This window comes from Acomys russatus, chromosome 8 (genome assembly GCF_903995435.1).
Source record: "Acomys russatus chromosome 8, mAcoRus1.1, whole genome shotgun sequence".
NCBI lineage: Eukaryota > Metazoa > Chordata > Mammalia > Rodentia > Muridae > Acomys > Acomys russatus.
In genome coordinates, this window is record NC_067144.1 from 75,938,711 (window position 1) to 76,000,433 (window position 61,723).

The 61,723-nt window shown below is 48.3% G+C and overlaps 2 protein-coding genes across 2 annotated transcripts; both read left to right on the forward strand.

Annotated features, from left to right (window-relative positions):
- The first annotated feature begins 2,440 nt into the window (after positions 1-2,440).
- Positions 2,441-26,857, forward strand: Fam3b (FAM3 metabolism regulating signaling molecule B). Its single transcript, XM_051150337.1, has 8 exons — positions 2,441-2,527; positions 7,501-7,644; positions 14,815-14,938; positions 19,174-19,232; positions 21,054-21,104; positions 21,643-21,730; positions 22,860-22,992; positions 26,661-26,857. The coding sequence occupies exons 1-8, from the start codon at positions 2,509-2,511 to the stop codon at positions 26,748-26,750; spliced, it is 708 nt and encodes a 235-aa protein (XP_051006294.1). The 5' UTR covers positions 2,441-2,508; the 3' UTR covers positions 26,751-26,857.
- Positions 26,858-35,450: 8,593 nt separating this feature from the next.
- LOC127193044 (interferon-induced GTP-binding protein Mx2) lies at positions 35,451-55,353 on the forward strand. The gene is made up of 13 exons (XM_051150390.1): positions 35,451-35,549; positions 37,328-37,520; positions 38,486-38,623; positions 39,216-39,370; positions 39,603-39,741; positions 40,221-40,419; positions 45,524-45,602; positions 45,972-46,094; positions 46,517-46,658; positions 49,823-49,981; positions 50,879-50,955; positions 53,545-53,793; positions 55,100-55,353. The coding sequence occupies exons 1-13, from the start codon at positions 35,451-35,453 to the stop codon at positions 55,328-55,330; spliced, it is 1,983 nt and encodes a 660-aa protein (XP_051006347.1). The 3' UTR covers positions 55,331-55,353.
- The last annotated feature ends 6,370 nt before the right edge of the window (positions 55,354-61,723 follow it).

The window sequence follows — 61,723 nt, forward strand, 5'->3', positions numbered from 1 at the left end:
CAAGTCAAATGCCAGAGTCTCGGGAGAGACATTTCTCTGGGGAGAAGCAGTGTCTGGTGTTAAAAGGCATTTGACCCCCTGGTTAGAACAGACAAAGCCTCTCACTGGGCTTCTCCGTCTGGGGTCCCCCCTCCCTGACCCCAGACATTAGTGTATCTCCAGGCTTGTGAGAGTTTCATAGAGTCAGCCCTTCCACTATGCTGCAAATCCAAGGGCATGGAGAGCCTTTTGTTTCCCTCATAGCTGGCTAGCTGAGAATGATTGAAATGCACCTCCAACTCAGCCAAGTGTCTGGATGCCTCAAAAGCCTTAGAGGACAAGAGAGTCTTACACAGGTAGTGGAAGGCCTAAGCACCATGGTTGCCAATATTCATCACTGACAAAACACCCGGGTGAGTCAACTTAAAGGAGGAAAGACTCAGCTGTGGATCGCATATCCCCTGGTGTTAGAGGACAAGAGGGGAGGAGAAAGAGGAAGAGAAGAGAAATGGAGCACCGCAGAACACCTGAGTGTCAGGCAGGGCTTTGCATAGGTATAGTTTTATCTCTGAGCAATGACAATTTCTGCAGCTCAATAATACAAACTTAGCTGTTGCAAAGCATGAGTGTGTTGGAGAGAGCTCTGCAGGTAAAGGCAACTGGCTGCTTTCCCAGATGATGCTGATTCAATTCCCAGCCCCCGTAACCATCTATAACTCCAGTTCTAGGAGACTTAATGTCTTCTGACCTCTGAGGGCTCCTACACACATAGGGTGCCCATAAACTCATGCAGGCACACACATATGCACATAACACTAGAACAAAAGGCTGAGAACGTAATCTTTATGTGCTCTTAACCATAACCATAATACATGAAAACAAATGTATAGATAAAAGCCCCATCTCTGAATTCAAGTGAGAGGAAGAAGACGGTGAGGTTCTTGGTAGATGAAACTGCAGTAATGATAGAGTTGCACATTTGCCATTTTAAGTCGCTGTTGAGCAGAAGTGGAGACTGGCTTGGTGCTACAGAGCAATAAGTATGTGGCCATAGTGTATAGGTATTGTTCTCAGCCCAGCGCTGGGACACTTGAGTCCTCAGGAAGAAGTCTGTCTGATTTGGGAGGATGGCAGCAGGCGAGAGCAGGCTGTGCCCTCTGTCTCCTTGGATGAGACAAACAGAGGGTCACATGAGCACACTGTGACAAGAGCAACTTCTGGAAGGGTTTGCTGTAGCTCAGTCCATCATGGTCAGGGAGTCCCGGTGGCAGGAAAGGGAGGTCAGTCACATTTGAGTCAGGAATAAGAAGAGGGAGGTGAACATTGGTGCTCAGCACACCTTTTCTGTTTTATTCAGGTCAGGGTTGTAGACCATGGAATGATGCCACCCACATCCAGGGTGAACTCTCCTATTCTGACTGACTAACCTAGAAAAAATCTCTCAAACACAGGCCGAGAGGTTTGTCTCCTAGGTGAACCTGGATCCTGTCCAGTTGATATTCAGCACTAACCGTCGTGTCATGGCCAACACTTCTCCTTTCTCTTCCAGAACACTGTAGAGGGATGTCCCCCATATGCCAGGCCATCTTGTGTTGTGTGACTCAAGTGTTTGGGCTCCTTGGAAGAGGAGGGATAGAGGTGGACTTGAATCCCTGCAGCAGCTGGACTGGGTGGTCATCTGCTCTTGGAGCTTCAACTTCCCTTAGTGACTTGCGACCACTGTGACTATAGAGTCCAAAGTTTTGTGAAAACCTGATGGGCGTGTGTAATGAGCCTCTACCCAGGACAGTGAGAGGACACTGTGCCTACTCTACTCAGGTAGATGAGTGAGTGGGGCAACATCCTAGGAGGGCTTCACCCATCCACCTGATGCCGTTTCTGTGCCCCATATTCTTGCATACACATGTCCCAAGGAGCCAGGAGCTCTCTCTTACCCCATTTTCCCAAAGTAATTGTCCAATCAGTAAAGGAGAGGGTACGGGGTAGGCACCACACTGGGCCACATCAACAGCAAGTGTGCAGTGTGACTACTTTGGAGACAATATAGAGCCTTGAAATTTGGAGCAGCAGCTTGACTCTGGGACTCTGCTCACAAAGCTTGAGCCAGTCTATACTTTGCAGCCATTTCCTCTTGTGAAATGTTAAATTAAGGTCAGGGATCGAATTGTTCAAGCACAGGTTCCCTTAGCTGTGAACTCTGCTGTGTTCTCTTTGTTTACAACGGCTCTGGCCTCTGGTCATCGGTAGCCCCTGGTGAGCAGGACAAGAAATGCCTCCTGCTTCTCAAATGAACCTTGGGCTCCAGGGTGCTACCAGCTGTGCAGCCCCACCCACATCTGCCAGCTTGCAGGTTTCCCCTTGAACGTTCCTGGCCCATGGGTCCTCCCATTTGCTGGTTACTGGCCCGCCCTTGTCTGCTTGCCCTAAGGGCAGTCCCGTTCTATATGCAGCTAGGCAGGTAGGCCAGCCTCCACAGGCCCCTGGGAATTGCAGGCAAGAGCTGGGTAGGAGGAGAGCAGTTCCTGGAAGATGCGGCCAGTTGCTGCAGGTGAGTGCCAGGGCAGCTAGACTTGCTTCTGCCTGGATGGAGGGGGCATCACCCTTCCTCTCCTTAACTGCCAGGCTGAGGCACTGGGTGAAGGATCTGCCCGAGGTCACCTCTTGTGAGACCTGGGATCCTGGTGGGAACAAAAATCTGGGGTGCAAAGGGTGGGGCTTCCCCTCCCACTATCTCTTCCTCTTACCCAACATGGGTGGGCTGTGTGTGTTGTGTGTACTCTCCTCAGTACAGTGTGCTGCCAGCTGAGGTGAGATCAGGCATGGGTGACCAAGATGGCTTTGTCCTTGGGGACTGGCCTTCCTGAGTGGGAGGCCTAGAGCCAGGACAGTTGGGTGGGGATTGGCTGCTGGCTGAGGTTCAAGCTGCCCAGGTTAGGACTCCATGGAAAGTGAGGAGGACAGTGAGACAGCCCTTTTTGGGGTTTATTTGGGGGAGTTAGAGGTGGGAACCCTGATTTCAGATGTGCTCTTGAGAGCACCAAGCCCCCTCTCACAAGCCAGTTTCTGTTTTTCTCAGAGTATTTCACATTGATAAGAGACTTGGGGAGATGTTTAAGGGGGAAGAAGGCTTGCTGTTTTCCTCAGCCCCGAGTCTCTCAGAGCCTGCCTTCTGTGGACAGAGCTCTGTTATTCCCCTGAGGGCAAGCACCTTGGCAGCCCCTGCAGGTGGGCACAAACTTGGCAGGCTGATAAAGAGGAAGTGCCCTTGGCTTCCCTATCGGACTTGTTTCCTGCCTCTGCATGAGCATCAGCACTATCTGGGTGTCCCAGAGGGTAAGTGGGTGGAGACAAGCGTGCACATGTGCGTCTGTATGAACCAGGTCAGCATGATGTTGTACCGTTGCCTGTGATCTTGGCACAATGGCGTCTCTCCGAACATGTCCGAGCCTGCCCTGAGCAATGAACGTAGAGCACAGCCCTCATTCAAGGCACTGGCTTTTTTATTCTAAGTGTTTTGGGAAGAATGGTTTCACTATCCCCGTACAGCATGATTAGAATATCATTTTTTTTTTTCCTGACTGCATATAGAGGAAGCTGGAAGTTAACCAGTTGCTTTCTCTCACAAATGGCTGTGTGCCATTTTCCACAGAGCGCTCATGACTCACACAACAGCGATGTGGTCCTTATTTCACTGTTGCTCACTACCTCCCCTCCCACGCCCATAGGTGTGATGGCAAGAGGAGGGGCTGTATTACTTCCCTTAGCGAGCTAAGGGTTTGGCAGTGTTCCCGGAATAGACTTTGTCATTGGCTCATCTGTCTAGCCTCAGAGTTGTTCTCACTGGGCCTGGGATGCTGTCAGGATAATGTCCCCATGGGGCCTGCTGGTGGGTTTCTTCTTCCTCAGCTGGGGGGTTGGCAAGGTGGGTAGTGGTGGCACCTCTTGACTAAAAAGCCTCAGTGGAGAGGTCAGGGGACCCACTGGGCACCACAGACAGCTGAGCCCCTAAAGATGGCCCTTCACCCTCAGCCTTCCTGGCCAAAAGGCCTGGGTGCAGCCAGGGCCTTGGATGAATCTTGGCAAGCACTACAAACAGCTTCACTGACTCAGATTGAAGGGCACCCATTAGCAAGACCAATGGTCTCCCTCCAAGTGTGTCTGGGCCATACCACCTCTTCTTGAAAACACACATAGCCAGCTAGGTCAGGGTCTTTCCAGATGATGTCATTTTAAACTTACCTGTCTCTTTAAAGATGACCCTTCTTCAAATCCTGTTTCATTCTGAGGACCTGACAGACAGAACTTCAGCACAGAAATGTGGGTGCTGTTCAGCCTCACCGTGCTTGGGACACCTAGTTTGGGAGGGTTAGTGGTGATTGGCAGCCCCTGGGTATGGGAGAGGGGTAAGCCCCTAAGATCCTGTGTATAGCCTTGGATGGTCTTAGGATTGCTTTCTTGGTGACTCGCCAGTTAAAAGGCCAGGCCATGCACATCTGACAGTGAGAATAAGGCTAGAAGACATGCATGAACGCACATATGCACACGCACATACGCAGGGGCTTACACTTGCCCAGAACACACATCTCTGAGGACAAAGTACTTTGAACCAACTGGAGCCTCCTGGAGCCATGTGCTGGCCTTTACCCTTAGGCTTCGCTGTGTAGCAATGGACCAAAGGTGCTTAGGTGCTTACTCAAGTTAATGGCTTTATCACTATATAAGGAAAGGCTGGGCCCTGGTTACAGAACCACAGAAGAGCTGCTGGACTCTGTTCTCCCTCCCTTACCTCTGAAGCTGCTGGACCTCTTCCCACCAGAGCAGTCACCAGCCCAGGGTGCTGGGAGCCATTTTCCCCAGAGTCTCTGGGCTCCCACCTTCCAGAAGCCCCTTCTCCGTGTTCAGCTTAGGTGCCAAGTCTGCTGCTATTAGTGCTGGTATGCTGGTTTTGGAGCAGGTAAAGAACAGAGAGTAACAGAACAAATGTGGGGAATCTAATGAAGAAGAAAATGGAGAATATATGAAAAGCCAGGCACCCTCCCAGGGACGGCTCCATGCCCTGACAGGACTGGGCATGGATAAGGAATGAGCTCCAGCTTGGACTCTCATCCGGACACTGCTCTGACAAAGTTATAGATTGGGGTTTCCTGTCACTGTCTTGACAGCCTGCCTGTGTCTGTCTGCCAGGGACAGGAACTGCTGCGGGTGTCCTATGCATAGAGGCTTCCTGGTGCTATAGTAAGGGCTGAATTGTACCCAGATTTTTGTGCTGGAGTTCCATCCATCAGGACCTCAGAATGGGACTGGATTTAAAGTCTTCAAAGGAGTTCAAATGAGCTCATAGGTTTTAGCCTAAGATAACAGGACTGTTTTTCAAGAAAAGGTGGTCAGGTGGCAGGCACACGCAGAGGGATGACCACTGAGGACACAGGGAGAAGATATCATCTCCAAGCTGAGGTGGGAGGCAGGAGGAGCTGGCCCTGGGACGCCTTGATTTTTGGCCCCCCAGCATCTACTGTCATGAAAAAGTGTTCCTATTGGCACTCTTGGTGCGCAGTACTTTGTCATGGCAGCTCAAGGCATGAGCACATATCACATCAGTGTGGGTTTTTGAATCTGCCTGGCCCCCAGCTCCTTTTCTTCCTTTGGTAGACTGGTCCCCCAAATGCTCCTGGCTCTATCTGCCTACCCTAGAATGAATGGTCTTGGCTCTTAACTTTGCCCTCGTCTGGCCAGTCTCACATCACTGCAATGAGCCAGACTGTACCTTCTACCCAAAGCACAGAGTCATGATGACAGTCCCAGCGGGAGCTCATTGCTTACCCACACGCAGTCCTGCCAGGGCGGGGAGCCGTCCCCGGGAGGGTGCCTGGCTTTTCATATATGCTCCGTTTTCTTCTTCATCAGACTCCTCACATTTGTTCTGTTACTCTGTTCCTTACCCGTTCCAAAACTAGCACAGCTGCTGCTGCTCAGGGTCTCTCATGTGTGGGAGTCTGGAAGACCCTCTGAATGTCTTTTCATTTGCCAATTTCCTTTTGGGGGCGGTAAGGATCGAGACAGGGTTTTTCTGTGTAGCCTTGGATGTCCTGGGCTCACGTCCTAGACTTTGTAGACCAGGCTGGCCTCGAACTCATAGAGACCCTCCTGCTCCACCTCCCCGAGTGATGGGATTAAAGGTGTGTGTCACCACACCTGGGTCAATTTTCTTTTCTTGGATAAGCACTAGGATGAAATTGTCCAGACATTACCAGTATGTAAAGGTCTGTCCCTGCCTTTGTACGTATTCTGCAGCTGCCCTAGCACACAATCCACTGCAAAGAATGTTCTAGAACATACCGTCCACAGTTCCAGAGTAGACAGAGTCCACCATGTGGAAAGGCCTGGTAGCAGTCAGGAAGCAGACATGAGGAGGGAGGGAGAGAGGAGAGAGAAACAGGAAGTAGGCTGGGCTGTAACATCTCAAAGCCCACCCCAAGGTGACATACTTCCTCCAGCAAGGTTCTCTTCCGAAGCTTGCATAGCCTTTCCAAACTGCAAGGAGACTCAGTGTTAATACACACAACACACACATGAGGCATTTCTCACTCAGATCACATGTCTTCTCTTCAGGGGCCTCAGAGTTATACTGACCACTGTGCTGACCTGTGGAGCACATAGTGAGAGAACTTCTCTTTGGAGCTTTGGGCAGGGAGAAAACACTCTGGCAAGTCTGAGGTCCTCTTGTACTTGTGGCTGACAAGCTATAGATTGGGGGTGTCCCTGCAACTCCTCCATCTCCGCCAGCCCCTTCCCTGCCTAGCTCCATCCTTTCCTCCTTATTCCTCCTCCCATCCTCCTTTTCTCTTTCCATTTCTTATAGATGAACCAGGCTTGTGCCACCGAAGAGGAAGAAATTGCCTTCCTAAGGAATTACAAGTGCATATCATCTGTGGCTTCTTGTAGCTAGGCGATTTTGATAGTAAGCAAGCAAGCGCACAAAGGTCTATAGGGCCCTCCTACTCTCAGGGACCTTGGTGTCTCTGAGGATCTCTCCGAGGTTATAACACAAGTGTGGGACTTCAGCAGTCATCCATTGCACATACTCAGGGAACCTTGATGCCATTTATTATTATTATTATTATTATTATTATTATTATTATTATTATTATTATTATTATTTATTTTTAAACAGGGAAATGCCATGATTTAAAAAAAAAAAATAAACAAACTGCACTAACAACAACAGAGCAGACTAAGATTACCCTCTAAAGATTCGATTCCCACCCCAGGAGCAAGCTCGAGATCTGGGGCAGCATCTGTACAGCTGTCTGCGGCAGAAAGCACTTCCTGTCCACCTGCACTGCCTGCCTTCCACTCCACAGTCTGTGGGGACCCTCACATGCCCACTTCCTTTCACCAAAAGCTGCCTTCCCAGGAGTCTGGGCACCAGATGTGGGTCAGGTGATAAGCTGGAGAGGGGAATGTCTGGGTGTCCATGGTGACAGTTTGTCATCTCTGGGAACTCTTGTCATCTGTCTCTAGGCACTTTCAAGGCACTAGTGTTTATTTTCTCCTCCCTGTGCGCCTGGTATTCTGGGTACCTGCTTGCGGAGCTCATTCCTGACGTGCCCCTCTCCAGCACTCTCTACAGCATCCGGAGCATAGGAGAGAGACCTGTCCTCAAAGGTGAGTACACAGGCAGGCGGCAGCGGGAGCTGTGCCTAGCCGGATGTGGAGGAGGGGGAGGGGAGAACAAGGACTCTGCACATGTCCACTTAAAGGCTTCACAGCATCCTGAGGCACATGTCACTGATCATGCCCGGGACCAGTCTGGACTCTGCAGTCATGGCAACCTACAGCCTCACTGAACTATCCTTTATCCTTTCCCAGCCAGTCTCAGCTTTCTTCCATGGATAGAACACAGGTCTAGTGTCTTAATTCTGGAGGTTTTGTTTTGTTTTTTCCTAAAGGATTGCTGTCCTGGAGTCTTGCCCTGGGAGGTGGAAGTGACTGAGCAGGAGTTAGAGAAATGGCCTTTTGTGTGGCGGTGGGGGTGGGGTGCCATAGACAGATGGCTCAGCAGTTAAAGCTCTTGACAAAAAGTGTGGGTCAGAGTTTGGATCCCCAGAAGCCATGTAAATGCTGGATGCGTGTGGCACCTGCCCCTAATTCAAGCCTTGGAATGCAAAGACAGGGGTTTTAGTAAGCCGGCTGTGGAGACTAGCCACTCTCCTAGCTTTGCAATTGGATTGAGTGTCTCTGCCACACAAATAAGGTAGAAGGATAGTGAAGGCAGATGATTCTAGGCTTTAGCCTCAGCTTTCCACACCACGTGAGACCCAGGTCGGTGTGGACATGGTACCTGCTGGCAGCCTGTCTTTTAGTTTGCTGATGACGTCTCACTGAGTCACAGTATGCTCTCTATTTCTCCATATCCGTTTTATTTTACAACACTCATGCCAGGAAGGAATGTGTTATCTTAGAAGGAAATGGGTGTTGGTAAATTTTCTTTTTCAGTTAATTCATTTTTATCTAGGGCTGTACCACCCTGAATATACCAGGTCTTCTCTGATCACATATCCATTACATGTAAAGCTTTCTGGAGGAGATGCTGAGGGGCACCAGAGGTGTCTTTAAATGTTGGCTTCTCCTGTTCTGATATGCTTTCAGGTGTGTGTGTGTGTGTGTGTGTGTGTGTGTGTGTGTGTGTGTGTGTGTGTTACCATTTAAAATTTCAGATTTTTTTTTTCTGTGTCCATGAAGAGGAAGAGTGGCTATGGAGTTTTGAATAAACATGCCCCATTTCCCCCTCATGTTCTCCTGACCTTAGCCCAAAGTTGTTTAACAAAGGCCACAATGGCACTGCCTACGCATGGCCACCGGATCCCATCCTCCTTGTCCCTCCCAACTCCTCAGTGTACAGAGGTCTGGGCCTCAGACAGCGTTGTTCCCTGACCTCCACTGCACTCGGGCATGGGCCACGCTTACCACTGGCTGGCATGCAACAGAACACTTTGGGTGGCCAGTTCTGATTGCACAGTCTCATGATGGTGATGGCCATGGTGGGACAGCTGTTGCCATGTAAGCAGGAAGCCCTGCTGGTGGTGTCTCTGCCACACACTGTAAGAATCTTATAACCCAGTTTTCCAGTGACTTTTTAGTATTCCTCTTAGACCCTCAGGGCTATCACTGTCATTTCCAGGGTGAGGTGGAAAACCAGCATACACAAGCTAGGGATTTTCCCTGAAAGACAGATTCTTGGACAGCCCCCCCCCCATACCAGGAAATTTAAAAGTTCATGGGTCTAGGGTTGAGTCCAAGAACCTGCATTTATTTTTATTAACTTGGCCTCAGAGAGGACACGTGGGATGAAAAGGAATTTTTCATGGGTTTGTTTGGAGTCCTGGAGATAGCACTGTCTTGAGAGGCAGGCTGGAGCCCTCCCACATGCCAGCTCCCTGTTTACAGGATTCAAGCAGGTGTGGTGGCTCACACTTTTAATCCCAGCAGAGGGGAAGGCAGAGATATCAACCTGAATTCAAGATCAGCCTGGTCTACATAGCAAGTTCCAGGCCACCCAGTGCTACACAGGAAGATCTTGACTCGTGTGTATCTATACGCATTAGAACTGTTATCTAATTAATGTGTTTGCTGACACAGCCCTGCAGACACAGTTAGATTGTAAGACATGCTGATTATGTTAAAAACTTTCTTTACAGTTGGGGAAAGAAATGGTCTTTTGCTTCCTTGTTAATTCCCTGTTACTCCGAGTTCTAATGACCAATTTAACTTCTTGCTGCTTTCTGAATGTTTTGGGGCTTGCAGAGCCAAACTTCTGGGACAATTGGGCTGCTGCTGCCTTTCTCGCTTCTGGGAGGTCTTTGCAGGGCCGTCAGATCCAAATTGCTTGTTTATATTTTGCACCTGGATTTATAACCAGCTGAATCTACCTTTTGTGGTTCCCTTCACTGCCTCTTGTAGTGCGATCGCCCACACTGCCGTTGTCCTAAGTGCCTGTCCTCTGCAACCTGACAAGTGTATGATGCCCACAGGGCTTCCCTTTGAACAACCATTAGGGTCAGGGTGCCTCCCCGCCCCCCAATAACCACAGCACATTTGTGGGCACACACAGTGTTTATGCACAGGCTCATGCCCACTGCACAGGCAGTGGAGGAGACGCTGTGCCCAACACTCTGGCTACAAGGGTGTCAGGAATGGGGAGGTGTTTGTCTTGAGCCACAGGCCAAGTGTGTAAGGCACAGCACTGTCCACAGGTGTTGTAAAAGACAAATTATTGTTAAATAGCGCAGTAAATTATTACAGCAACAGTTTTCTTCAATCAGCTAGTTCACCAGTGACTGACACAGAAAGATTATGATTTATTTTTAAACTGTAAGCACTATGCTAGGCAGATTCTGAGCCACCCTAATCCTAGTACCTTTAAAACCCACATAAAAATCAATCACTTGCCAATCCGATGACTCCCGGGGCGGCCTCTGCTCCATCATGTGTTCCTACAACCGTATGCTCACTGCCAACTGGCCTTATGGTGACTCCTCTCTCCCTGGCTTTCCCCCTTCCTGCTGCCTGCTACATCCTTTCTTTCTCCTCTCTTCTCTGGACCCCCAACCCCACAAACCAAATGTAAACTGTCGCCTACCTCTTTTCTACCCAATCATAGGCTTCAGCATCTTTATTTAGCCAATCAGGGATAATTTGGGACCTTTCTTAATCATTACAGGGTTACTGGAGATAGTTCAACACTCATAACAATGCTCATGACAGGATGGTAATCAGATTTCAGGCACTGAAATTAGCATTTGAAAGCGCAGTTAGACCTCCCTCCAACACACTTAGGAAGCCAGCACACCTGCTGAGAACCGTCACTGTCCTCCCATGTGAGGAACCATCTCTCTAAACTGAGTTTATACATGTAAACGTCGCAAAACCGGAAGCCAGAAAGCACCCACAGTAAAACAGTATGTTCATTGCATTTAAAGATATTCTGTTCCATGCGTTTTCACGAGCATATAATAATGAGTATCATTATTAAACCTTGGAAATTGTTAACCAGGGGCTGGGAACATGGCTAAGTGGTAAGAGTGCTTCCTATGCAAGCATGAGGACCTGAGTTCAAATCTCCAGTACCCACATAAAAAGCTGAGCACAGCTGCACATGTCTATAGCTCCAGAATTGCAGAGACAGGTGGATCCTGGAAGCTCAATGGCCACTTAGCAGCGCCAAAGCAGCAAGCTTCTGGCTCTGTATGAGAGCCTTGTGTTAAAGGGACATGGCAGAGCACAGTAGACACCTGGCACCATTCTCTGACCTCTGTGTATGCATGTGCGGGCATGTTCACCAGCACGCCCATAGGTATGCAACACACACACACACACACACACACAGAGTTTAAGTTGTTAAATACACTGGAGTGTTAAAAAATATCTAGAAATATTGGAAAGATAATGTATACACAGCATCTTTTTGTATTAAGAGTTGAAAAGTTGGATTTAAAATCGGTCGTCTGGAGCTTGACAAGAGGGCCACATTATGTATTGTACTTGAAGCGTAGGATTAGCACAACATGCTGTTTAAATGTGTTTAATCCATATTTTGACTTTGCAGATGCTTTTTGTGTGCATGGAAAAATCCAGAAGGACATGGTTGCATATAGTAAAGATTCCTTCTCAAGGGTGAAAATTTATAGGATTTTTTTTTTTTTTTTTGTCTAAAAAAATATCAAAACCTGTAGGAAGAGAATTAGTAGAAGCTGACTAGAGAGCTGTCCTTGGTCCCAGGGACTTCCTGTTGCTCCCTTCTTTCTCGGTACAGTGGATGGACACCCCAGCTTGCTCTGTGTGTGCGGTGCTGCTGACCTGCACCCCAGCTCCACCCCTGGTGCTCTCCTGTTTCTGACCTCATGTGCTCATGTACACACAGATCAACCGAACAGCTCTTCTTGCCTTCAGCAGATGTTAAAACAGAGCAGCTACCAGCACTGCCCTCTGTGGAGGTGCTCCAATATTATTGGACACTAACATGAAATCTCTGATTCCAAGGAGAAGTTAAAAAAACAAAAACAAAACAAAGGAAACTGTAGGCTAGAGTTAACGAAACACAACAAAAAGACACTGCAGGGATGCTGGTGTGTGGCTGGACTGAGCCAAAGAGACAAAGGGCAGGCAAAGAGGAGCTCAGACCAGCCTGAGGGAGAGAGAGGAAGCCATCTCTTCCATTTTCTTCCTTTGAGGACAAAGGTCACCAAAAGGCCACGTCTTAGGCCAAGCCCATCAGGGACACAGCAGCATACTGGGCAAGATGGTAGCTTTCTGAACCTTGCCCTATTCCAGGGACAATACTGTTCACCCCATCATGGCTCCTGTCCTTTTAAAAGAAGTGTTACCCTCATACATATATGTGTATGTGCTGAGACAGAGATGGAGAGGTCAACTTTTGAGAACTGATTCTCTCTTTCCACCTCTTGGGAGTGAAACTCAAGTCCTCAAGCTTGGCACTAAGTTTCTTACTCTTGCTGAGCTCTCTCCCTGGCCTGAATGGTTCTTTTCAGTAGACTGATTAATTTTAAAATTCAAGCATAAAACCTGTAGGTGGTCGCACACACCTTCAATCCCAGCACTTGGGCAGCAGGGGCATTTGGATCTCTGTGAGTTCCTGGCCGGCCTGGTCTACGATGTGAGTTCCAGGACAACCAGGGCTACACACACAGAAACCCTGCCTCGAAAAACAAACAACAACAACAAAACCCAGAACAAACAAACAAAACTTAAGCATAAAATCTGTATGTACGTGTGGGTACAGTGTGACATTCTGATCTGCTCAGACTCTGTGGGTTGGCTAACTGGAGCTCAACAGCAAATATTTTAACTAGAAATGGCTTTACTTGAAGGTGACTCCAGTAGCAATTTTCAAGTGTATAATACATGTGTCATTAACTACGTCTCATGGCCAATCTCTTGATCTAACAGGCTCAGATCTGACTCACATGTATTCTTCAGCAAAGTTGTTCGACTCTCCTTGCCCCCTCCCCACTCTTTGACCTGCCCAGACTCTGATGGCGACTATTCTGCTCTGTTTCTTTGAGTGAGCTTTTGTGGTATTTGCCTTTCTACATTTGGTTTGTTTTATTTAACAGGATGTCCCCCTAGTTTCCCCAGAGTGACAGGATTGTGTTCTGTTGAAGGCTGGGCAGTATTCTTTTGTTTACATGCATGCCATTTCGTGCTGTGAGTCCACCGCACTGAACACAGGAACACAGGTTTTCATTAACACACTGACCTTATCACCTTTAGAAATGCCCGGGAGGATTGGGATTGGGGTTCATCTTGGCCACCCCTTTGCCCATTTAAAACTCAGGGTTGAAACAGCCTCACTTGTCATTTAAGTGCTGGGGCTCCTTGTGTACTTTGGATCTCAGTCCTGTATCCGAGGACTAGTCCAGAACTGCTTTCTGTTTTGTTGGTTGTCTCTTTGCTCTGTCTAATTTCTCTTCTGTTGTCTGTGCCTCTGTGCTTTTGAGGTCATTTTTGAAAAGTCATCGCCTGGCCAACATGACCCAATGTTTCCCACATGTTTTGTAGTTTCTGCTTTTACACCCAAGTCTTTGATCCATTTTGAGCCCCCATGGCTGTGTAAGATGTGAGATAACTTGGCTTTACCCATCTGTTTGTAACACCATTTATTCTCTGTGTCAGTGCATGTCTGCCAAAAATGGAAAGACTGTGGGTGTGGGGGGGGTTATTTCTGGGTTCTCTATCCTGTTCCATTGGTTTGCTTTAATGATAGTAGCATGCTGTTTTGATTGCTAAGGCTTTGTAATACAATTTACATACTACTTCTAGATTTCTCTGGATGTTTGGGATGGTTTGTGTTTTTTGTTTGTTTGATTGTGGTCCCATATAAGATTTCTGTTTTTCTTTCATTTTACTGGTTGATTGATTGTTTATGTATATGCCTGTGTGTGGAGCACTTGTGTGGAGGTCAGAGAAGATCTTACAGAAGTCAGTTCTTACCTTCTACCATGTGGTTGCAGGGAGTGAGCCCAGGTCATTGGGTTTGACAGTAGGCACCCATCCCGCTGAGCCATCATGCCAGCCTTCCATATAAACTTTCTATTTCTGTAAATAATGACACTGGGATTACTTTGGGAAGCATGAATGTTTTCAGAATATTAATTATTCTAATTCACAAATTGGCCATGCTACTTAAAACTATCTTCTGTTTCTCTTATACATTTTACAATATATAGGGCTTCTACTTCCTTGGTTGAATTTGTTCCCAAGTATCTTGCTGTTACAGCAACTATAAATTAGATGGTTTCCTCAGTTTTTCTTGGGTAGTTTATTGTTAGTGTGGATATTTTGCCTGTATAAAATGTCTATGCACCATGGAGCCACAGAGGGCATTGGATTCCCTAGAAATGGGGTTACAGTTGTGAGCTGCCACTTGGGTGCTAGGAATTGAACTCTGGTTGACTCTCTGCAAGAGCAGCCAGTGAGCCAGCTCTGAAGCCCAAGAAAACATTTCAATGTTCTTTCAATCTTTTTCTTCTTTTTCTTTTTTAAAGCCTTATTTATTTATTACAAATACACTATTCTGCCTTTATGTATGCCCTCGCACCAGAAGAGGGCACCAGATCTCATCTTAGATGGTCATGAGCCAGAATTGAGGACCTCTGGGAGAGCAGACAGTGCTCTTAACCTCTGAACCAGCATTGCTTCTAGGGTTTCCCCACCACACTGGGGATTGGCCCTGGATTGTGGAGCTGTTGATAGTAGCGGCCACACAGCCATCATCTTTGAGAAGAGACTGTGATTGTTCTGTTCTTGTCTTTACAGCCCCTGCCCCCAAAAGGCAAAAATGTGACCACTGGGCCCCATGTCCTCCGGACACCTATGCCTACCGGCTGCTCAGTGGTGGTGGCCGAGACAAATATGCCAAGATCTGCTTTGAGGACGAGCTGTAAGTACTGTGTATCAGGAGTGTCTGCTTGGCTGTGTCCATGCTCCTTCCTCTTAGGCAGCGCCTGTGTGTTCTTAACCTCCGACAAGGCTGAAGATCATGTGTGTGTGTTGGGGAGGGGGGCTAAGAACACCAGCTGTGTCCCTGGGGAATGGTGATGAGGGTCTCTGAGGGCCATCTGTGTCCCTGGTTGGATTTTCATGGTCTCTTTTGGCAGTAGCTCCACATAATTCACCGGTGAAGCCACCCAGACTTGCACTTTTCTCTGTGAGATCCTAACTACAAATACAGTTACTTAGTAGAAACACAGGGCTCTCTAAGTCACCCCTTCTGGAAAGGGTCCTAGCAGTTTTAAGCACAGCTCTGCTCAGTAGCTGGTGATGCCAACCTTCATAGGTGAAGCCCTTGTGCCTCTAGAGAGATAGCTCCTTTAGTGGGGTGCAAGGTGAGGACTCAGACCCAGGTCTTGATGTGCTCAGGGCTTTTCAGGTCACCTTTAAGATGTTTTTACTCTTCTTTTGTCTCAAACTACCCTGGGGTGTCTTGTTTTATCTTATGTAGATATTTTGGGTCTTCTTAAATAAGTGTTATTTCAAAATTCTTCATTCTGTCTGACAAATTTCCTGTTCCTTTCTCCATTGCTAGTTGAAATACTTGAACCAAAGCAACTTAAATGAGAAATGATTTATCTTGGCTCACAGTTTGAGGGTGCAGTGCATCATGGTAGGAAGTCACGGTGGTAGGATTCTGAAGCGGGGAGTCACATTCTGTCACTTAGGAGCAATGGATGTTGGGGCTCAGTTCATCTTCTGGTTTTATTGAACCTTAGTTCTCTATTCCAGACACCCCACAGTCTACTTTGTATTTGTCAATTTTTTTTTTTCTATCTTTTACTCAGAACAGTGTTTTGCTTTGTTTGTTTGTTTTGTTCTGTTCTGGTTTTGGTCACCAATCGTCTCTTCTACTGTTTCTATATTTCAACTACTGTTTTTATATTACCATGTCATTTTAGTCTTTATACTCATCTCTTTTTTTTCCAACTGAGCTTGCCAATTTTTTTTTTACTTCAAATTGAGATTTTTCTGTTTTCCCCACTTGTTTTGAATGCATTAAGTGCTGCTATCTCAGAGCTCCTGTGAGTCTGTCGCTGTTGTCTGCTGGCTCAGTTGGCTCTTGCTTTTGTTGACTTTTTTTCTTGTGTGTTAAGCTTCTTCTGCCAGTGTGCCCAGATATACATTGGAGAATTTCTTTTTTTAAAAAATAGCAGCAAGAGACACACACTAATCAGTTTTTCATCACTGTGATGAATGCCAGAAGCTGGATTGTTTGTGGTAGAAAAGAACCCTGACTCAAAGCTCAGGAGCGTCAAGAGCATGGCTCTGCCTCAGGCGCGTCAAGGCCATGGCTCTGCCTCCTGTAGCAGGTGACTTCACAATAGCTTGAGCAGACACAGAGATTGCATGGTGAGAAGCAAGCCAGAGGTGCTCAGCAGTCAGGCTTGCCCTTTTACAATTGCTCTCTGGGGAATCAACATACTTTAAGAGCATTTGATGCTCTGAGGACAGTTGACCCTCCTCCAGGGATTTCCACAGTCTCTTTCAGCATCTCAGCATCACTTATGATGGGACCGAGCTCCCAACACAAGAACTGGTAGGAGGCATTCCTCAGTCACGTGCTGTTTCCAGGGACCTGGAGCTATTGGCAGATCAGGGTGACACAGACACATTTTGTTTATGTGGTTTTGTTTTGCTTTTTTACTGATACTGGGAATTGATCCTTGGACCTGGTACACCCCAGGCAGAACACTCTACCACTGAGCCATGCCCTGGTCTGGCACAAACACATTTTAAACACTACCATTTTCTGGGCTGCCTAATTCAATTTTTTAAAAAAGGTGCTAAAGGCCACAAATTCTGGTTTTTGTCTTTTTTTTTTTTTTTTTTTTTTTTATCCAACCCTTTGTAACTCTAACTCAAGAAGAGCTGAGAGATTTGATTTGGCCCTCAGTTTGCCCTTAGACTTTTGTCCCTAAGGCCGCCATAGTTATCAGAGTTCTGTTGATTTCTCCAAGCTCCCGTCTAGAACCAGTAAATGTTCCTGCAAGGGCAAAGTTCTCCCTTAATGTCTGTCTTCAGTCAGTTGTTGGCTTGGGAAGTCCTTGGCTACATTTTAGGGCTCTCTTTTATCTCAGTAGATCTTTTTTTTTTTTTATTATTAATTTATTCTTGTTACATCTCAATGTTTATCCCATCCCTTGTATCCTCCCATTCCTCCCCCCCCCCATTTTCCCATTATTCCCCTCCCCTATGACTGTTCCTGAGGGAGATTATGTCCCCCTATATATTCTCATAGGGTATCAAGTCTCTTCTTGGCTACTTGCTGTCCTTCCTCTGAGTGCCACCAGGCATTACCTCAGGGTAAAAGCTTGATCAGTAGATCTTTTTAAAAATGTTCTCCTCCTCATCTCCTGCCTTCCTGGGGGGGGGCAGTTAGGGCCACCCAGCTTTTCACCACTGAGAATCAAAGTTCTTCGTTGCTTCAATTTTGGGCACCTATAGTCTATGCTCTAACAGTTAGAAAGCACTGGGCCTTGAGGTTCCTGGAGGCCTCTGGTTAAACATGTCAGAGGCAGAACATTAAAGCGCTTGTTGTTCGCCTTATAGCTTTTACATGAAGGACAAACTGCAGATTCTCTTCATGATGCTACTGAGTCATGGATGCTAACCTCAGCAAACGTCCATAATACGACATAATTGTAAACATACAACATGTGGTCAGACATGTTTATACACATATGCACATCTGTACACGTGCAAATACAGACACAATGCATGTGGGCATACATGCAGAAATGTGCACACATACAACTTGTCTATGTACCACATACACAACACACTGTGCACATTTGCAGACACATGGCTACATGCATACATACTGCATACATGAACATATAATTCACACACCCCAAACACATGCACACACAATATTCCTGTGACCTCCAATGACAGTTATCATCTCTAGGAAATACTTTAGTCTGCCTGGACTTAGGGCACAAAGGTCGAATTAAAATTGAATATGATGCTGACATTTCATTTTCTTTAATTGGCAAATGAAAATGGGCTGGAAAAATGTCTCAGTGGTTAAAAGCACACACTGCTCTTCTTGAGGGTGTGACTTCAGTTCCTAACACTCATGTTAGGCAGCTCAGAGCTGCCTTTAACTCCAGCTCCAGGGGTCCCGTGCTGTCCTCTGACCTCCTCAAGCACTGCACTCCTGTGCACAGACTATACACCTATTAAAAATCAAAGTATTTTTTTAAAGAAAAGCAAAAAATTAAGTGGTTCAATATAAAATGCTTGTTAAGGGTTGGATTTGGTGCGTGGGTGAAAGGATGACTCAGAGGCAGGCAAAGCCTGTGGGTCCTGACGGGAAGGAAGTGCAGACCCAGGGAGAAGGAAGCAGGGATGTGAGGAAGCCCAGCTTGGAGTGAAGCTGCCATCCTCCCTCAAGTCTCTGAGACCAGGCATGGATTCTCAGGGGCAGAGAGGGACTCAGTGCAAAAGCCTTGGTGAAACTTCCTGTTTGGCCTTTGGTCCAGACTGTAACATGAGGTGCAGCTTTCAGGCACTCAGGAAAGGAGTCTGAACCCTGCAGGTGTCTAGAGCAAGAGTGGAGTAGTCTGGAGGAGCAGTCTCAGCCACTGAATACTTGTGGGAGGGGCAACAGGAAGGAGAAGGAATGTCAAGGCCCTGAGCACAGAAGGCTGGTGAGGGAAGGCTGCTGGTGAGGGAGGGCTACAGGTGAGGGAGGGCTACAGGTGAGGGAGGGCTACAGGTAAGGAAGGGCTACAGGTGAGGGAGGGCTGCAGGTGGAGGAGGGCTGCAGGTGAGGAAGAATTGCAGGTGAGGGAGGGCTGCTGGTGAGGGAGGGCTGTGAGGGAGGGCTGCTGGTGAGGAAGAATTGCAGGTGAGGGAGGGCTGCTGGTGAGGGAGGGCTGCTGGTGAGGAAGAATTGCAGGTGAGGGAGGGCTGCTGGTGAGGGAGGGCTGCTGGTGAGGAAGAATTGCAGGTGAGGGAGGGCTGCTGGTGAGGAAGAATTGCAGGTGAGGGAGAGCTGCAGGTGAGGGAGGGCTTCTGGTGAGGGAGGGCTGCAGGTGAGGGAGAGCTGCAGGTGAGGGAGGGCTGCTCATCTTGCCTATGTACAAGCCCCTTGACTGACTCTCACTCACTTTTTAGGTTATTAGGAGAGAAGATTGGGAATGTGGCAAGAGGGATAAACATTGCTATCGTTAACTGTAAGTTGCACAGCTGTTTCTCAGAAATTCCCCCAAAGCCTGAAATAGAATTTTCACAAGACCTTGATGTCTCTTTTAAACATCACTGTGTATGTGTGTGTGTGTGTGTGTGTGTGTGTGTGTGTGTGTGTGTACTCATATGAGTGTGGGCACACGTATATCACAGTATATGTGGCGATCAAGGAACAACCTCAGATGTAAGTTCTGTTTTTTAAATTAAATTAATTAAGTTTTATTAATTATTCAGTCCTCATCCTTTCTTTGAGATCTCTTCTTTGGGTCTCTTTGGTTTTGTTCTATTGTGCACATCAGACTAGCTGTCCTCTGATTTTCCACTCCTCCTCTCCATAGAGGAACACTGGGATTACAGACATGAGTCCTTGGCATTTGAACCCAGTTCTTCAAGCATTTTATCCGCTGTCTCCCCAGGCCAAGACCACGGTTTTTTCATGTTTCCCATATCTCGGTCTACACTGTAACGAATTCTAAAATGATACAATTGTTCAGAAATCATACTCTACAAACCATTTATGGTTCAACGACAACAAAATAAACAAAAACTGAATCTGAAAGAGACTTTGCAATTGAGGACACAAAGCTCAGATCCACACAAATGCTGGCCTTGGATTCTTTTGCTCTTGGGTTCTGGGGACCAAGTAGAGGGCAGCACTGACCAGTTCCATCTGGCTGCTGTGGGTCGTGGGAACCTGCGCAGGTGTGTCAGCCTCCTCTGGGATCTTAGCGTTTTTAGGGATCCCTTGCAGTAAGAACCACAGCAGGTTGGAAAACAGGAAGTCATGCAGGAAGCAGCCCACTGCAAGGCCAGTGCCTGCAGGGCTATCAGGCAGGACAAAGCACCCTTAGTCAGATGACCCCTCCAGACCCCTACTGTGACGTGGAAGGTCTGGGAGGCTCCGATGGATCAGAGGAGAAAGGAGAGAGGCATTAAGATCCTATACCTGACACAGACCAGAAAGTGCTAGAAGAGTGGCCAGGCACCTCCTCCCTGATGGAGGTGCTCCTTGGAGAACAGCCTGTTGCTGCATGACTTTCCTGAGAGAAGTAGAAAATTCTATGCACTCCGAATTAGGAAGGAGCAGATGGGTCAGACAAAAAGTCCAACCGGTGTGGGCTGGTGACATAAATGAATTTCTCTGGGTTATTCACTGCAGCCTGGATGACTCACAGCCTTATACAGCCACTTCCCCATCCTCTGGTGTGGTCTTTTCTACAACAAAGTATGGACTCTTTGCCAACTACTAGAGGGCTGCAATTATGCACAGCCATTTGGGTCTTAGTTTTTGATCCATTGATTGACACATGCTGTGGTTCCAGAACCATGCTGGTTTTATTACCTATACCTCTACAATATAGCCAAGGCCCTGTTTTATAGGCTCGTGGACTACAGAGAGTTAAGCAACTTTGTTTCAGCCTGCCACACAGTGCTGAAGAGGCGGACGTCACTGGCCACAGGCTCACACAAACTGGGGTGCAAAAACCAAGCTCAAGACCCATGTCTCTGTGTTCTCTGACCTTGCTCTTATCAGGGTTCCAGTTTCAAAAAAACACTGTCCGACCATGGGAAGGACAGTTTGCAGCCCCTAGGAAGGACAGCCTGTTTTGCAGCAGCATGCAGATGACCACAAGATGGAGCCGCTCTGGCTAAGACTTGGAAGAATAATCCCACCACACAGCCCGTCCCTCCAGTCCCATTTCCTGCAGGCTCACTTAGAAGAGATGTGCCCCAAAGGAGTGCTAGGACTACCAGTGACTCCGGGACCTACGAGCTTTCTCTTAAAAAGCCGTTTCTTTTACTTTCAGATGAGACTGGAAAGGTGACAGCAACAAAGTACTTCGATATGTATGAAGGCGGTAAGAGAAGTCTTTTCCGGTTGGAACGAAGACTAGACTGTGTAGACCCCATATGGGGAAACTGAAGCATGGCTCGAGGAAGCAGCAGAAAGTTTCTTTGGCCTTGTGTTTATCTCGTATGTAGGTTCTGTCACAATTCTGAGCACTGTGCTCTAGGACATCGAATGCTTGGGACTCATGTGGCGCTCCCGTGGCAGAGGCGGCTAGCTTGCAGAAGCTGGGCTTGGAGCCGGGATTGGCTAACTCTAGATTCAGGGTTTAATTTACTCAGGGCTTTCTGTATGACTTGCCTTGTTTCCATCTTTGGATGTTTGCTGTGCCCTGAGTACCTGCTACAAAGTTGTCCACATCCCCAGGGCTTCCCTAAGACAGCATCCCATGAAGCCCCAGACATCATTCCTGAGAAGGTAGCCAAGGAACTGACTGTGTGCCTGAGACTGAATTTGGGAACAGAGGGGAAAGGAGGGAGCCTCTAGCCATGGTGGGAGCCTCACTCACTGAGAAGACTCTGAGCTACTCTCCAATCTTGACCCCACAGATAACTCTGGGCCAATGGCCAAGTTCATTCAGGACACCCCCAAGAAATCCCTGCTGTTCATGGTGACCCATGATGACGGGAGCTCCAGGTGAGTGCGTGTCATTATCCGCATGGGGCAAGAGCAGCCAGCCAGGAGGAGGATAACGACCCCAGGACCCGGCAGCATCCCTAGAGGGGCAGGAATCCAAGGAGCGAGATGTTTCCACAAGGGAAGGGAGGAAATGGACGTGGCAAGTGCAGAAGCAAGTCCCACGTCTGCATGAGGGCACACACACACACCGGGCACACACATTCATGTGCTCACACACAATGCCTCTGCACGCACACTTTCTCAAACACACCTGCCTTTTTTTTATATAGAAGTTCATACACACATAAGCTCACATGCCTTTGCACATGTGTGCAGGTGTGCGTGCACACACACACACACACACACTTGTTCACTAGGAGTACTTATGTAAGTCATTGACTCTCCAAATGCATCCCACTAGTTCAAAGAGTGTGTGTTCAGAGGTCAAGCTCCTTGCCTGGGAGCACCTGCACCTCTCGTTTCTCCCCTCTGCAGCCCCTCTGCTCCCTCAGCGAACCCTTCTCCAGCATGAAAAGGAGAGCTTTTGATATTTGCTTTCGTCCTCCAGCTGCTCGTGCTGGGCTGACTGCGTGGAAGCAGGAGGGACCCGGGGTTGAGAGTGACGCTGGCTGACAGAGTGGTGAAACATTTGACCTCTCACAACTGAGAGGTCGCTGGGCTCAAAACAAAGTGCAAAGGGCTCCCAGATGTGGCCCTATGCCTACCAGTAGGGTCACATGCTCCAACAGCACATGCGCACTGGAGGTGAGACCCTGGGCTTAGCGGGAGTCCATTCAAGACAAGCAATGGGACACGGGCAGGACAGCCAGCCAGCCAGGCAGGCAGCCTGTCCTGCCCCCTATGCTTACACACACACACACACACATACACACACACACACACACACACACACACACGTACACATACACACATACACACATACACGCACATACACATACACACATATACAAACATACACGCACATCACTAATATACACATACATACACACACACATACACACATGCACACACATACACACATGCACACACACATACACAAATATACACACCCATGCACACACATATACACACATACACACACACACACACACACACACACCTTCTCATGCGTTCTCCTTTGCCCCAGACTGCAGGCCCAAGCGAAGGATGCCATAGAAGCCCTTGGAAGCAAAGAAGTTAAGAACATGAAGTTCAGGTCAAGCTGGGTATTTGTTGCAGCAAAGGGCTTTGAGCTTCCTTCAGACATCGAGAGAGAAAAAGTGAGTGGGTGTCCCCATTCCTCCTCAGACAGGGCTGTGGTGTGTAAAGGCGTCCCGTCAACAGTCACTCATACATACAACATTGGCCAGCCTCTCCCATGGGTTCCATCCCAGACCCCTTCAGTCTCACCACAGCCTGCAGCTGGGATGCTGGGATTGGTTCCAGTCACTGGCGGTTACTGTTCCCTTCTTTAGTCCCTCCTGTGGGGATAGCAATCACACAATCTCAGAGGGGGCTGCCTGGGACGGTTTTATAACGAACCACTTCTAATATGGTAGGGACCAAATAGGCACCAGATAGAGCGGCTTTGGCTGATTGCTGTCCTCGGAGGAGTCACCTCTGACTTGGTGTCTCCGTTTATCAAAAGAGAAAAGAGGGAAGTGAGTGAGGTTCTGACTTAGCGCATGTCTCCTGTAAACAACCCAGCTAGTGGGTGGTGCTACATAGCTACACGAGGTTGATTCGTCTGGGGACCATTGCCCCGATTCTTTTTGACAGACATGAGTGGGTCTGAAGAGGAGACTGACTGTACCACCAAGGCCCACAGCCCTCACAAGGCCATCTTTCCACTTAGCTAGAATTCCTAGAGGTCAGAGCTTGACCTTTCTCCAGGGTTAAACCAAGTCACATGAGTCAACCTGAGACTTTGCTCCCACCATCTGGAATCGTGGTTTAAAGAAGACAGCAGCAACCAGGAGCAGCTGGGCCTCCTCTTGTTGGCGTGGCCTCTCCTGGGAAGTGACACCCAGGTCCCAGTTACTAGCTCCAGAGGTCCTGGACTTTCTGGGATGCCCTCATCTGAAACTGCGGAACTTGGAGGCCATGGTCAGGTCATCTACTCATGGCATGTTTTCACCATGACTCCCAGTTAGTTTGCACATGGAAAGCCAGCCCTGTGGTGTCTGAATACCTGTGGGTAGTGGAGGCCTCACGGTGACCTAAGAGAGGCAGCTCTGACTGGTGCCTCCCTACACCCACAGGCATTGAGGAGAGACAGGGCTTTAGGGCTTGGTTTCCTAGAGACATGTAGTTTTGAACAAGCTTCAGTTTTCCTGTCAGTCTGTCCTTTGGTACCAGTAGCTGTGTGGTGGGGAGGTATCCCACTTGCTTTGGCTTCTGGGGCACTCTCTGAGAGTGAACTCAGGATTCCCTTCATCCCAAGTAACCCGTGCCACAGAACAGATATCTTCTCAGGCTGTGTGGCCTTGGGCAAGCTATTTCACCCCTCTGTGCCTCAGGTCCTCACCAGCAGGAAAGGGATAAAGACACACCAAAGTAGGCTCAGGGAGGAAGACTTAGGTCTCCTAATTTCAGAACCTATTCCAAAGCTGCAATCATCACAACTCCATGGCACTCTGTGAGGACAGCGTGGTGCTCTGTGAGGACAGGCACAAGTGAGTGAGTAGAGCTAGGATTCCAGAGCCTGCGAAGTTTCCCTCATACCTAACCAGACGATCTCACCTAATGAACCAAGGCCGTCTCCTCAGGGGTGAATAGTTTCTTTAGTAAAGTGTGCATGGAAAACCAAATGACACATAGGCAGAAAGTGGGTTTGGATCCCTGCCACATACCATATACAACAACGCAGAATGGATCAAGCTCCTAAACTGGCAGAGATAAAACTGTCAAACTCTTTCAGCAGGATGGCAAAACAAGCAGAAATCATTGCCATCCTGGGCCATGCAGGGACTTCTGGGAGAGTGCAGTATTACAGCAAAAGGAAAGAGATAAAACATTCAGCTTCAAAATTACAAAGTTTTCTGTTCCAAAGGACAAATGAGGAAAGAAAGGAGCCAGGCACAATGACACATGCCTGCCATCTCAGTGCTCAGAAGGTAGGACAATCAGGAATTCAAGGCCATTCTTGATCACCTTTGAGTTCAAGGCCAGCTTGGGCTACTTGAGATCCTGTCTCAAACAACAACAACAAAGTGGGGCAGGGAGGAACCAGAATAATTGTAGGAGAAAATGTTTGCAAATAACAGATATGTCCAATATATATGAAGAACTCTTACAACTCAATGGTTAAAAAGATGCCAATTAAAAATGGCCAAAACCTTTGCACTGATGCTTCTTCAATGAAGATGTGTACACTGACCGATGATAAACTCATGGACAAATGTGTACACCAACTGATGATAAATTCATGGACAGATGTGTACACTGACCGATGATAAACTCATGGACAGATGTGTACACTGACTGATGATAAACTTGTGGACAGATGCTTAGTAGCCCGAGTCATCAGAACAAACCCAGCTCAGATCACAGTGAGATGGAGCCACAGGCTCACTGTAGTGGTTGTAATCATAACGTGAAGCAACACAGCTAAGTATCAAAGAGCGCGTAGAAAAATTGGAGTTCTCACATGGCTGGGAGAGACATAAAACGAGGCAGACTCCTTGAGGAATATACTGGAAGTTTCTACCAAATGAAAGGGACAGTTACTCGTAGCCCAGCAAGCTTCCTTGTAAGCATGCCTGTACTGGGAACTGGGCACAGGTCCACATGGCAATGCTCTCCCAATAGGAGAGCAGTGTCAACATAGGGTGATTGTGGAAGGAAACTGCAGCCTTCCCAGAGTTGGAACTCGGACATAAGTGACTGCACGGGAAAGACTTGAAAATGTTATGCTGAATGGTACCAGCAAAAGCAGAAGCCACATATTGTACGATTCCACTGTTGTACAAGATTTCTGGAATGAACAGTTCCAGAGGGACAGGAAGTAGGCTGGTGGCTGCTTGGGGTGAGAAGGGGAGCAACAAGTGCTGCAGTGTATGTGGCCCCCCATTCAGGTGATGGCAGTGTCTGTCTTATTGTAATGACACTTGCATGCACTGGGAACATGCTAAACACTGGGTTGTCGGCAGGTGAGTTTTGTGGTATGTGAATTACGTTTCAGTGAAGCTGTGGTGTAAGAAAAGGCACTAGTCTGGGACGCTCCATTGCCTGTGAAAGAATTGAAAATGTGTGGGGTTATAATGCCTAGTCCAATGCAAGCATGTTTGCTGAGTGACAGATGCTAAGACACTCTGAAAACTGCTTGTGTGGTGTCTGAACTTCATGACCCTGTTCCAACAGGTGAGAGCTGGAGAGCGTGCTGTCCCCATGCTCTCCAAATGCGCATTTAAGTGGATCAGAATTACACAAAATCTGGAGCCAGTTCATATTGCAGTAGCTGCTTCTTGTGGGCTCTTGGCTACCCTACCAAGCTGCAGTTTAGGCCAAGCCCCACGCTTCGGGAAAGTTCTAGAACAGCACTTCGCTACCATTGGGAGATACGTTGAGGCTGGGTGTGGTAGTTCAGCTCTATAATCTTATTACTTAGAAGGCTGAGGCAGGAGGATCACTGTGAGTTCCAGGCCAGCTTGGACTAGACAGAATAATAAGACCCCTTTAAGCAAAGAAACTGAAGAAAGGAAAGGAAGGGAGGAGAAAGCGATGGAAGGAGGGCAGCCAGGAAGGAAGGAAGGAAGAAACAACAGGAGAATGGATGGGAGAGGAAAGAGGGGGTGCTGAGAAGAATTCTAAGCTGCTAAGCTTGGGCTGGAGAAAGTGCCACTGTGAGACTCCTGCTCACATGAGTTTGCTCACAGCAGACACGGATGCAGTAGGTTTTTGATGAGCTTCGCGGATAAATGACGCCCCTTTTCTTCCCCTCACTTAGATCAACCACTCGGATCAGTCCAAGAACAGATACTCGGGCTGGCCAGCAGAGATCCAGATCGAAGGATGCATACCCAAAGGACTGAGATAGCCATGCCTGGGCCTCAATAAACGTGTTTTGTACAGATACACACAGCTGGGCTATCCCAAAGTCGGCTCCCTTGACGTCCAGCTGTGAGGCAAAATGTTGATGTGGATCTACAGTTTGTTGTAAACCAATAAGATGTTGTTAGTTACACTGAGTCTTACAATGAAGGTGTTCTCAAGCCAGGAAAGCAAGCAGTGGGGGTCATTACAGGGGAAACTGGGTGGTGGGCGGAAACTGCCTGCTGGCTGCTGAGCAGGGGTACATTCTCACTATGTGGTCCCCACAGCTCTTCAGAGTGTGTCCTTACCCCACTGTTTCTTGGAATACCCCTGTTCCTGCCATCATCTTCTGGGGAATAAATGGGGCCTTAGCCAACATCCTTGGTCACCTCACGTTTGGCTCTTAAACTACCTGTAGGGTATGGATTCACTGTCAGTCCTGCCTCTGTGCAAGGCCCTCTGTCAGCTCCTACAGACCTTACCATGTCAGAGGAAACTCAAAAGTGTTGCCAGCACCTTCACTCATGTTACATCAAGTTGTTACGTGGCTCTCACTGCATTTGTGTTGTGATGGATGCCATTGCTGCCTGGCCCCAGCACTGAGGAGGGGGTTCTTGTGCCTGTGGAGGCTTGGAGCACCTGCTCTTACAACACTGTTTTTGCTGCTCACCTGGTGATCTTAGAACCTCTCTAGAGGATAAAGAACTGGGCCATGCCTTCAGGTGTAGCCTTGGCTAGGTTCCTTTCTTCTATTGCTGTGATAACACACTATGGCCAAGGCAACTTATAAAGGAAAGTGTTTAATTTGGCTATGGTTTCAGGCCACAATGGTAGGGTAAAGAAACAGCTGAGCACTCATGGCGTCGTCTGTAATCATGAGTCAGGGAGAGAGCTAACTAGGAAGCCAAGGTCGGAAGATTGCAGTGAGTTTGAGGCCAGCCTAGACTACAATGTGAATTCCAGGCCAGCCTGAGCTATACTGTGAGACCTTGACTTAAGGAAGAGGAGGAGGAGAAGGAAAGTGCTGTTTTCCAACTCTTTTCCTTGGTAGTCACCACATTCCTTGGAAAAGAGGAGCCCCCTCTACCCACTTAGCTCATTAAATCCTATCAGGACTGATGGCATCCTTTTCTCCTGTGTCCTATCCAGGCAGCCCCACCAGTAGAGAGTGATCAAAAAGAAGGCAACCAAGCTCATGTCAGAGATACCCCCCCCCTTACTAGGAGACCTACATGAAGCCTGAGCTGCCCATCTGCTACACCTGTGTAGGGGGTGGTCTCGGTCCAATCTATACGTGATCCTTGGTTGTTGCTTCAGTCTTTGCCAGTCATTCTAGGTCCTGGTTAGTTGACTCTATTAGGCTTCTCGCGGAGCTCCTGTCACCTCCAGGTCCTTCTATCCTCCCCCCACTTTTCCATAAGGCTCCCTGTGCTTTGATGCGTTGCCCAATGTTTGGCTGTGACCCCTGTATCTGTATGGACCCACTGCTAGGTGTAGCCCCTCAGAGGACAGATATGCTAGGCTCCTGTCTGCAAGCATAGCACAGTATCATTAATAGTGTCAGGGGTTGGCTCTCTCCCGTGGGGTGGGTCTCGGGTTGGGCAAGGCATTGGTTGGACATTCTCTCAATCTCTGCTCTATCTTTATCCCTGCACATCTTGTAGGTAAATTTTGGGCTGAAGTTTTTGTGGGTGGGTTGGTGTTCCCCTCCCTCCACTAGGAGTCTGTCTAGTTAGAGGATGTCCTCTTTAGTCTCCATGACCCCTGCTGCTAGGAGTCTCAGCTAGAGTCACACACACACACACACACACACACACACACACCCATCCCTCCAGAAGTCTATCCTGTCCTAGGTCTCCAGCTTGTTACAGAGATGCCTCCACCTGTGGTTTCTTCTTCTCACTCTCTCTGGGCCCTCTGTCCTCTCTCCTTCACTCTCCCAAGGTCTGATCACCACACTCATTTCTCTCTGCACTCCATCTCCTGCCTTGTTCCCTTTCTTTAACTATTTCTGCTATCTATTCTATTTCCCCTTCTGAGTAAGATTTAATCAACCTCCTTTGGGTCTTCTTTGTTAGTTATCTTCTTTGGGTCTGTGAATTGTATGTTTCTCCTGTACTATATAACTTATAATGGAGCACATATCATGTGTGTCTTTCTGGATCTGGGTTACCTCACTCAGGATGCTTTTTCTAGTTTCATCCATTTGCCTGAAAAATTCATGATTTCCTTGTTTTTAATTCTATTGTTTAAATGACCACATTTTCTTTATTCATTTTTCAGTTGAAGGACAGCATTTTTAAAAGATGGAAACACAAAGTGAGGGGGAATAGGTGGGCTGTAGCATTCTCCAATCGTATTTTGGCACGAGGGATTAGTGATTGGTCCTTACCCAGGTCACCTGGTTTCAGCTTTTACAGATCCCCTTCTGGACTTTGACCCCAGAATTCAGAATGATAAAAGAACAAAGGAGTGAGAAAACTGGAAGTAGTCAATTAACTCAAGAAGGCAACACGTTTACGACTTGTGTGCCTTAGTTTAGGTGGCAGGATAAATGGCAGCTTCCCTCTTTACCTTTCCTGGTTAATAGACAACATCTTAATGTTGAAACAGCTCATTAAGTAGGAAAGGAATTGGTTCCAGAGCCTAGGAACATGAACACAGTTTTGTCCCTGTCGGTAAGATATTAGCTGTTCCTAAGATGGCTGGACTTGCTGTACTCAGATTGTGAGACGCCCCCCAAAAGACCACCAGGACTCGATACCGATGCAATATACATGAGGACTTTTAACTGACTTGAGCTGCCATCTGACCAGTCACCAATACAGTAGCATCCAGAAAGAGCCTAAACCTCTGAGCTGAGGGTAAATTTACAGGTTCCTACCCTTCCCAGGGCCCCAAAGCAGGAGGGTTCTAGCCTGGCAAGCCTCTATTGGTTGAGTAACATAAAGGAGGCCTAATGTCTAAAGTGACAAGCTACAGAAAAGGGCTCCGAGACCACCCATGGCTTAGCTTTCTTTGTTCGCTGCCTTTTCCAGAGAAGCGTCTGGTTTCTTCTTAACCCTATCTCCAGTGGGCAGGAAGGAATGTGGCCATAAAACCGGGTCTCTTATCAACTCTCTCTCTGGTGGGACCCTTCGGGTCAGTCACTAGACACCACTACCTCTAGTGGGACTGCTCTCTGCAGCTGGCCAGATTATCTCCTGTAGGCCTATTTCTTAACCTTTGCCCCAATAACCCTGAAATCCAATTTTAGTTCTTCTGGTATCTCAGACTCAAGCAACTGTCTCCTAACAGGCATCAGTAAAACTGTTTCTGTCGGATGTTAGCCAGAGTACAGGGAGACTGGCAGCCTAGGCAGGTCCTTATCCTGCCAAACCCAAGTCGAGCCACTGACCCCAGTCCAGCCCAGATCTTTCCCCTCTGTCCAGGGTTCCTTTGTATTCCCTCCTGAGTCTCCTCCAAACACTGTTCCCTGATCACTCATTAACTCCTTCTGACAGGCATTGCCACCTTTCTAAGCCACTACCCGCTGATCCCAGAGTCTTTTCCCCCACTCCCTTTTTGGGGCCTGAGTCCTGCACCATATTCTATTTCTCGAGTGCAGAACTGATTTGCATCTCTAGGAGCCAAAGAGAAACGAAACTGAAACCCGAAACTGAGGTGCCTGGGAAATGCAAGAGGGAGGGGGAGGAACAGAAAGGAGAAGGAACAAGGGGCTGCCAAGCAATAAACAGCACAGCACTGGAGACGCCTGAGGTCACTGAACAACCGGCCTTCCTCATCCTCCATGCCTTCCTGAGCCACAGAAACCATGCTTGATCCCACTTACAAGAGCCACCAGCACTAGCCACAGACCCTGCCTTCAGCCTGGGGCCCAAGAAGGGGACACAAGATGAGCGGTGTCTGTCCTGCCAGTTCCCAGGGCAGGCAGCTTAGGGAAAGAGCTGCAGCAAGAAAAATCCCTGGGCTCTGAGGGGGAGGGGCACTTATCCCTCTCCCCCCCACCGCCCCAAGCTGAGGAATATTCTCTGCAGAGCAGGACTCTGCTGTGAAAATTAGGACAAGGTGCAGCGGGGCTCAGGCCTCTCCACTTTTCCATGAAGGCCAGGACCTGTCTGTTATGAATTCCCACCAGCCTGCTTCTAGGTCGCCTAGCAACCTCTGATGTCATCAACTGCCTCCAGGTGCAGTTGATAAAAGACCTGCCTGACATCCTGTGCCGGCTTGCTAACTCTCTCTCTCTCTCTCTCTCTCTCTCTCTCTCTCTCTCTCTCTCTCTCTCTCTCTCTCTCTCTCATATCTCTTTCTGTCTCTCTGTCTCTCTGTTTCCTTCCTCCCCTGTCTCTTCTCCTATGTTCTCTCATTGTCTATTTGTCTGTCTGTCTGTATGTATGTATGTATGTATGTATGTCTCCACTCTCATGGCTCACTCAGGCCCTAACTCTCCTCCTTTCCCTTCCCCCTCAAATAAACCTCCTTGTACCAGAGCTGTTGTGTGGCATCTATATTTGTACATTATAACATTTGGTGCCAAGACTCGGATTAGGCTCTCCTAGCACTCGTGTTCCAACCCTCTCCCACCCCCATGGGTTGACGTCACACCGCTGGAACCCTATTCCCCTGGCTGCCTGTTGGAGGGCCCACTCTCCAGCTACCCCAATCACTACATTCCTGCCTGAGCAATCCTGCCCTTGGTCTCTGACCATAGGCTGCTGAGCTGCTAAAACAGATTTCCCAAAGTTCCTTGAGTCAAACTTCAGTCTTGGGATGCCTGAGTCCTACTGTCGACCATGGGATCAGTCCATTCATCTGTTAATCCAGGTCCCCCTGCAGAATACCTTCTGGAGAATTTCAGATCCCTATGCCTAACTCCCACTTAAAGGACTCTAAGCTTACATGAGTCTACAACCAAACTTGGCCTCAGTGTCCCTTAGATAACAGAGCTAGATGGCCATTTAATGGCACTTTGGACCACAATATTATACGGGACTTTTAAAATTACTGCCAGGGATCAGGTAAATGGAAAGTGATTTCCTAGTCCCCAATTCTTTTTCTCAAAGTCCTGTCTCTTTCTCTCTGATCTCTCTCTCCATTACTATGTTGCCGGGGTCCAGCTCCAGAAGAGGGTCGGGCCAGAAAAGTGTAAGAGCGACAAGAAGGAAGAACAAATCAGACAGAGGAGAGCATTCAATTCTTTTGATGGGAGTTGGGACAGAGAGGAAGCCTTAGTGGCTTTTCCTGCTCTGACAACCTGAGTCTCCTTTAAGCTTTATTTATACACAAAATCATTTCCTTAAAAACTTTAATCACTGATTACACAGCTTGGAACAAAGCAAGCAAATTTCCTGAGAACTAAAAATTAACTTTAGGATAAAATCGGTTTTCTTTTAACTTGAAACTTTCTTCCTTAAAATTGGTACCGTAAAGCCTTGAGCTTACAAAAGGTTTTAAACAAAGCGACTGCATTTGATTTTGTTTTAAGTTGGCATATAGTTAATAGATCAAAGATCAGTCCCTCCACCTGATACCCTAAACTTGTCTTCCTGACCCTTAGCTAATCCTTTCTTTTCCTATTTTATATTTAAAATAAAGCTATCATTTAAAAATATTATGTAGCCTTTGTACTTGGAAGCAGCTTGTCCTTTTGTCTTTCCAGAACACCAGGAAAGTCCTGGCCTGTCAGGTTTACTCCGAAGGACAGGCAGGTCACTGAGACAACATGCCTGTCTCTGTGACTTTGTCTTGAACTCCTGTATGAATACAATCTCTATATTTACTGTAGATTGTAAAGAATAGAAAACTGTTAGGATTTAGGACTGTTTCCAGTGTCTCCCTTTAACCTCATCGTGAGCTTCTACTTCAATGCAATTTCTATTTTTACTGTAATCCTGTGAGGGAACATTAGAATTTAAAAACTGTTTTCTTTTGCTTTTAGGTAGGCACCAAGGTCTGTTGATAATGGCATGATCAGAATCTCTTTTCTTTCTAAACTAGTTCTTAGTTTCCAAAGCTGAGCATAAAGACCTAGTGATCTTAATTATAATTTGTCAGCTTTCAAAGTTTCCCTAAAATTTTCTTTATTAATTCTTCTAAAATCCTCTAAAAATCATTTAACAAACTCATTTATTAGTAATCTAACAATGAATCTGAATAAGTTTTATAAAAGACTCAATTTTCTGCATAGCTGTATTTTCCCAGGGAATCACCAATGACTTTATTGGTTTTTTATTAGTATCAGCTTTTACTAAGTTTCAGTTCTAGGCCTTGGAGAGAAGGCTCTAACAGGAACTTCCACAGTAAAGGGTTAATCCGAGGCCTCCAGGCACTGGAACTTTGTCAGGCAGGCCGTAAGGACACCTGGTTGCTGGGGCACTGGAACTTTGTCAAGCAGTGACCCCAGAATTCTTGGCCTCACCACGATGTAACAAGTATACAGTGGGTCAAAGCTGGATAGGACTATGGCTACAATGCACACCTGCTCCCGCCACCAGCTACTACAGCCCAAGCTATAATCTGACCACTCCTGAGGTGCGTGTGAACCATTAGTCTGTGAACATCTTCCTAAATTCTACTTAGTTCAGTTCCTCCATGTGGCTTTCTTCCCATGTGGACCAGCTTGTGCGGGCTCATCTCTTTCCCCTCCTGAAGCTGGTTTGCAGGAATTTCTCCCTAACCTACTGGAACTTTGTCTTCTGCCCATATATGCGTTCCAGTACCCTGTGAGGTCCAGGTGTTTTCTACATGCAAGACAGCGCTGAAGCTGGTGTCCACAGGTGCTCTGGTCTAACCTCTCAGACTTGCAGTCAGCTGAACCGCCACTTGCCTTCCGGCTGCAGATATTCTCACAGACCCTGGACAACAGGCAAAACAGCTGGCTCTCCCAGGACTTCACCAGCCCACCCCCAACCCCATTCTCTTAGGACCCCAAAGATGTCTTTGCTCCCAAGTCAGCAGGAAGCACCCATTTTGAACACAACACTCACATTCCCACCTCGCCACCCTGCCCTACCTCTTCACTTCCTTTAATTATGGGAAAAGGGAGGAACAGTACTAGTTCCCACCAGCCTGCTTTTAGGTTGCTTAGCAACCTCTGATGCCATCACCTGCCTCTTCTAGATGCCTGGCAGGATGAAAGACCCTCCCACCGTCCTGCACTCTCTATTATGGCGCTCCTTCTTCTGGGTCTCTTCTGGCCCCCCCTTCTTCCCACCCCTCTTCCTGTCCCCCTCAAATAAACCTCTTTGTACCAGATCTGTTATGTGGTATCTATATTTTTATAACACGGTCACCATCACCAGGCCTGCAGGAGCAGTGAGTGTTCTCAGCCCTCACAACCTGCTGTCACAAGGTTTGCAGAAGGACTGTTGGGGTGCCTCAGTGATTCCTGGGATGGTGTGCTGAAAGCCCTCCCTTCGTGGGATTTCTCTGCATAGCAAAGGGACTGTAATGCCCCTTCCCTTTCATAATACGGATTTGGTTCTATGCAGGCCATGGGACCCCTGGACTGCAGCTGGGACAATGTCTGGTACAGGCTGGCACTCTCATCACAGCAGTTTTTTGGTTTTTCTTTTTAGGTAGTTGTCAGGGACTGACCTAACATGAGGGAGTGGAAGTGGGGAACCAGTGGGTTCTTTGGGGGCAATGACTGTTCCTAAGTGGTGGCAGTGTGCATACCCATAGAAGTCACACAGGAGGCCACCATGTCTGCTCATCTTCAACCAGGACAAATCATAGGCTAACAGAACAGGAAGGCCTGAAGGGGGCAAACCAAAGGAAAGAAGGAGGCCATAGGGACTGAGTTTGGGGTAAGTACCACAGGGATCTACTGCCACCAGCACAGCCCATGGGACTCCTGGTACAGCAGGAATGGCTCACTGAAAGGAAAAGGGTACTCTAGGCTGTGTTTATCTGAGAGGAAGTAAGGCTGTCAGAGCAGAATGTGCAGCACAGAGCTGGGCTGCACTTTGGGGAAATCAGGCAGGTTCCTGAACTGGTTTGGTGGGTTGAGCTCAAAATTCTGCCAATTTCCAATCCTCAGGATGGAGCCAAGGGCCTCTAAGGATGAGTTTCGTTTCTCAGCTCAGTTTGGGTATGCAGTTTGGCAAGTTCAGGGCTTACATCATTTCCCTAAGTTTCAATTCCCCCAAAAAGGGGCGAGGCCAGCACTTTTTAAAGACCCTGGAACACAGAAAGCCAGGCACTCTGTCACTGAGGAGGAGACTGGTGAGTATCACCCAGGACACACCCCGTAGCTCAGGGCTAAGGGGATACTTCCTGGCTCCTTGTATTAAGTAAGGGGATCCTTGACAGCACAGGTGGGGCTACTGAGGTAGACACAGTAGGTCTCCCTCAGCTGAATCTAGGGCCACTCTACAACAGCTCCATAAACGGCAGTATCTCTTCTGGAAGGCAGCAAGAGAGGGTGGAGTTCCAAGGCCTCTGGAGTCTGGAGCTAAGGCTTAGATAAGAAGTGCCAGATCCCCAGCTGTGGGGCCAGGAGGCCATGGAAAGCAGACGGAGGCCTCCTGTGAAGGTGGAAGGAAGCCAGGTGACCCAGGGGCAGGATTTGGAGTGCAGGCAGGTGCCTGCATTTGGTGCCATGAGGGAAAGGCTGACAGAGGATGTCAGAGAAATGTATCTGCCCACAATCTTCCCAGTCCTCATCTCCAATAGGTTGCCCAGTTGGAAGAAGATATAGACAATGGTTCTTAGCACAGAAGAAAGCAGGCACCCAGCTTCAGTCACCTCAACCAGTGACCCGCTGCCCAATGGAGAGATTGGCGCAGAAGAGAGAAACCAGGTATGGCCATGTCCATCTGAGGGCTGCTGCTTTACCTCATACAGGCCTGGAGATGGTGACCTACCTCAGGCAGGATGCACATGCGTTTCTACTGTTTACTTTGCTTGGGCCAAGATGAGATCAGTGCCCCCCTTCCCCCGATCCTTCACTGAATGTGTTTGAGATGCCATCTTGGTCTGGAAAGGTGCTATCATTGGGGACTGGCACACCCTGAGCGGTGTTCTGCTGTCCCTGCCCATACAGCCCTGTTAGGACTCACTGAGATTCCCTCCTGGAAGGAGCCACTTGGTGTCTCTTTTCATAGAGTTGGGAGCTGATGCTGCTGAGAACCAAACCAGGTCTCTGGTAGGAGTCCTGTCAGTGTGGTCCTAGTCTGACCCTGTCACTATCTGACCCTGGGAGAGTCTCCCTCCCTCCAGCAGTGGGTTTCCATCCCCACGCTGGGATCCTCAGTGCAGCCGAATTGTTACTAAGGACTGTGTTGTCCTTCCCTATTTGAGACATTGGGCTGCCTGTCTTTGTAAAGCTTAACACTTTTAAAATCAGTATTAATAACAGTGTCAAACGTCACAGGCAATGAGAAGGGCCACTTACTGTCTCTCCATGTCCCGAATCTCTGTGTGTGTCCTTCCTGCCAGGCTATAATCCTGAAGTGAGGGGACAGAAGGAACTCAGACCAACACATCAGTCAGCTTTTTGTTGCTGTGGCCTAGTTCCCTACACACCACAGTGTCAGAGGTGACAACCCATGCCCACTGGGTGCCATTGTTCTACAGTGCTGATGCCTAATGGCTGGGAGAGAAAAGAGAGGTGGAAGGGCTGGGCTCTAAGTTCCTTTCAAGGCCATGGGGCCAGTGATCTCTACCCTCCCAGTAGCCCCCCATTAATCCAACCCCACCACCTCCCACGAGCAACCAGCTGGGTATGGGACCAAACATTCGCGTGAAGGTCCTTGGGCAGTGTTTCATATCTAAACTCATAGGCATTCACACCCACATGCTTTGGGAGCAGCTAGCCTTTTCTGTCCAGGAGACAGGCTATCTATGGCCCCTCAGCACAACTTCTAAGCAGGTAGGGACTGAGTTCCTGTCCAAGTTTGGCTGGAGAGGCCTTTGTAAGGCTAGAAGCCCTTAGTAAAGATGCACAGTGTGTGTCCTGCACCTGATGTCTGCTGACTTTCTTCAGTGTTTGGGTTATGGTTGCCATTCAGGAGGCAGGCCCTGGATCTCAAGAGGCAGTAAGCAGAGATTGGCCCAGGCTGACACCTGCAAGCTACCCAATCAAGTCACAGTGAACCAGAGGCTGTGGTTAAAGGGAGGGTTAAAGGTTAAAAGCGTGGAGTCTGAAGCACTGGGGAAGATGAGTTCCAGGGACTGGAATTAGTGATGAGAAAAACTTGCCAAACAGGGAGGAGACTAAGCAAGGCTCTGGTCCAGGGACACGGGTGAGTAAGCCCACAGGAAGCCTTTGAAGAAATGTGTGTGTGTGTGTGTGTGTGTGTGTGTGTGTGTGTGTGTGTGTGTGTGTGTATGTGTGTGTGTGTATGTGTGTGTGTGTGTGTGTGTGTGTCTGTGTGTGTGTTATGTGTGTGTGTATGTGTGTGTGTATGTATGTGTGTGTGTCTATGTGTGTGTGTCTGTGTGTGTGTGTATGTATGTGTGTGTGTGTGTGTGTGTGTGTGTGTGTGTGTGTGTGTGTGTGTGTGTGTGTGTGTGTATGGGCTTTGCTGGAGCATTTCCTGTGGAGCACAACCTCTCTCTTGCCTCACCCTCATCTAGGAGTCTCTGAACAGCCTCAGCAGGCAGTACGAGGAGAAGGTGCGGCCCTGCATCGACCTCATCGACTCCCTGCGGGCCCTGGGAGTGGAGCAGGACCTGGCCCTGCCTGCCATAGCTGTCATCGGAGACCAGAGCTCAGGGAAGAGCTCTGTGCTGGAAGCACTGTCGGGAGTGGCCCTCCCCAGAGGCAGTGGTGAGAGCTCAGTGCTTATTGCCTTGCTAGGCTGTGGACCTGGGACTTCAAAGATAGAAACAGACCCCGCCCAGGTCTGGGTACACAGCAAGATGAAGACCAAGGTGTAGCTTCTCCTGAGGTCTTCCTCCTTGGCTTTCTTCTATGCAATCTTGCAGTTTCTGCCTCCTCTCACAATTCTAACCCAATCTCAGGGTTAGGGATCCAGCCACGCCCTCCATGGGCCTAAATTACTCCTTTCAGACTCTGTATCCAACAGTGACTGCAGGTGTTGGTGCTGAGCATATGTGCTGGCGTGGGGCAGCTTTCAGTCTATCGCACTTTCCCACTGTACATCTTCAGGGTGACTTGAAAGGTGCAGTTTGCAAAAGCTCTGTCTCAGTGGTCAAGTCCCTAGCCCCTTCCCTTGAGGTGACTGCTCCCTTCAGAGAGGAGGCTGGGGTTCAGGCTAGTGTTGCCATTTAAGCACTATGGCTGAGGCAGTCATTGAGTATTCAGGAAGAGGTCAAAGCCAACGTGGTTCAGGGACCCAGGAAAATGCCACGGACAAGGCAGGAGTGGGAAGGAGATCATGACAGGGGCATGATGAAGTGGCCTGAGGGACACAGTGACCAGGATGTGTAGGGGCTAGAAGAAGATGTGTGATAGGTTAAAGTTTCCTCCAAGCTCCCCATGGAGCTGAGGGTCCAGAGTAGGAGGAATTCTCCTCAAGGTTCCTTAGCTGCCAGACTGAACTAGTTGGTAGCTTTACCGCCAATGCATAAACATGCCCTAGGTTCCTGTTCCCAGAAGAAAGGCCTGAGATCACTCTGGACACGGAGTGTCAGAGTAGTGAGGTTAGGTGTTTCCATTCCCAGTGTTTCTGCAGATGAGTGTGTGCAGGTGTGAGCACCTTTAGCCTAAGGTGTGCAGCATACGGGCTGTGTGCAGCAGAGCACTGGGTTAACATGGATGTCCCCTCACAGGTATTGTCACCAGATGCCCTCTGGTACTGAAACTGAAGAAACTGGATGAGGGAAAGGAGTGGCGAGGCAAGGTCAGCTATGAGGACATTGAAGTGGAGCTCTCTGATCCCTCACAGGTAGAAGAGGCCATCAACAAAGGTCAGTGTCCTGTTTGTCCCTTACTGTCTGACTGCCTGTCACCTCTGCACCTAGAGTCAGGGGAAAAGTGCTGAGTCATTCTGTCAGGACCTTGCTCCAACACAGAAAATGAAACCCTTTCAAACCTGCTGTCACCCAGAACCACTGGACAGAAGAGGCTTTGCCTTCCTATTCCGCAGCTGTGGCACAGGTTCTCTCAGAAGGGTTTACAGGAGGACTTACTTCCTCTCTCTGATTCAGAGGGTTTTGTCCATGGTCACCTTTCCCTATGACCCTGGGAAGACCATTATTGTGACAGAGAGAAGTAATAACAGACAGGAAGCAAATGTCACAGGAAGGGGCCAGAAATAGGACATATGGAGCTGCTCCAGTGCTCCTCTTCCTCTAGTGTCCTTCCACCTCCAAAGAGTCTAGACGCTCAAAATATGACCAGACGAGGACCAACCCATCTTTTCCCTACAGGAGCCTGTGTGGTCACTGCATAGCCAAGGCTTTCCCAGAGTTCTCTGGAGTAAGATCCCTTTCACCTGCCTTCTAGCCTTACTATCCCACCTCGCCAAGCTTGACCAGCTGTCTCTCTCCTCCTTTCCAGGTCAGTTCTTCAATGCTGGGGTAGGGCTGGGTATCAGTGATAAGCTCATTAGCCTGGATATCAGCTCCCCGCATGTTCCAGACCTGACTCTGATCGATCTGCCTGGGATTACCAGGGTGGCTGTAGGCAACCAGCCTGCAGACATAGGACGCCAGGTGAGACTCTAGAGTCTGCTCTGACATGCACTGAGCTGCTGGGGCACTGGAGTATATCCCGGGTTGTGTGTAAGAGAGATCTTGCGGAGGCGAGAGTGAGACTGGATGCCAACAATCCACTAGAGACGTGTGCAGTCCATGGAAGCCAGGGCCTGAAGCAAATGGATGCTCTGGACCATCTCACTCTTGATCCTGTCTCCATATTTAAGAGTCACTATCTCATTTCTTACAGATCAAGAGACTCATCAAGACTTACATCCAAAAACAGGAGACCATCAACCTTGTGGTGGTCCCCAGCAATGTGGACATTGCCACCACGGAGGCGCTGAGCATGGCTCAGGAGGTGGACCCTGAGGGGGACAGAACCATAGGTGAGAAGAGTGGGTACCAGTGGGACACATTCCCTGGATCAAGTGGATCAATCTCAGTGCACATTCAGGATCCCACTGAGGGAATAGGGCCCCCTCATCTTGTCTCTCTGGTAGAAAGGGTATGAGGAGTCAAGGTGAGCAAACATGAGGAGGAAGCCATATGTGCTGAGATTCACTAGCTTAGGGGCCATGGTAAGGGCCACACGAGTGAAAGGATGAACATCCGTGTCTCCCTGGGTGGTGGCCGTGGAGAGATGCTGGGGAGGAGTCTGCAGCTCATAGAGCGGCTCCACAGTTCTCACAAGAGCCCCTGCACATGTGTGTGTGTGGGGTGGGGGGGGGTTCCGTCTTGCATGGGTTTTGCATCGACCCTGTGTGCCTTAGTCAAGGATGGGTTGATGGTGGCCAGTGAGAGCCGCACTTCTTCCTGCTATCTTGGTGGCAGTGTGTGTCCTCTGATTTCAACATCTGTCCTTCAGGGATCTTGACCAAGCCCGATCTGGTGGACAGAGGTACTGAAGACAAGGTCATTGATGTGGTGCGGAACCTGGTGTGCCACCTGAAGAAGGGCTACATGATAGTCAAGTGCAGGGGCCAGCAGGACATCCAGGAGAAGCTGAGCCTAGCTGAGGCCTTGCAGAAGGAGCAAGCCTTCTTCAGCGAACACCCGCACTTCAGGTACCTCCACTGTGCTGTCTGTCCCGTGCAGTGAGAACTGCTGATCAAGAGCAGAGGTGGCATGAGGGGTGTTTGTGCAAGAACCTGGGGACAACTCCATCCTGGGAACCACTGTAGACCGTTCCTGAAGGAATGCAGAATGCACACAGTAGCCCTCAAAGAGTAGGAAGCAGTGGAAAAGAGGAAAGGACCTGCCAAAGTGCTACAGTTAAATGTGCATAGGGACCAGAGTCACAATTAGAGTAGGAGCAGAGGAAAAGTAGGAGACTCAGAACGTGACCGTGTCTTTGACATGTCATAAAAGCAGCACTCAGCCATGTTAGGTGTCAGCTTAGCACCCATGGCAAGGACAACTGTTCAATGTCTACAGAAAACTATGCCGGGTCCCTTTTTGATGCATTATGGCAGTAGACACGGTGAGAAGAAGAGCTGAGCTTCCAAATGCACCTGCTGCTGATGGCTGAAAATCTCACCAAAACCCTTTGAACTTCCTACTGCAGGAGCATTCTCGTTGAAAAGAAAAGGCTGTCCTAATCTTAATGGGAACGGTTTGGTTTTCCTCCACTTAGTACAATGTTGGTTGTAGGTTTCTTGTATATAGTTTTTATTAGATTGAGGTATGCCATCTCCATCCCCAGCTTCTTCATGACTTTGGTAAAGGAAAGAATTTTGGATTTTTGTCAAAGGCCTTTTCTTTGTCTAATGAAACAATTGTGGGATTTGTCTTTTAGTTCTCTGTGTGACGGATAATACGAAGTGATTTACATATGTTGACGCGTCCCTACATCTCTGGAATGAATGTGATGAATGGTATTTTTTCTATGAGTTTAAATTTCCCTGACAGTATTTTATTGAGAACTTTTGTATATTTCTTCATCCATGAGAGTGATCTGTAATTTTCTCTTTTTGTTTTGTTTTATCTGGTTTGTGTATCATGGTCATACTGGCTCCATAAAGAACAGTTTGGAAGCTAGTCTTTTCTTTCTTTTTCATAGAAAAATTTAACAGTGCTGGATTTCTTTTTTTTTTTTTTTTTAACAATGTGATTTCTTGAATGTCTGGTAGAATTCTACAGTGAATCCATCTAGTCCTGGTAGAGTTATTACTGTGTCAGTCTCATTACTAGTTAGGGATCTGTCTAAACTGTTTATTTCATCTAATCTTAAATTTGCTATGTTGTGTGCATCTGAGATTTCGTCCATGCTTTTAGGCTTTGCAGTTTCAGGGAGTATAGTGTTTAAAGTCAGTATATCCTTAACCGGTTCCTGCATGCCACCTGAGTCTGTGGCAATGGCTCTCTTCATTTCTGATCTTATTAATTTGGGTCCTCTAACTCTCTTTCTCTTGGTTGATTAGGCCAAGGAGAACTGGGTGCGATAGTGCAAGCCTGTAATTCCAGCACTTGGGAGGCAGAGGCAGGCAGATCTCTGTGAGTTAGAGGCCAGCCTGCTCTACAAAGTGATTCTAGGACACCCAAAGCTACAAAGAGAAACCCTGTTCAAATAGCCAAAAATAAATAAATAAATAAATGAGCAAGCCATGGATTTGTCAATCTTGTTTATTTTTTTCAAATAATGAACTGCTCATTTTATTGATTCGTTGTAGCTTTTTTTTTTTTTTTCAGTTTTATTTTTACTGATTTTTGATTCTCTCTTCCAATCTTCTGTGTGGAGTGCTCTTTGCTCCTGGTTCCATGGCTTTCAGGTGCATCAGGAAGTTATTAACTTGTGATATTTTAGATGCTATTATGCTGTAAATACTCCTGTAAGGACTGCCTTCACTCCATCTTGTAGATTGTTATGTGTTATGTTTTCATTTTCATTCAACTCTTAGATTTAATTTTATTTATTTATTTATTCATTCCTTTATTTACTTATTTTGAAATTGCAAGACATGGTTTCTCTTTGTAAGCTTGAATATCCTGAAACTTTATGGACCAGGCTGGCCTTGAACTCTCCCTATCTCTGGCTTCCAAGTGCTGAAACTAAAGACATGTACCACCACCACCCAGAACATTCTTGAAATTTTTAAATTTCCACATTTGTTCCTAATGCAACCCTTATTCAGTAGCGTGCTGAATAGTGTCCTTGCGCCTCTGTGTTGTCAGTCGTTATTTTTGCTGTTGATACACGGCTTCACTCTGTTGTGTCAAATGGAATGTGGGATGCTATTTAAATTTCCCTGTGTTTGTTGACACTTGATTGGTGTTCTAATAGGTGATACTTTTGGAGAAAGTTCCATTGGCCACTGAGAGCAATGTATATGTGTGTATTCCCTGTGTATATGTGTATTTCTTCTCTCTCTCTCTCTCTCTCTCTCTCTCTCTCTCTCTCTCTCTCTGTCTCTCCCTTCCTCTCTCAGTCTCTCCCTCTCTCTGTCTAGATAAGTCCCTTTGCTATTATGGAATTCACTATGTCAACCAAGCTGGCCTCTGACTCAAGAGATCTGCCTGCCTCTGTCTCCTCAGGAGTGCATCATCAGGCAGATCTGCATTTGATTTCTGACACCATTTAAGTGTCATGTTTCTTTGCTTAACTCTCATTCATACAACCTGTCTATTCATGCACATTGCAGATTGAAGTCTCTCACTATTAGTGTATTATTCAATCTGTGGTTTTACATTTAATAGAATTTTGAAATGAAATTGGTAGGCTTGTTTTTGGTATCTAGATGTTGAAGATTGCAGTATCCCCTTGGTAGATCATTCCTTTGGTAAATATAAAATGCCCCTCCTTATCTCTTTAATCAGCTTTCGGTTGAAGTCTGCTTTATCAGATAGTCAAAGATCTAACCTCCTTGCATCTTAGGCCAATTGCTTTTCTACCTTATCCTGAGGTCATTTCCATCATTCTGAGTAAGCTGTGTTTTCTGAAGGCAGCAAGAGAGGAGATTATGTTTTCAGATCCAAAATCCTAGTCTGTCTTTATTGGGGAACGGAGACTTAATTTTCAGAGTTATTGTTGATGGGTGCGTGTTAATTCCTGTCACTGACTTTGTTTGTTTTTCTTTTTGTATTTTGAGAAAGGGTCTCACTCTGTAGCTCTGGCTGTCCTGGAATTGACAATGTAGACTGGGCTGCCCATGAACTCACAGGGATCTGTGTACCACCACGCCTGGCTTTGTTGTTGGTTTTATGATGTTCTTTGAGTGCTTTTGAGAGACTACTGTGACGTTGCCTGTTTATTCCCCATAAGTTCTTGGGTATATTTATCCTTCTCTTCAGATCACAGTATTTCTTGCAGGATCCACTGTAAAGCTGGATTAGCAGCCATAAATTCCTTAAATCTGGTTTTATCATGGAAATTTTTATTTCTCCATCAATTTTAATAGTTCCCTTTGCTGGGTATAATAGTCTGAGTAAACAGTTGTGCTCTCTCAGAACCTGAAATGCATCTTTCCAGGCTCTTCTGGCTTTTCAAAGTTTCCATTGTGTGCAATCGTTTAATCCCATCACTTAAGAGGCAGAGGCAGATGGATCTCTATGAGCTAGAGGGCAGCTTAGTCTACATAGTGAGTTCCAAGACAGCCAGGGCTATGTAGAGAGAGACCCTGTTTCAAAAGCCCCAAAGAAAACAAGTTTCCATTGTTTCTATTTTACCACAGTTTGTTTGTTTGCTTGTTTGTCTGTTTAAATGAATTGACCAGTATAGAAACTGGACCCCCAGTGAGAGAAAGCTGTCACAAGCAGGAAGAGTTCTAATTCCCTGGTGTCTTATATCCTGAGGCATTACACGGTACTGTGTGAACGCAGAGTTTGGTAGCACTGAATAGCATAGCTTCATGCTTCTAAGAGTTCATGGCTTAAACCCTTTCTTGCACTAGGGCGTGTCTCCCCACTTCACGTGTTCATCCCACACACGCAAATGCATGTTAGTAAACTTGTATAAAACCCGAATCTGTATGTATTGTTTATATTCCTGTGTATTATGCATGTTTGTGTGTGTATGTATTCATATGTGTGGCCTACATGGAAGGGTGTGTATACTAATATGTATTATACATATACATTGCAGTGCTTTAGGGCCTCCTGTTTGGAGTTTAATAATAAAGACACAGATATCTGCATAGTACACAGCCATTAGCCTGTTTTCTGGGGCGGTCCCTCAGCTAGCCATCTGGACTCAACCCCCCTTTCCTGTCACTGTGTCTCTATCCTGTGCCTCTACCTCCCTGCCTGCTCCTGACCTCCCTGTGACCCGGCTCCAGCTGATTATTCATCAAAAACCACACTCCTTTCTCATACAGAAAAAGCTACTAGCATAGTGCTAGAGATCCCCAGTTACTCACTCTGAACCAACCAGCAGCAGGATTATGCCCTGTGCATATGGTGTTGTTCTTTGGCTAGATTAGGGCTGTGACCTCCCTGACAACAGCTTGGTTTTTAGAATGGTAATGTTAAAGAGTCATCTTTTTGGTGTGAAATATTTACATGTAGAAAACAGTTATGGTGGGCTATAGAAATCTCCATACCTTATGTCCTGACAGCACTTGGCACTGCACAGCATTTAAAAATAGAAAATACAAAAGAAAAAAAAAATAGAAAATACAGGAACACACCATCTGTGTAAGTTACTCCATCATATGTAAGTGTGTGTGTGTTTACTCACATTTCACATATAGAAAGATGTGTGGTATACTTGTTGGGGAGTACATGCACGTGTGTGTGTCTGTGTCTGTGTGTGTGTATGTATTCATGTGTATCACACATGACATGATGTGTGTGTGTGAGTGATAACATACCTGTAGTTGTGTACACATGATTTTGGAGAGCAGATTTTACTCTGTTACATGGGCTGAGGGAATCATGGCGGCCCATTATGGAACTATCCGAGCTGTTTCCTCTGCATCATTCTACAAACTCATCTCTCAGTACCCCATGCATCCAACCTCAAGGTACCCACGCACTGACAGTATCTCTGAATACCCCATGCATCCAACCTCAAGGTACCCACACACTACAGTATCTCTCAGTACCCCATGTATTCAACCTCCACCTACCCACTCACTGACAGTACCCAAACTGACCCTGACCTCCCCAGAGCAGGCTTCAAACTTGTTTTCTGCCCTGGTGTGATGGGACCCTGTTACTCTCCTGTTTCCTCAGAATTCTTCTGGAGGATGGGAAGGCCACAGTGCCCTGCCTGGCAGAGAGACTGACCACGGAGCTCATCTCACACATCTGTGTAAGCCTGGGCGGCTGTGTGTTTGGGAGTTGTGTTTGGGAGTTGGTGACTCTGACATTAGGAGGCTGTGTGCTGGTTCCAGCTGCTGTGACCCTTAGGTTCTGGGTGACACGGCTGTGAGCTCCTCATTCCAGACTTGATCATGAGCTTGAGTTCAAGACGGGCTCTTCAGATAGAAGCCATGTTCACTTTTCCCTGACCTGGTGGAGTCTGCACCTCAAACCTCCTTAGTTCTCCACCTGGGAGAATCATCTCAGGATTTCAGACTGTTACCCACCACGTGCCGTGGTGACCTTGTGGAGTAGGCTTGGGGACTCCTTTGCATTCCAGTCTATATTTTCATGTCTCATTCATGTCTTTACCTTTCAGAAAACTCTGCCTTTGTTAGAAAACCAAATAAAGAAGTGTTACCAGAGTACAAGTGACGAGCTGCAGAAGTACGGCACAGACATACCAGAAGATGAGACTGGGAAGACCATCTTCCTGATAGAAGTGAGCATTGCCCATCTTCCTGAGCGATATGAGCATTGACCATGGTGCCCGGCATGATGACGAGGGCATCCCTCTACGCAGGGATCTCTGGTGCACTCCAGATCTCAGGCTCCCAAGCTGATGGGGCTGCATCTCCCCACTAGTGTTAAAACAGAGTCAGGACAGAGGCCATGGCTGATGCAGTGTGGAGCTGGGGGGACCTTTTTCTTTCATCCACACTGAGAGAGGAGTTCTCCCTGATGATCCCAAAGGGAAAGGAGAAAGGGAGGTATTTCCAGCTGCAAAAGCCCCTTCTCCATACTGACTGATGGGCCCATGAGGACGAGGTGGCTCTCTCACCTTCAGGACACACATGTCCTTTCATTACCTTGACCCCCAGCTTGAAAGATCTCTGCTCATATTGATGATTTTTTCCTTGACAGAAAATCAACGCTTTCAACCAAGACATAAATGCTGTAGTACAAGGGGAAGAGAATGTGGCTGAGGGACAATGCCGCCTATTCAACAAACTCCGGAAAGAGTTCTTGTTGTGGAGTAAGAACATCCAAAAGAATTTCCAACAAGGTGAGTGTCTTGTTCAATCCGTGTTGCCATTCCCAACAGTCTTCCTCTTCACTGCTACAGACAATGGTAGTCCAACACTCACAGATCTAATAAGTCCCAAGTCAATGCTCCAGAAATGAGGCATCTGGAGAGGGCTCCATTTCTGCTCCCAAGAGTCCATCACATAGCCTGACCCTCATGTGAGAAAGACGAGAACCAGATCCCTCTGGCCTCTGTGCTGAGGACACTCATCGCTCTATGAGGATGGGGCTATCATGTCCTGGTCACCTCTTAATGGCTCACCTTTCAATGCCAGTACACTAGAAATGAAGTTCCCCTTGTGAACTTGGATAAGACGTCAGCTAGGGAACTGACAACAAACCAAAGTGTGTAGACTACCGATGCCTGGCATGGTGAACCAAAGAGTTTTATTGGGTTCACTTACAGGAGTATGTGTGATCACAGGCACAGAAATGATTCAAAAACAGCTGTATCCACAAAGCCCAGCCCAGCATGGGTGATGTCCCATGAAATCTGGAGCACATTGCACAGTCTGCAGACAGCTTAATGGGTTGGAGAGTGTCCTTTCTGGGTGGTTAAACTAGTCTGTGCCTAGCTGTGTCAGGCAGCTTGACTTGTCTTTGCTTCTTCCAGGCAGCCCAACTTAAGTGATAGTGATTTCAGGGGCCTCCTAAGGTTACCGAGTTGTTTACTTCCTGAGGTTAAGGAGCTTTCCAGGATGTTCCTTACCTCCCTTAGGATTATCCTGTTTGTTGGTTGGTTGGTTGGTTTTACCTCCTTTCTAACATCTTGTGCCTTAAGGAGCCTCCCTCTAAAGTGGAAAGTTTTATTCTTGGATGGAATTGGTGCCCAGCCAGGCCCTTCAGCCTAGGGCATCTTAATGTGCTTCATTGTGGCAATGAGGAGATTACACAAGTACGTGAAGCAATCCACCTCTGCAGATCCCACCTCTCCATCTTCATATCTTCAGAATCTGAAGCAGTGAAAATGTATAAATCTATTCATTGATCACTTATCAGTGCTTACCATGGCGGAGGGTGGGGAGAGATTCCAAGAGACTTTGCCTTCCTTGAATGGACTAAAGGAAGCCATAGAGTTAGTTCTATCTCCTACAGGCCACACATGGAAAACTTTTCACCCCAGAGGACAGTGTGGCAGGTGGTCAGATTGCGTGAAATGTGCCTTCATAGAGAGACTAATTTGACACTATTTAAAGATGTGACTCTCCATGTCCCCGCTGTGCCCACCGTTTCTGCTGTGCTCACCACTACTAAGTCCAGGCAGCTGAGGCTGACCACTGTAGGCTCTGCAGTGTGTCCTCACTCCTTGGAAGAGCTACTGTCCCCTTCCAAAAGCTCAGACGTGTCTGCCACTATATCTGAGAGAGGAGAGCCTAAAGAACAGAACATGAAGCAACATTACAACTCCAAGATAGGAGAACAGGATCCAATTAGAAGAGGGGAAGGGACCGTAAGAGACATTCCAAAAAGGAGGCATACAAATGACTAATAAAACATTTGAAAATTGCGTGAGCAATAGCCATCAGAGAGGCCAGTGAAAACACAGGGATAATTCCTGTCCCAACCACGAGGGAAATTAGAACCAGAAAGACAGACACTGGCAAGTGCTGGAGAAGAGGCAGCAAAAAGCAAGCCCTGGTGCATTGATGGGGAATGTGCCATGGTGCCGTCTCTGTGGATCACAGCAGTGACCCCTGGGAGAGGTGAACACACCCTGTCCTCCTCCACCCCCAGGAGGAAATGGAAAGAGGTCTACAGGAAATAGACAACAAACAAGTCCTTTTGCCTTGAACCTGACATCTTCTCCCATGTCTTCACAAGTCTTCTACTCAGGGTGTTTTTGTCCTGTCCATCCCTGGAAGGGCACAAGATGCAGTTGACTGGAGATCACCCTAACAGACTCCTTTATACTCAGTAAATTCATTAAAAACTGCATCTGCTAATAGTCCCACCCTGAGGTGCTGGGTGGTTAGGACCACAGCACAAGGATTTTAAGGGAGGCAATTCAGTCCTTAGCATCATTCAGTGGAGTATTTTAACCCACTGAAAGGCACAGAAGGAGTGGAGACAAACAGTACACAGTCAGCCTTAATGACAGAAACGTGAGTGGAAACCATGTCACAGGGCCCTGTGTCCTGTAATTCCATGTCAGAAACACACAGAATGTACACAGGGGTGCAACAGACAGAAGGCCGAGCACCAGCTGCAGCACTGGAGAGGGGAGAAAGGGAGGCACCGCCTGCTGCTGAGAGGAGTGGTCCCAGGAGTCAGGAACCAAGGATTAGACTGTAGAGCTTGACTTACAACTCTCTGGCTATACTGAAGTCTTGTTTAGTGAGTTAAGCTTTTTTTTTTAATTAAAAACATTCTTTGGAGGCTGCAGCAATGGATGGCTCAGTGGCTAAGAGCACTGGCTGTTTTTCCAGAGGATCTAGGCTTGATCCTCATCACCCACATGGTGACTCACACATCAATCTGCAACTCCAATCCCAGGAGACCAGACACTCTGCTCTAGCCTGTACAGGCGCTGTATGCAAACTGTGCAGACATACCCACAAGGAAAACATGCATACACATAAAATGATTAAACAACAACAAAAGCAGCCAGGTCATCACAGAGAAAGCGGGGCCCATCTGAGTCTGCTGCCCACTTCCAGGACAGCGGAGAGGGACTAAGTGTTTTGACTCATGACCAGGGGGTCCAACCACACTGGGGACATCCAGGTGCCTATGTGCCCTGTCACACATTGCTGATGGGGGCTCTTCTCCCACCCAGCTCTTGATGCTGTCTAGGGGCCACAGGGCCTATGAGCCATGTGCTCTGACCCTTCTTCTTTGGTGGAAATCCACCTGGGCTCATAGACCAGCACACTCTAGGACTTTTTGAGGCCATGTCTTCCTCTGCTTCCCACCTGATGCATTCTGCCAAGGTCTCTGGCTCTGTGAGGCCTTTTGTCCTTTTGTCTCAACTGAGGGGAGTGTCAATGAGGTTGCATTCTTCTGTGTAACTGTGAGTATTTTTCAATTTGTAGACATTTATTGGCTTCGCTTTATTATGGTAATTTCAGAGAGATCAGAATGGGTTTGTTTAGAAAAATCTGCAAGGTGCTTTATAAATCAACCCACTGTCACTGCCTGTTGTAGGTTATGATACTTTATACAATGAAGTCTACACATTTGAAAAGCAGTATCGTGGCCGAGAGCTGCCAGGGTTTGTGAACTACAAGACGTTTGAGAACATTATAAGAAAGCAGATCAAAGCCCTGGAGGAGCCAGCGATAGAGATGCTGCACAGGGTCACTGGTGAGTGCTGTGCATGGTCACTGAGCAGTGCTGCACAGGGTCACTGGTGAGTGCTGTGCATGGTCACTGAGCAGTGCTGCATAGGGTCACTGGTGAGTGCTGTGCATGGTCACTGAGCAGTGCTGCACAAGGTCACTGGTGAGTGCTGTGCATGGTCACTGAGCAGTGCTGCATAGGGTCACTGGCGAGTGCTATGCATGGTCACAGAGCAGTGCTGCATAGGGTCACTGGCGAGTGCTATGCATGGTCACTGAGCAGTGCTGCACAAGGTCACTGCTGAGTGCTGTGCATGGTCACTGAGCAGTGCTGCATAGGGTCACTGGTGAGTGCTGTGCATGGTCACTGAGCAGTGCTGCATAGGGTCACTAGCGAGTGCTATGCATGGTCACTGAGCAGTGCTGCATAGGGTCACTGCTGAGTGCTCTACTGGGGGTCACAGAGGAATGCTCTTGTTCTCAGCCACTTTATTTCTGGGATGGAGACAAAGGCAGTGCTGCACCTCAGAGCTGGCCTTGGGTTGGTTCTAGGGAGGGGGCAGGTTTTCTGTGCTCCAGATGCCACTGTGTTGGACTCAGAATTGAACTCGATCCATTCTGATCCTGTGGGTCCAGGGATTTTCTGTCAGAGGGCAGGGTCATGTGACATCCTTGGCCCTTAGGGCCTGTAAAGAGCACAGCCAGAGTCCTTCATGCAGGATGATAACCACACTTTTCTAGTAATACATATATTTCTCCAGAAGGCAGTGTATACGTTTCCTCCTCTTTGGGCAGGAAGAGTGAAGGAGGGAGAGAACAGGAGAGCGCCCACACCCCTCACCCCTGCCCTGGTTTTGCATTAGGTAGAGTGAATACATCTTACCCCTTACCATGCTAAACTGTTTATTCTCTCTTCAATCAGAAATGGTACGAGTCGCCTTTTCCAGTGTTTCTGAAAACAATTTTCAGGAGTTTTTTAACCTCTACAGAACTACCAAGGTAAAACCGTGTGTTCTTTTTAAAGCATAGTGAATTGGACAGTAGATAATCAGTGTTTCGGTTGAGACTTATTTCTCCTTTTCTGTGGTGGCTTGGAAAAGGCTTAAGCTCCAGCATGAAGCTTTTGATGAGGCTACTGGTGCTGTCTGGCTAAGGTGGGGGCGGGGAGAGGAGGGCGAAGGGAGGGAGCACTCAGGGCAAGGAGAGGAGGACGAAGGGAGGGAGAATTTAGGGCGGGGAGAGGAGGGCCAAGGGAGGGAGGACTCAGGGCGGGGAGAGGAGGGCCAAGGGAGGGAGGACTCAGGGCGGGGAGAGGACGGCGAAGGGAGGGAGGACTCAGGGCGGGGAGAGGAGGGCCAAGGGAGGGAGGACTCAGGGCAGGGAGAGGAGGGCCAAGGGAGGGAGGACTCAGGGCGGGGAGAGGAGGGCCAAGGGAGGGAGGACTCAGGGCGGGGAGAGGAGGGCCAAGGGAGGGAGGACTCAGGGCGGGGAGAGGAGGGCCAAGGGAGGGAGGACTCAGGGCGGGGAGAGGAGGGCCAAGGGAGGGAGGACTCAGGGCGGGGAGAGGAGGGCCAAGGGAGGGAGGACTCAGGGCGGGGAGAGGAGGGCCAAGGGAGGGAGGACTCAGGGCGGGGAGAGGAGGGCCAAGGGAGGGAGGACTCAGGGCGGGGAGAGGAGGGCCAAGGGAGGGAGGACTCAGAGATGAATGTTGTCAGAGAGGCTCACAGGCCCATGTTCAGGAAGACACTGAGTGAAAGATGTCAGATGTGGGGCTCAAGGGGGAACGTTGAGGTAAATTGTGGGGAGTAAGACTTTTATTAGAAGTTATTAGTGTCATGGACAGACAGACAGGCAGACAGACAGACAGACAGACAGTATACCAGTGTCTGTGAGGAAAATCAGGCCCCAGGGCTACAGACACCCTGTCTGCAGTCTGAAGAGGAGCCAAGCTCAGAGAACAGACTTAGGTGTCTTCTCAATAAGTCTCTGAGGAAGGAGAAAGGTTTTAGAACTTTGGCATCCAGGCTCCCTGAAACCCCACCAGGCAGAAGGAAAAGGGGGGAGAGTATAGGAATGAGGCTACTGAAAATGACCAGATAGCCATCAGGAGCCTTTGGGCATCCTTTGATATACGTGATACATCTTAAAAACGTGTTTCCCTCTGTGGGAAATCCAGGCATGTGGAAGCCTGTTGGCTTAGTGAGATAGCGGACATTCTGTGAGGCTGAGGGACAAAGAGCTGCTGGGTTCTCAGGGCCAGAGTAGCAGTGTGTGCTGGATTCTAACAACGAGGGTGCTAAGTGTGAAACTGTGTGTCTTTAGAGGGAAGCAACAGCAAAGAGGAAAATGCCTCTGCCTCCACAGGGACTGGCATGGCCAAGAAACTCAGATGCTGCCCAGGCAGACAGGCCCTCTCAGGTGGCTACTGGTTTCACTATCCTCCTTCCTAGGTGACAGCTGGGATGTCTGGTGGACCTATGTACCCAAAATGGGAGCAATGAGGCCTCCCTGGAAGGTGTGGCAAATGGGGAGGTGCATCTGGGTATACACAGGGCGCTGAGCTTTACTTAGATTGAGCCCTGCAATGGTCTCTCCAGGGTACATTCTAGGTGAAGTCTGTCCTCTGTGGCTGTCAGGAAAGCCCAGGACATGAGGCCCAGAGGAGATGACCGACCTAAGTGAGCCCCTCCTATCTGCATATTCTCTGGTAGAAGCTGCCTCCTTACTGCAGATGTCAGAGCTGCTAAAAGAGCAAGGAGAGTGGCTGCAGCAGAGAAGGGAGTCCACACAGGTCCCCAGCCCTCGCCTGGGTGTATTCCTTACTTCTCTCTTTCTTGTGACCAATGCCTGATAAGAATGACTTAGAAAGGGTTTATTTGGGCTCAGGGTTTGAGGGGTACAGTCCAAAGTGGCCAGGAAGACAGCGCAGTAGGGATGCGAGGCAGCTGGTCGCATCGCTCTGTTCAGAAAGCAGATGAATACTGATGTTCAGAAGCCCAGACTGTAGGACATCACTGTCCACATTAGGTTGGGTCGCCACCTTCTCACGCACGCTCAGGGAAGAGTCTCCTGAGTGATTGTAAACCTATCCATGAGTTGTAGAGATGGCTCGGCGGTTCAGAATGCTTACTGCTCTTTAGAGGACATTAGAGGACAGTTCCCAGTGGAACCAGTGGTTCCAATCATTTGTAACCCCAGTTTCAGGGCATCCAGCACCTTCTTCTGGCCTCTGTAGGCCCTTGCATGAATATAGCATTCACATACATGCAACACACACACACACACACACACACACACACACATTACACAACCTAATCTCTAAAAATAAACCCCTCACGTTGACTCTGAAGACTGAATTCTGCAGAAGCCGCTCTCACACCTGGCTCAGACTAGGCCTGGTTTGCACCTTCATGTCAGGTGACCTCTGCAAAGATGAGCCTAGCAAGCAGGTGCAGGGACACTCCCAGGTCATGACTGCTTTTGTTTCTGCCAGGTGCCAGATGCTTGTGGGCCTGTGAGTGTCCTGTGTTCTTACTCCATGCTAAGCATCCCTTGATGACTGCTGGCTGCATTTCTCTTTCCTTGCAGTCCAAACTTGAAGATATCAGATTAGAGCAAGAAAAAGAGGCAGAGAAGACTATCCGACTGCACTTCCAGATGGAGCAGATCATCTTCTGCCAGGACCAAATTTACAGGGGAGCCTTGCAGAAGATCAGAGAGGAGGAGGCTGAGGAGGAGAAGAATGCAAAGCACAGAAATTCCCGTTCCTCTCAGTCCCAGGATTTGCAGAACTCATCCATGGCTGAGATCTTCCAGCATCTGAATGCCTACCGCCAGGTACTTGTGTGAACACATTGGAACTGGGTTTCAGGCTTTTTGTTTCCTTTGTTTCTGTGTGTCTCTCTGTGTAGGGTTTGAGTCCACCTGGAGGCTTCAGGACAGCTCTAGGTGACCCTCTGGGAAGTGGTCATATTCACTCAGATGAACAGGTGTTTAAGAGCCACAGACATCTGCCCTTCATGGTCCCTGTGACCCCAACTGCATGACTTAGACTCTCAGAATATCAGTGCTCTTCTGTATAAGGCTTGGCTTCCCTATCCTGAGCACAAGGGATGGAGTGAGGGGCCCTTGACACAGTGCTGGGATGCCATGCTCTCTTCAAGTGGAAGGCAGGTCCTGACACTTGTCGTGGGGCACACATCATGTAACCGAGGGACAGCAGGTCCTCCTCAGTCAGAGCCACAGGGACCTGGAATCGTTCACACAGGGGACGTCATGGTGACCTTCTAGTGTGCAGACCTCTGTCCTAATCACTGGCAGATTGAAAGCCACCCTAGTCATATGGGCAAGCCCGTGGGTCCTGGGTCCTATGCCCACACACCTGTAGAGATCAGGTTTGCTGTCTGTCTCTGGGACTCAGACAACTCCAGGGACCTCAATGAGTGGGATAGTAGAGTTCTTACCCTTCCTGTCTGCCTTGTTTCTCAGAGTGTAATGGCCTCAATGTCTCTCCATGTCATAGTGTGAATTGGGGACGTTTGTCTGCACATATCATCACTTCCTTTTAGTCAAGGCTCTATTCCCAACCAAGGCACCCATGCCTGGATATCTGGGGCCTCTGTGCCTTCTATGTGCCTCCCATCTCTGCACCTCACTCCTCCCCATGGCCATTTGGAGACAGGCCACACCCTAGCTGCCTCTGGTCAGAGAACACAGAGTCCATGTCCTGCCAAGACTCGAGGTTTGTGTTAAACTGTGACCGGGTGCTCATCACTGTCTGGCACCTTCTCACTCTGGTGTCTTGTGACACATCTCTTTACCATCTCCAGAGGGCTCTGGTCATGGGATACTTGTATCCTAATGAAGGAAAATGAGAACCAGAGAGGCTTGGGAAACCATCTGCACGTGCCATATTACAGAGGGAGCGAGCCACCGTCTCAGGATGGGAGAACCGGCTGACAGCTAGGAGGGAGGATAGAGCAGGTGCAGACTGACTTCCTTCAGGCAGCTCATTAGGACTCTGCCTAGCCCTGCTTCCCTGCTGGGAGGCCTGCACCTGCCAGGATCTCACTACGCACAGGTGACATGGTAAGCTCAGGTTTCCTGTGCCTCTCCCTGGAGCCTTTTCTGTCTCTCCTTCTAGGAGGCTCATAACCGCATCTCCAGCCACATTCCCTTGATCATCCAGTACTTCATCCTGAAGATGTTTGCTGATCAGCTGCAGAAGAGCATGCTTCAGCTGCTGCAGGACAAGGATTCCTGCAGCTGGCTCCTCAAGGAACACAGTGACACCAGTGAGAAGAGGAAATTCCTGAAGGAGCGACTGGCAAGGCTGTCCCAGGCTCGCCGCAGGCTGGCCAAATTCCCTGGTTAAGCTGGCTCGTCCTTGCCCATGTCTCCTGGACACTGATTTAGGGACAGAAGGGCTCCTGCCACCACCATTTACCCCATGATCTGGTTGGTACTGGTGTAGCATTCAGATGTGAAGGGGAGCTGTCTGCTCATTCTGAGCCGAGAAAGATGAAGAGGCTCTCCAAACGCAGGAAGAAGAGGAAGAGATGATGCCACTTTCCTGACAGGACAATGGATTCGCCCTCAGCACATTTCCACTTTACCACCTACTTTTTCAGTGCCCTGCTCTTGTGCATCCAACCAGGAGCAAGTGTTGATGAACAAGTGGGGCATGGCCTTGGCGGCCGCCTACTTTATTTCTAATAAACCAGTTTTCTCTGAGTCAGTTTGTTTCATTTATTTATTTATTTTTAATTAATTTATTCAGATTACAACTCAATTGTTATCCCATCACTTGTATCCTCCCACTCTTCCCTCCCTCCCGCTTTCACCTTATTCCCCTCCCCTAGGTCTATGACTGAGGGGGCCCTCCTCCCCCACTTTATGGTCATAGGCTATCAAGTCTCAGCTTGGTAGCCTGCGTATTCTTTCTTTGAGTGCCACCAGGGCTCCCCACCAAGGGGAGGTCGTCAAATATGGGGTACCAGAGTCTCTGAGTCACTTTGAATTGTAGGAGAGAGTTGCAGAGCACTGCATGGATTGGAGGGCAAGTGGGAAAAAATGGGTCACTACAGCCAATCCCCTCCGGAATTGGCAACAAAGGTGAGTTTGCTTCCTGGGGACTGCAGGAAATGAAGACAAGCGTGGAAAGAGAAACTATGGCACACTTGCTTTCTGTGTGCACATGGGCACTGGGCTGCAGGGACCACAAAGCCATCTCAGTGTGAACAGAAGCTATGGGAGGCTCTGCATGCCCAGTTCTAGTGCAGAAACCCAGGGTGAGGCCAGGTCAGCTAAGGAACCATACCCTCCCCGCAGGAGAGCTACAGACCCTCTATGACAGGGAGGTGAATGGATACAAGCCTCACTCTCAGACTAACTCTCCCAGAACCCAGCTCCAAATACACATAGTACTTTTTGACCTCAAGGAGAGGAAAATTGGGTACTGGTTACAGCAGTGGCTAGGGACAGATGCTCAATGGTGGCCTTGACCCCAGGTCCATGGAAGCACCAAAATACCAGGAGTCCTAGGCCCAGACAGGAGATGCCTTCAGCAGGCGCGGGGAGAAACAGAATCCCAGAGACAGTCTTCAAGACACATGATGGACCTGGGAAACATGGGCCCTTTTATAGACTTTAAGAAAATTGACTGAGTCAAGAGCTTCCTGCTCCCTGGGGTGGAGCAGCTACACAGCCCACTTTCAGGTGGAAGCTGGGCAGAGTTGAGCAGCCACCCTCTGCCCTCCCAAACAGAGCCCATCCTACATGTCTTCTGACCTCCAAAACTACCACCACTGACTTTGGGAAGTTCTAGAATACGCTCAAAGAGGATGCTAGGAAGGCAATGGCCACTGCCCATGTACAGTTCCCTAGCCTGGATGGGTGCCACCAATAGGCCTCTCCAGGGCTGACTGACTACTTGCCATGCCCATGGTCACTGGAGCTCCCAGAGACAGAATATGAACTGGAGCTTGAAGTACTTGAGCCTCTCATCACAGAGGATTCTGGGAGAATAAGGTGGCCAGGCAATGTAAACAACTCTGAGTCAAGTGTGTATCCCTCCGGCTGACAGGCTTGACCTCTCGCTCCTTCTTCTGGTGCCTGAGTTTTCCGTGCCCGGGCTTAGCTCCGTCTTACAGAGACATTAGATTCCGAAGAACCAGGAACAGTATCAGATGGACCTTGCCTGGCTGCATTGGGTCCTGGATATAGAGAGAAGGCTGGAGAGTCTATGCTCTAAAGAAGGAAGTTGGTGGGGAGGTAGCCTGCTGGCTGCGGTTCTCCCAAACCCAGGAGGATGTCCCATAAGAACTCGTGTCCAGACTCTGTTCCTGTGATCAGAACCTGGAGTGAGTGCTGTGGTCCCCTCTAAGAAGATTCTAGCACAGGAGAGGCCTGGCTCAGGCCAAAGCTCACCAGTGCCTCCTGGATGACAGTCATGCCCTGTCTAATGTCACCTGCTGTGTACCACCTGCCTGACATTATCCTAGCACTTCCATCTCATCTTCCTATGGACACTCAACCCAGGAAGGTGACTATTATAGAATGGGCCTCAGTGAATAGTATAGAGTGGGGTGTTTGGTGTAGTAGGGGAGCAAGAGGAGGCCTAGAGAGGCATGGGCAGTGCAGCAGAGTGCCTCAGCTTCTCAGAACACTGGGGCTGGCATGCTGCAGGAGCTCAACCCATATCGTGCGATGGGGAGCCACATGAACTCTGTTTCAAAGGCCTTGTGGACCCAATGTTCTCAATGAGGAGAGCCTTCTGCTTTCTATAAACCCATGTCAAGTGGAGTAGATATTTTCCACCAGCCAATCAGCTGACTCCCACCGCAAGCTTGGTCTCATGGAGGGACATTGATGTGAATGTGGCCCAATACCAAGTAATAATAAGTCTCAGAGGAACACATCTGGGGTGCTGGCTCATCAGTTTCCTCTATTCTCCCAGGGAACTGGGCCTGGGATCCAGGCCAGGCAGGGAGCTGTGACAGTGATGTGTGCCCTTTGTTTTCACAGAGGGTGCTTACGTGTTTCAGCTTGTTGGGCCTCAAGCACCACCATTACAGACTGATACATTTGAGGTGAGCCAGCAGCCTCATTGTCAAATACTGCACCCACCCAAGTGAGCCTGGGCCATGGCACACCACATAGTCTCCCCTCTGCACTGTGACTGGAGAGCTGTACCAGGCACATAAGCCTCTGGAACCATAGCCTTGGCCTGAATGGAAGATAACTTTGGAATCAGGGACCCAGATCAGGGGAGAGCCCTAGGGACATAATCTTGAAGCTGGACTGTCATCCCCAAACTCAGCCAACAAGTGGTCATTTCAAGGCTAGATCCAGCTTCTTGCTGAGCTATGAGAATCTGCTAGTGCTGATTTTTGCTCTAATGAGAGGCTGTGTAAATTTACACTCAGAAAATTAATAGTTTACATGAACATCAATCAGTATTTCCCATATATTGTTGCTTTTGGCTTGATCTTTCAAGTGAAGTAAGCTCCATGCACAAATGAAACCAACCTAAGATGAAATTTCCCAGTATGGAGAAAGGGTATATCTCAGCTTCTTTGCCCATAGGAACACGTTAAGGCACTACAGTGTTTTACTGTCCCCAATGTCTGGTTTGTGAATTTCTCTTGCTAAAGGTTAGTAGTAACCCCAAGGCAGAAATCTGCCTCTCTGAGTGCAGATGCACCAGTGGTGGCCAGCAGCTGTTCTAGCACACAATGTGAGACAAGTCCTCACAGCCATGTACTGCCCTAAATTGGCTTTTTGCGTGTTTGCATTTTCATCATGATTTTGCTCTTGTACAGCCCTGAACAGTGACTCAAATCCTCAGGTCAAGAAGCAGCTAATGGGAGCACATTAGGGAAGGTTTGTTGAGACTGAGCTATGAGGCTGACGGATGTAGGTTCAATGATGGGGTTGGTAGAGTGCTTACCTAACACCCAGGAAGCTCTGGGTTCCCTCCCCAGTGACACATGACTATGATTCTAGCATTCTGGAGGTAGAAAAAAGGATAAAGTCCTCATCTACATGTCTATCTATCTATCTATCTATCATCTATCTCTATGTATCTATCATCTATGTATCTATGTATCTGTCTATTTATCACCTATCTATCTATCTAATATATATATGTAGTTTGGGGCTATTCTGGGATACATAAGGCCCTGGTGGAAGGTAACACAAGACCGGGAAATGGTGTCACAGCCAAAACACACAAGTGCTAAGAACTCCAAGCAGAGTGGCTTTTACCTGTTATGCAGAAGGCCGCATCCACCCTTCCCCTGTCCATAGTGCCAACTGCAGGGAAGAGGAGTGAACAACGTCACCACGAACCATCTGGGACTTTGAAAGAAAGCCACAGGGTATAGATGCTGGACTCTGTCTAGGTCAGGTTGCCAGAGGATGTGGCAGCCGGGAGCTGTGTCTCCAGAGCTGAGGGCCTGCACATGACAGTGGACATTATCAAGCTTTACCAGGAGCCTGTTCTGCTTTCCAGGGCCAAGGGGCTGTGAGGGAGGACTAAGGAGGGGCTGGGGTGAAGTGTGTTGGTAATGGTGGTTCTTGGAGTCTGACTTTGGAGGCTGTGTTGGGGAGCTGGTAAGGCTCTTTCAGGAGTCATTGGAAGATTGTGTCCAACACAGCGGCCAACCAGGGCCTGCCAGTGTAAGAGTAACTTTTATTTGCCTGATGTAATTGTTGTCTTGGAGGCTTACTGCTGAAAAACTCACCCTTTCTAGTTCTTTCTGAACTCTGGCTGGCTGGTTCAACTCAGCTGTTCTGGGTCAAACTCCTCCCCAAGTGGACTGATTCAACCTGGCTTCTCTCTGCTTCTCACTGAACTGTTCTGCTTGGCCTCTAACTAACTCTGGCAAGTTGTTGTTGTTGCTGTTGTTGTTTTCTTCCTCTTCTTCTTCTTCTTCTTCTTTCTTTTTGCATTTTTTGAGACAGGGTTTCTCTGTGTAGCCTTGGCTGTCCTGGACTCACTTTGTAGACCAGGCTGGCCTCAAACTCACAGCCATCCACCTGTCTCTGCCTCCCTGAGTGCTGGGATTAACATTGTGCGCCACCGCACCTGGCTGTCAATTTGTTCTAATCTGGCTCCTTTTTACTTTCTGCCTTTTCTGCCTCCACTGCCCTGAAATGAACTGCATGAACTCACAAAGGGACTCAAGTCCCCTGCACTGCATTTGCTGTGCTGACAGAACTGCCTTCCAGCTGACCGAATCTCCCTGATCAGCTCTTAAGTACCACCATTTCCTGTGATGTTCTTGTGGAAGTTGAGTATCCTTCTCTGACTCTTTCTGTTAAAGCTTTCACTGATGCCTCACTTTGCCTGCCCCTCAATTAAATGGAACTTCCAAACATGGCTGCCTCTTAAAAGTGTGTGCTAAAGGAGTGCCTGCATTCCAGCCAGATCACTCAGACCTAGTTTTTTGGATGTGATTCCCTAGCCAAGCAGCCATGTTGCTGGATTAAAATTCATCTATAACACTGGGCTAGTCCTCTGAGAGCATCTCTTCCCAACCCAGAGGTGGCACTGACATCCTTATCAAGCTAGGAACTGTAGCTTGGCCCTGACCCTGGGGCATAACTACAGAGTCGATAAATAATGAAAAAAGTCATACACTTTATTCATATATTTCACAGTGGAATCTTACAGCTCAGAATAGAAGCAAAGCAGGAAACAACCAACAAACAGCACAGACAGGGAGAGCTGAGGAAGGCGTGTTCCCACACTTCAAGGTGCTTGCACATCTCGTCTGGAAGTAGGTACCTCACAGCATTGCACCTGAGAAAGTATCTAAGATGCTGCTCCCAGAGGAAGCATGAGGAAGTTTTCTGCATATGGAGTGCCTGAGTGAGAGGCCCTCCTCAGCAAAGGTGGAGCCCCGGCTATGTCCCATCCATTGCCTTCTGGAGGACCAGGCAGAAGGAAGGGGGCCGAGTCGCACCATAGGTAAGACACTCCTACTCCATATTTAGTAGTTCTGGCATGGTTACACCCAGGGCCAGAAGAGGACAGAGGACAACGACTTCTCCTTTCTCATCTTTGTCCCAAGCTAGGAACTTAATCCCATCGCCAGTCTACAGAACAACCTAGCCATCAGGAAGAGGCCTAATGTCTGAGGCACCATCGCACAGTCCAAATGCAGGTGAACTGCAGACATTCATTCGGGCTCGTTCTCCGGGTGCAGTGAGGTAGTAAGAGAAAAAACGTGACTCAGAAGCAAAGGAACTGGAGCCACGAGTCCCTGATTCTGTGTCCCTCAGGCCCCAGGTGTCTAGCTGAAATACACAGGCTCCATCGGGTACCAGGCTCTGCCTGTTGCCAAGGCTAAGAAGTAAATTTTAGTCTCTGAGAGGCTGATAGAAACAGTGGCAGAGAGCCGAGAACCAGACTGAATGACACCAGATAGAGCTCACCCAAGAGACAGATGGGCAAGGGGGACATGCCGACATTAGCTTCTTGCTCTGAGGGCTCTGCGTAGGCCCTCAGCCTGTCAAAGGCCAAGTGACTCCTGGAATTGGGTGTCATGTCAACATGCAGGAGAGCAAGCCCTTTCCTCCCAGCCATGTCTACTCAGGCTGTTGATGAAGTCATTATAACATGACCAGCCCAAACTGCACAGCAGAGCTAGGCCACAGGAGACAGGTAGCTCTCTCTCAAGGTGTCTGTCCCTGGGCCCAAGCCCCTGCCTGGTCTCCCTGCTTTCTCAGGCTATCAGAGGTCACAGTTCTTTACTTATCA

Bases quoted from the DNA above. Each gene is read 5' to 3' on its own strand.
- Fam3b (XM_051150337.1), top strand. The intron at 7,645-14,814 runs GTGAGTACACAG...TTGTCTTTACAG, and splicing joins AGAGAGACCTGTCCTCAAAG to CCCCTGCCCCCAAAAGGCAA. The intron at 22,993-26,660 runs GTGAGTGGGTGT...CCCCTCACTTAG, and splicing joins CAGACATCGAGAGAGAAAAA to ATCAACCACTCGGATCAGTC.
- LOC127193044 (XM_051150390.1), top strand. From the start codon at position 35,451: ATGGTTCTTAGCACAGAAGAAAGCAGGCACCCAGCTTCAGTCACCTCA. The intron at 46,095-46,516 runs GTGAGCATTGCC...TTTCCTTGACAG, and splicing joins AGACCATCTTCCTGATAGAA to AAAATCAACGCTTTCAACCA. The intron at 49,982-50,878 runs GTGAGTGCTGTG...CTCTTCAATCAG, and splicing joins GATGCTGCACAGGGTCACTG to AAATGGTACGAGTCGCCTTT.